General features: G+C 43.7%; 1 long non-coding RNA gene across 2 annotated transcripts; it reads right to left on the reverse strand.

The window, feature by feature from the left end:
* Positions 1–18,727: 18,727 nt before the first annotated feature.
* On the reverse strand, positions 18,728–26,561 carry LOC141100283 (uncharacterized). 2 transcript variants are annotated; one of them, XR_012234668.1, is made up of 5 exons: positions 25,581–26,561; positions 20,251–20,275; positions 19,307–19,363; positions 19,166–19,223; positions 18,728–19,082 (listed from the first exon to the last, which is right to left on the reverse strand). It is a non-coding gene; the product is annotated as an uncharacterized lncRNA (long non-coding RNA). The 2 variants fall into 2 exon arrangements; XR_012234667.1 differs by having other exon boundaries at positions 18,728–19,363.
* Positions 26,562–72,089: the final 45,528 nt, after the last annotated feature.

Genomic DNA, 72,089 nt, shown 5'->3' on the forward strand with positions numbered 1-72,089 from the left:
AAGCGTGCAGCTGCATGTATTTCTATGCAGCCGCATGCTCCGATCTGAGTGCCAGCGGCAGTGCCTGGTATTAAGATGCGATACTCGTCTGAGTTTCTCGCATGTGTGATCCCGGCCTTAGGCTACAAGATGCGCTAATAAATACTAATAAGAAATATTTGGCAGATGCCTATCCTGTTCAATCCGCCCTTTCCCTCGGCAATGTCCTATTACATTGCTATAGTAAGGTATGTATTGCAGTGACCACTATGTCCGCTAGGGGGTGCTGTGTGGGTGTCCCAGGATGGGCCTACAGTCATATACAATGTGGTAATGGGTATAGGATGCTGAAGGATCGTTATGTATCTCAAGGAAGGTGGCCTTGAGATGAAGGCTTGCTTATGTGCTGATCAGCAGAGGCACTGCTGAGCTGTTGTTACACTGTGTCAGCGAGAGCTATCTACAAATCCACTCAGGGGTGTGTTTAAGAGTGTCATAATAAAGTATATGTGTATGAATGCTTGAAGGACCTGTGATGAGGTCATAGCCACGTGACCCACTGGGCGTGGCTACGGACCATATAAGGTAACCAGAGTAGGTCACATGGGAGAGAGCGCATGGATCTGATTGGGCCTTGTGGAAGGTCCCGGCAGGCCTAGGTGGCAGGTGTGCTACCTTCCTAAAGACCACATGCTGAGGTTGGTGACCCGGGGAGGCCTATGTATATTGGCTGTATGTGAGGAGGGATAAGCCTCCTGTGTTTTGCTGAGGCTCCAGGACTGAGCCTGAAATAATGGACACTTATGTTTGCTTTCGCCTGAGCTAAAGGCTATTCCTTGTGTTATGTGCTGCTTTATGGGTTATGAAGCAATAAACCCTGTGAACCTTTAAAAGGAACGTGCCCCCTGGTTGTCTCCCGTCGCACTTAAGCGAGTAGAATCCCTACAGGTAGTTACCAAAAGATGCTGCACTATTACAGAGCAGCTGCATTATAACTATAAAGACTCTGGATGAATCTGTCGATTAAAAAAAAAAGTGCTATTGGTCTTTTAATACATTGATATACAGGTTTTATGTAAGGAAGCAATAAAATAATATAAATATTGTAATCATAACTACCTACCATGAGTGAATCTATTCTATTATCTAAACACTGTTTTTCGATGATTCCTTTGTATCTCCGTTCATACTGCCCCCACACAAACAAATGATACACCACTTGAAAGGTTAACTTGCCCCCTTCAGCATCCATGATTTGATCACAAAATACAGTTTAAACATTAATTTTCATAAACCTGCAGTAAGGAAAAATGACCTGCAGGTGGCACCACAGAACCCCAAAACACACTACCACAAAGCTGCTTACAGACATCAGAAACAAATCCAAACATTTGCCTTGGGGGTTGGGGGCTTTCCAGCTTGCTAAACTGCTTGCCCAGCCTATTTTAGTCAAATTGGAGGATTGCACACTTCACTGCAGGTGAGGCACATATGCAAACACATTTGTAAACATGCAATCCCTATTGAATTGCCCACTTGCTCTGTTCATACTCCACCCACACAAACAAATGATACACCATTTGAAAGGTCAGATTACCTGCAGGTGGCAGCACACTACCCCAAAGCACACGACCACAAAGCTGCTTACAGTCATCCCAAACAAATCCAAACATTTGCCTTGGGGTCTTTCCAGCTGGCTGAAGTTCTTGCCCAGCCTATTTCAGGCACATTGGAGGATTGCACACTTCACTGCAGGTGAGTCAAATATGCACTGCTTTTTCAGTGATTACTTTGACCCACACATACAAATGGTGAGTCACATATGGAAACACATTTGTAAACATGCACTGCTTTTTTGCTGATTACTTCGCCCCACATACACACATGATACACCATTTGAAAGTTAAACTTGCTCCCTTCAGCAATAAAACAGCCAAACAAACCACACATTCACGATTTTATCACAAAATACAGTTTAAACATTAATTTTCATAAACCTGCATAAAGACATAATGACCTGCAGGTGGCACCTCAACCGGAAAACATTTTTTGGCCTCTACTTATCAAACTAATTTATTGCATCACCAATCTACATATAGAATAAATACCTGTCTGTGTTCATCAGCTCATGAAATACATTTACATTTGGCCAGCTTGCTTTTTCTGAAATTGCCTATGCCCCCGACGACCAATGTACGAAAATTTCGCACGGGCCAATCTAGCCTATCAAAATTTGAATTCAATCATTTACTCACTTCTGGCCAGATAATTAGATTCACATTGACCACTATCTTGCTGAGTTCATATGAAACAAATCCTAAAAAAAATTGTATTAATATATTTTGTAAAATTCAATGTGAATTCAACTTGAGCAGAATTATCTGAACTACCTACAGTTATCAAGCACACTATGAACAACAGAACATCCAATACTGCCCTCAAAAAGTGTATACAGGGTAGTCCCAAAGTAGGTGGACAGTATGTGTAATAGGGTTATGAATTTTAGATAAAATTATGTGGAGTGATGAATCATCTTTCAAATTATCTGGCCATATTAACAGACATAATTGTATTTACTGTTATAATGAGAACATGCATTTAACATTAGAGCAACAACTAAATGAGGCTGGTGTCAATGTTTGGGGTGATATTTCAAGTTTTGGTGTTTTTGGACCATTTGTTTTGATGTAACAGTCACAGGAGATAAGTATCTCGAAATTCTAATGAATCAAGTTGTTCCCCAGTTACAGCAACAGCTTAATTCAAATGACCTTTATTTCCAACAAGATGGGGCCCCTTCACATTATTCAAGAGTAGTCCGCGAGTATCTTGATGAAACATTTCCTAATAAATGGATTGGCCAAGGAGGCCCACTTGATTGGCTGGCACGTTCATCAGACTTGACCCCAATGGATTTTTTCTTTTGGGGAGTACTCAAGGACAAAGTTTATAGTCGAAAATCAAAAAGTGTCAGTGATTTGAAAAATTACATAAGAGATGCATTTCAAGAAATTAATACCCAAAGAGACTTGTGCAAAAATGTTTGTCGAAGCATTAGAGGCAGACTTCAAAGCTGTGCAAATTGTGATGGAAAACAGTTTGAGCACCTGCGTTGATAAGGGCTTTTGTATTATTGTTCAGAATAAAATTTAATTGTCAATGTTATGCTTGTGTTCGTAAATATAATTTTATATATAAATCAAAATAAATGTTATTATTTTCTGTCCACCTACTTTTGGACCACCCTGTATATACAGTGCCTTGAAAAAGATTATTTATTGCTTTATTCCCAAGTTTCAGAACAGTATCTGAACTTCAACCAGAACCCAGAGACCCAAATGCTCTCTCTCTCTCTCTCTGACTTACCCTAGAACTCCAAACATTGCAATGGACTTCCGGGGAAAGTCCTTTTTCAGTGTTTAGCACCGGCAGTAACTGTTCAGTCAGGAAAATATGAGTTATTTTCTAATATCCTAGGTACACATCCAGGCTGCTTGTTGCCTTCTCCCCACTGGTTTGTGAAAGAACAAGCTCCACAAGCAATCCCCCTCGCAGCTGCAGCCCCCTGTGTCTGCATCTGTGAAATTCTATCCATTCCCCAGTCGCTTCAGCAGATGGTCACTTTTATTACTTTGGACAGTTAAGTGCGTTTTTTTCTTTTCCCTCTAAAACTTCCTTTGTCTATTCCAGGTCAAATTTAATAACACACAATAATCCTAGAGACAGGAGAAATAGATTTCCAGGATCAGGGGAATTGAAGCTATGAATTGGCAGTGCTTTGCGGTCTCTAGGGCCATCAGAGACGGGGGAAATAGTTTCTGCCACCCAGTAACCCACAGACATGCCGTGTTTGGTCTCAAAAGAAAGGTAAACTTGCAGGGGAAAATATAATGCCTCTGCCGTCACCCTGTAAGATTCACAGCCGAAGATATAGCAAGGAGAAGCTTTTAGTAACTTTTCAAAACAGGAGGTCTTCCCGGGAACAGCCCACATGTGAACTCAACAAAGGTAGGAGTTTCTAAGTTTTATGGGCAAACCATAAAACAGGAACAACCATTTTGAGAGTGTTTAGACCTAGGGAAGACAGCTATCATCTGTGCTGTGGACTGAATATTGTCTTTGGGAACTCCCCTCCCCTTATCGACAAGTCATACCAGTGACTTGACTAAGATATAGTAAGTTTCCTATTTTAATCCCTTTTATTTTTCACTGCCTGTACATACTGTATTTTGTCTGCTTTTGTAATATCTTTTGTATTTTTGTAAACTCTATGATCGAACCAACATGTTCTCTGCGCAAAGTCACGCTACCTATGTGTTAGTTCCTAAGCCGATATAGGCTTTAGCATCAAACAAGGAATTGGTTGCAGCATAGCGTCCTGGTGGTATTGGAGAACCCTGGCAGTGATGGATCTGAGGTTTATGTATGTATCCCCAGCCTGGGACTGGTGATACACATACCGCCCTATAGCCATTATGCGGCAATGTAGCCTTTCCGGCGACTACTTATCATAGATGCAGTTCCCTGAGTGACCTGAGGGTAAGCTGCAAGTTCCCAACTGGGATGGAAAGTGGAAACAAAAGTTGTGGGTATATCCCTGACAGCGAATGACAAACATTTTTGTTCGGGCTCGCTCATCTCTACCTACAACCCATAAACTACAGTATGTATCAGGAAGACAGAAAAGTTGTGATGTCACATTTAAAAATCTCTGTCAGTTTATATGCACAGCAAAACTAAATAAATGAGCTGGAAACACATGCTGTAATTGCAATGTGTAGGTGCACATTCACACTGTGGCCATTTAACAGACAGAACCTAAGAGAAAATCAAATGAGCAAATACCCTGCAGTAAGTAAATAGTAATAGTACCTGTAATTAAAATAGGGTATCAAAAAGCACAAAAGTCATCCCACCTCATCACGGTATACCCTATCAAAATGGACTCTAACTCTTGAGTTCACCTCTGAGGACAAGCAGGACAAAAAACTGACTGTTTTGCACCTGTCCGTGGAAAGCTTTATAGACAAGATAATTAGCCTAAAAAGGAGGAGCCACGCCCCTGTTTGTGCAAAGTACAAAAAAACCTAAAGAAAGAAATGAGCCAGAACACAGATTGGTTTAAGTGCAATGTGTAGGTGCATGTTCACACTGTGGCAATTAAGCATTTGCTCATTTTGTTTTTTCTTAGGTTCTGTCTGTTAAATATATGCTTCTTGGTGGTAAAGTGGCACGTACAAGTTTGGGCACCACTGGTCAAAATTACTGTTATTGTGAACAGTTAAGCAAGTTGAAGATGAAATGATCTCTAAAAGGCCTATAGTTAAAGATGACACATTTCCTTTGTATTTTAGGCAAAAAAAAATATATTGTCATTTTTTTCATTTTAAAGATTACTAAAAGGAAAATGTGCAGATGCAAAAGTTTGGGCACCATGAATGGTTGGTGTCTAGTAGCATCTCTTTTTGAAAGTATCATAGCTTCAGCCATTCTTCCTTGGAAAAGTCTTACAGTTCTGTGAGAATCCTGGGTCGTCTTGCATGCACTGCTATTTTGTGGTCTAATGACAGATTTTCACTGATGTTCAGATTCGGGGATTCGTGAGGGCCATTGTAAAACCTTCAGCTTGTGCCTTTTGACGTAGTCTAGTGTGGATTTTCACGTGTGTTTAGGATCATTATTACTGGGCACTGAGCATTTCTGGGATTATTCGGTGGGAGCTCAATTCCCTGCCCTGCATGTTTGGTGCTCTTTAGAGCACCAATCAACATGCAGGGATTGTCTGCCAGGCACTGCAATGCCACAGCCATCTTTGTTGTGGTATTACAGTGATTGGCTGGCCGCACCGCGTCATCAGGTCTATATCAGACCTGGCGCCGCCCTGCTCGGCCCAGTTGCCTCCAGAATTAGAAAGTGTAGGGAGAACTACTGCTGAGATAGGGAGAGATTTGTGCTTTTTTTAGTTATTTGGGGGTATACCATTGTTGAATACACATATCCAGCTAAACTAACAGTCCTTCTATGGACTAATTATAAGGTATATATATTGCAGTGCTAGGTAGGCAGGGAGTGTATGTGGCTATATATACATCAGTGCAAGGCATGCAGGCACTGTATCTGGCAATATAGATATCAGTAGCAGGCAGGCATTGTATGTGCCATACTTCATTGCATACATCAATTCCATTACTATCTGCTGCTGCCTATTACATATATTGACTGTATATACCTAGCCCCAGGTATCAATGGCCAGGAATAATTTTTTTGGCATCTTAATCCTGATTATTTTATTCCAAAGCAATCCAGAGCCCCGTTTTTCTCAATTTGCTTGTTGACACAGCAGAATACAGCCAGATCCTTTTCATAGTACAGCATGAAAATGGGGTTGCCCATCCCTGAGTGCGCAAAAATTTCTGACATTTTTGTGGTACTGTTACTTTTTTTGGAATGTCTTATAGAATTTCTTGACACCATTTTTCTGCCCAAAAAATTCTTAGCTGCCAAAAAAATGTAGCTACAAAGCAGATATTTTACACTGGATTTTGTCCGCCACATGGATCGCATATCATTACACTCAAAATTGGGCCCCATTTCAGGCCTCCATTGTCGTGACATGGGGACAGTGTCACCGGGGTTAAGCCTGGAGGCGCTAACAGGGGAAGTGCGCCACTAGACAGACTGTGCGGAGACCGAGGAGCGAAGTGTGCACAGGACCTGAGTTTAGACAGTCACGTGATCACAGGGGATGGAGCTAGCCGGTCATGTGACCACAGAGGGCGGAGCTACCAGCACGAGGACAGGGAGCTGGCCGAGGGCACAGAATACAATAACAAAACCAATAACGTAGTCAGAGAGCAAAGCCGAGGTTCAGAAGCCAGACGGGAATGAGGTAACTGGAGACAAGACAAATGAGTAACCAGAAGCAAGCCAAGGGGTCAGATAACCAGGAGGTTAGTAGAGCAGAAAGACAGCGCAAAATTTGCTCCAACGACTGGTTGGTCCGCTCAGTTTGGCCGTTGGTCTCTAGATGATAAGCAGATGAAAAGGACAACTCAACACCCAGCTTTTTGCAAAGCGCTCTCCAAAACCTGGACACAAACTGCACTCCACGATCAGACAGGTCTATATAGTATTTTGGGGTAACAAATAAATAAATAAATACAGGCCATATCTTGAACAGTCTGGCATCTCCATCAGATGCCTGATCTATCTGTGGGCTACAAATTGTGGCATTTCAGGCCTCTATTCTACTGTATTTGCTGTCTGTTACCCTAGAACTATATGGTATTTTGGGGTAAAAAATAAATAAATACATGTGGAGCGGAGACAGAGAGAGCAGAGCCATGCGGAACCGAGCCAGAGAGAGCAGAGCTGTGCAGAGCCGTGCACGCAGAGCCGAGCCGGGTGTTGCTGCAGCCACAGAGAGAAGTGCTCCTTCCTGGGAGCACCAGTGCCATGCAGAGATTGGGACATGCAATGTGTCCAGTGACTACCAGGGAAACGGGTGCTGTACATTACGTGACCGTGAGTACCGCACACGCGCTGCCCAAGAGAGACTGCATACGAGACTGACACTTGTGCCCTGACATTGTCAACAGATAGTTGCCTTGACATTTGTGACCTGACTTCTCCAGTGAAGATAGTTTAGGAGCCACGTTGGGCTCATACAGGACTGTAGCCCACTGTAGACCACTGCCGCCAGAAGACGGACCATCGACTACAGCATCATTCTGGAACAGACACTGTGCCCGCCATTGCAGGCACTATAGAGTTTTCATCAGGAGCTGCAGTTTAAGGGCTTCCTGACACATGTGCTCACAAACTGCCGTTGTCTGGAAGGTTGTTCTCTAGTTCAGCATATCCTTTGCCTTTATACTGTTAACTTCTTGTTTAACCCTTGATCTCCCTGTGTGAAGTATTCCTCTGTAAATAAACCTGTTAACCCTTGCTCTGCCTCACGTCCGTCACTGCATCCCGCAGTGTTTTGACTTTAGAAGGACCCCCGGGGAGGGCGTCACGGTAAAAGTACTCGGTTTTCCCATAGACTTACATTGGGCTCGTTGCTCCGCCTCGAGTACCTGAGTATTCCAAATTGCTCGACCCGAGCAACGAGCACCCCAACATTTTAGTGGTCGCTCATCACTAATAATTATCATTATTGTAGAATAAATCCTATTTTCAACTTCAGCTTTTTTACAGATGGTGTTATGTTTGCATCAAGAATTTGTTGAAATTTCGTTAAATCCATTCTTCCCTTTTCCCATGAAATGTTCCTTGTGCCACTGGCTGCAACACAACCCCAAAGCATGATTGATCCACCCCCATGCTTAATGGTTGGTGAGACATTCTTCTCCTGAAATTCTGTGCCATTTTTCTCTATACATACGTTTGATCATTGTGGCCAAAGAATTCTACTTTAACCTCATTGGTCCACAGATCTTGTTTCCAAAATGCATCAGGCTTGTTTAGATGTTCTTTTGCATACTTTTGATGCTAAATTTTATGGTGAGGATGCAGGAGAGATTTTCTTCTGATAACTCTTCCATGAAGGCCGTATTTGTGCAGATGTCTCTGAACATTAGAACAATGTACCACAACTCCAGAGTCTGCCGAATCTTTCTAAACGTCTTTTGCAGTCAATTGGGGATTCTGATTTGCCTCTGTAACAATTCTATGAGCAGCTTTCACTGAAATTTTGCTTCTTCTTCCAGATCTTCTCTTCACTTCCGCTGGTCCTGTTAATTGTCATTTCTTAATTACATTATAAACTGAGGAAAGAGCAACTTGAAAATGCTTTGCTATCTTCATTTGGCCTTCTCCTGCTTTGTGGGCCCCCCACCATTTTAATTTTCAGAGTGCTAGTTAGCTCCTTAAAAGAACCCATGGCTGCTGTTTTTTGGCACAAGATTAAAAGGAGGATGGGTTTTTATAAAGCTGGGAAATTTGCATCACCTGGTCTTTTCTAACGATCATAGTGAACAAGCCATAACTAGAGATAAGCGACTTTGCCTTTATTAGGGTCGAGTCGGGTTTCATGAAACCCGAATTTCTCAAAAGTCGAGTCGAACGAAATCGGCCGACTATCGTGAAAAGTTGGAGGTCCGACTGAAACACGAAACCCAATGCAAGTCAATGGGGAAGCAAAGTCGTCAGGGATTGGAGGACAGTAAACACACTTACAGTGCCCATTTCAATGCCAACAACATCAATTTTATTACTTAAGGTTGTCAACCTTAATTTAATTTATAATAATAGTTACGCATTGAAAACTGGGGGTTATTTGGCTAAAGTTTTGGGGGGGGGTAGGGCTGGCTCCAGGTTTTCGTGTGCCCCGGGCGAAAGAGTGTCAGTGGGCTCCTTTAACATATACCACAATTCATGATGCTCCGATAAGGCAGAGAAATATTGGTATCGTGCAATGACAAATACTTCACTTCTTACATTACATGACTGATATCTATTTTAAATTCTACAATAGATCAAAAACTAGACAGTATATTCCTCCATACAGTATTATGGCCACCACATAGTTCGCCATACAGAATAATGAGCCCCATATATTGCTCCATACAGAATAATTGGTCCCATATAATATTCCATACAGTATATGATGAGGTCCACATAATGCTACAGTATATGATGGTCCCCATATAATGTGACATACAGTATAGCACAGTCCCCATAGAGTAGAATGAGCCCCACATATTGCTCCATACAGTATGATGAGTCGCATATAAAACTCCATACAGTATATGATGGGCCCCATATATTGCTCCATACAGAATGGGCTCCATATAATGCTCCATACAGAATAGGCCCCATATGTGCTCCATATAATGCTCCATACCCTATATGATGCCCCATGAATGAACCCCATATGATGCTCCAGTATATGATGGGCCCCATGGATGATGCTCCATTGTATGATGGGCCTATATAATGCTCCATATACAATGGGCTCCATATGATGCTCTAGCATATGATGGGCCCCATGGATGATGCTCCATTGTATGATGGGCCAATATTATGCTCCATATATAATGGGCCCCATAGGATGCTCCAGTATATGATGGGCCCCATGGATGATGCTCCAGTGTATGATGGGCCTATATACTGTGTGCAGAATTATAAGGCAAATTAGTTGCCATGATCCAGGTTGGATATGACAGAGATAAACCACAGGTAACCTTTTTTTCTGTGCTTAGGTTTGGTTTTAGCCCCCAGTGGCCATTAGGATTATTGTACTGTGGTGTCTTTTGTTCTAAATTTGCCCCCCAGTGGTGGTGAGCGTCATTGCACTTGGTTACTTTAGTTTTGTGCACGTAATTATAAAACAGGTGTGATTGCTCTATATAAGAGTGTCAGGTGTGGTAATCACTGTTGGTGATAGTCCTCAGTTACAAGCAAGCCTGGGTGAAGGATGGAGCTGAAGGAGAGTCCTGGCAGCTCAGTGAGAGTCCTGGATTGGCAGCTATGGTGTCTGCGAGGAGGGCTGGCATGGCTTGGTGGAGTTGCGGCTATGGTGTTAGCATGGAGTTCTTGCATGGCTTGGTGGAGTGGCAGCTATGGTGTAGAGCTGCACTCATGATGCTGGACTCAGATGCTGGAAAGCTGGACTCAAGATGCTGGACTGTTTTGCTGGAAAGCTGGACTCATATGCTGGACTCTGTTTTCTGGACAGCTGCACGCAGGTGGTGGACTCTATTGCTGGGAGCGTAAGCAACAGAGCAAAGCTAAGTGGTGTTTCCCTGTTTTATCTCTTTTCCTTATGTGTGTTTTAGTGCAGTAGTGGGATTAGTTTCCGCACCGTCCACTTCACTATTGAGGGTTTAGGTGCAGGGCGAGTCAGGGTTTTCAGGTTCCTGATCATCGCCCGGTGCGGAACCGGCCTAGGAAGCGTTAGGAGTGTAGAGACACTGACTCAGGGGAGTGCAGGAGGTCTCCACTTCCCCGTGCCCTATCGCAGGGCCACCATTGTTATTGTTACCCAGGTTTTTCCCTTTATTGTTTAAATTCGACCTAACTGGAGGTGGGGTTTCCAGACAAACGTGTATTTCCGAAATTCGCCTGTTGCAGGCGGAGTATCCAGCTGCACGTTTTATTATTTAAATTCGCCCAACTGGAGGCGGTGTATCCAGGGTCACATGTGTCATCTAAATCCGCCCTGCTGGAGGCACTGTGTCCAGTCACGCGTGACCATGACATTAGTATTTTGAACACATCATCCTTTTCATACATGTTGTCCTACTCCAACCTGTATAGGCTTGAAAGCCAACTGCCAATTATGTAAATCAGGTGATTTGCATCTCTGTAATGAGGAGGGGTGTGGTCTAATGACATCAACACACTATATAAGGTGTGCTTAATTATTAGGTAACTTCCTTTCCTTTGGCAAAATGGGTCAGAAGAGAGATTTGACGGACTCTGAAAAGTCAAAAATTGTGAGATGTCTTGCAGAGGGATGCAGCAGTCTTGAAATTGCCAAACTTTTGAAGTGTGATCACTGAACAATCAAGCGTTTCATGGCAAATAGCCAACAGGGTCGCAAGAAGCGTGTTGATAAAAAAAGGCTCAAAATAACTGCCCATGAGTTGAGGAAAATCAAGCTTGAAGCTGCAAAGATGCCATTTGCCACCAGTTTTGCCATATTTCAGAGCTGCAACGTTTCTGGAGTATCAAAAAGCACAAGGTATGCCATACTCAGGGACATGGCCAAGGTAAGGAAGGCTGGAAAACGACCACCTTTGAACAAGAAACATAAGATAAAATGTCAAGCCTGTGCCAAGAAATATGTTAAGACAGATTTTTGTAAGGTTTTATGGACTGATGAAATGAGAGTGACTCTTGATGGGCCAGATGGATGGGCCCGAGACTGGATCAGTAAAGGCAAGAGAGCTCCACTCTGACTCAGACGCCTGCAAGTTGGAGATGGGGTACTGGTATGGGCTGGTATCATCAAAGATGAACTCGTGGGACCTTTTCGGGTTGAGGATGGAGTGAAGCTCAACTCCCAGACCTACTGCCAGTTTCTGGAAGACACCTTCTTCAACCAGTGGTACAGGAACAAGTCGTTATCGTTCAAGAAAAAGATGATTTTCATGCAGGCCAATGCTCCATCACATGCATCCAAATACTGCACAGCGTGGCTGCCCAGTAAAGGTCTAAAAGAAGAAAAAATAATGACATGGCCCCCTTGTTTACCTAATCTGAACCCCATAGAGAACCTGTGGTCCCTCATAAAATGTGAGATCTACATGGAGTCAAAACATTACACCTCTGGTGACAGCGTCAGGGAGGCTGTGGTGGCTGCTGCACGCAATGTTGATCATAAACAGATCAAGCAACTGACAGAATGTATGGATGGAAGGCTTTTGAGTGTCATTTTAAAGAAAGGTGGCTCTGTTGGTCCCTTTTTTTTTGGTTTTGAATGTCAGAAATGTTTATTTCTACATTTTATGTTGTTATATTGGTTTACCTGGTGAAAATAAACAAGTGAGATGGGTATATATTTAGTTTTTATTAAGTTGCCTAATAATTCTGCACAGTAATAGTTGCCTGCACAAACAGATATCCTCCTAAGATAGCCAAATCTAAAAAAACCCCACTCCAACTTCCAAAAATATTAAGCTTCGATATTTATGAGTCTTTTCGGTTGATTGAGAACATAGTTGTTGTTCAATAATAAAAAGAATCCTCTCAAATACAACTTGCCTAGTAAAAATTATGCAAACAAGTATCAACCTAGGGCCTTGTCAGATCACTCCCCTGTTATGGCGACATTTAATTGGGAAAATGGCGGGAGAGGGTAACGGGCACCATGGTCATTTAACGCATTCTGGTTACCTATTATTTAAGCAGATGCTAGGATCCCTGACTTGCTAAAATAATTTTTTGCTATTAATGAGGGTACAGCCCCCAGGGAAAGAATATGGAATGCGTCTAAAGCTTACCTGAGAAGACTGTTGATCTCAGAAGTGAATAGAGTTTGAAATAAGTCTAGAGAATATGAGGAACTTTTACAGAAGGAAGCTATCTCTGCAGAATTGCAATATTTGAAAACTCAGTCGGATATACATTTTAACGCATTAAAAGATGCGGAAAAGCGATCAGCCCAACATAAGCTTTCAATAGCTGCAGATAAATGATACTTCCGGCGGAAGGTCTATTTCGGGGAGGGGGAGGGAACTGGACATCTACTAGCTACACTGATCAAGACTCAATCTGGCCCTGGAATGGTAGCGGAGATAAAAAACAAAAATGGGGAACTTGAAAGATCTTCTGGGTCAATTCTAGCAACTTTTAGCGAGTTTTTTGAGACATTATATAATTCGCAGGGCGGGTTGCTCAGTAGCTTTTGGGGACTGCTGGTCTGCCTACTCTGTCGGAATCGGAAGTTGTTGGGCTGGAGGCACCAATTAGTCTGGAGGAATTAGAGGAGGCTCTAGATTCTATGGCAGGAAATAAGACACCGAGGTCTGATGGGCTGCCTGTGGAGGTATATAAACAGTACTCAAATATAATGCTTCCACAGCTGTTGAAGGTGTTTGAGGCGGCTAGGGAAGATGGGCACTTGGCCCGGTCCTTGAATGAAGCAATCATAGTGGTGATCCCCAAGGCTGATAAGGATCCTTGTCTTCCAAAGTCATACAGGCCTATCTCCCTTTTAAACGTTGATGTCAAGATTTTTTCAAAGATTATGGTGATGTGGCTGTCTAGAGTAATATCTAGTATTATTCATCCAGATCAAACTGGTTTTATGCCAGAGAAATCAACTGCAATTAATATCCGGCAGTTGTATCTAAATTTACAGATCCCATCAAAGGGAAAGGAACCTAGGGCTGTTGCATCTTTGGATGCTGCTAAAGCATTTGACAGCGTCGAATGGCCATATATCTGTGGGCTATATTAGCCAAGATGGGTTCCTGTAAAAATTTTATTGCCTGGATACAGCTGCTGTATTCGAGTCCAGAGGCCAAAATTAGAATTAATGGGGAGATCTCAAATACAATTAACTTACACAGAGGGACCAGACAGGGGTGTCCCCTGTCTCCCCTACAGTTTGCTCTGGCAATTGAGGCCTTGGCAGTAGTAATTCGGGTGACACCTGAAATTAAGGAGTTTGGGTATGAGTCTTTGCAAGAAAAATAGCGTTGTATGCTGATGACATGCTCTTGTTTTTGGGAGAGCGGCCGTCTTCTCTGAGGGTGGCAATGGAAGTCTTTGGATCCTTCGCAGTGATCTCTGGTTTATGTTTTAACTGGGAGAAATCTTCAATTATGCGGGTGGCAGATGCTCCCGAGAACTCCTTGGAATTGACTGGACGATTAAATGTAGTCAAAGAGTTTAAATACTTGTGAATTCATATTGGGTATAATATACAAGATTTTGAACGTTTAAATATTACCCCGCTACTTGCTAAATTTCATCCAAAAATAAAGGACTGGTGCAAGTTACCACTGAGTATGGTGGGAAGGGCAAACCTGGTAAAAATGGTTCTCATGCCACAAGTTTTGTATGCCCTCCACAATGCACCCATTTGGATTCCTGGTCAAATCTTTTATCAGATAAACAGAATATTTAGAGAGCTTATCTAGAAGAGGAGTGTTCCTAGAATTCGGTTGGAGGTTTTGCGTACATCTAAAGAATTTGGGGGATTAGCGGGTCCTGACCCGTTTCTGTATTATCTTGCAGTGCAGTTGCAGCATTTCAGAGGATGGGGGGAGGAGGATTCCTCATGCAAAGTTCCTCGGGAGGTATGCTTACATGCGTAGTGGGAAAGGACTTACTGGTGCAGGCGCTAGACTCAGGGCGGTTCCGTCAGAGTCAAGCTATCAATAGTCCGATAATGAAGTGCATGGATAAGGTATGGAACACGGCCAAAGAAATATTGGGTATACAGGGAGTCACGGCGCATTCCCTGATCTGGAGAAACTTGACATGTACAAAGCTAAATAAATTAGAGGGTTTTGAGCTATGGGAGAGGAGAGGGCTTAAACTAGTATCACAGCTTTATTCGGAAGGGGAGTTTCAATCTTTTGAGGATCTCAAACAGACATTTTCCATCCCTAATAAAAGATTTTTTCAATATCTCCAGCTGAGACATTCTTGTGAAGCACAACAGCGACTCACTCCACTAGGTAATCCAGCTAAAACTCCGCTGTTGAATAGAGTAGTGATGGGAGGAGGATCAAGAGCTATTATATCCATTATATCTATTATATGGGACATATGCAACCATGTTGGAAAAGAGAGTGGCAAGTTTGGAGACGCTGAAGAATAAGTGGCAAGTTGATGTTGGTGATTTAACAGATGATGAATGGGAGGATGCATTGCAAGAAGTCATGAAAGTCTCGGTTAGCGAGGTGCAGAGAGTGTCGCATCTTTATTTGCTTCATCGAGTTTATCAAACCCCTGTACGGTTGTTGAAAATGGGCTATGCTAGAGAGGCAGATTGTTGGAAAAGTGGAACGCCCGTTGCGGATCTGATACACATGACCAGTAACTGTCCTCGGTTACGTAGGTTTTGGGGAGGTGTGAATGATTTACTTAATACTGTCTATCAATGTCAAATGGTACTAGACCCCAAAATGGCTCTTCTGGGGCGGGTGGAGACTTTGCTGCTTTCAGAGGAGCACCAACTGGCAGTCTCACAAATATTATATCAAGCTCGTAAAAGGGTGGCGGCTCACTGGAAGGGATTTTCTGTACCCACAATCACTGAAGTTACCAATGCAGTTAATAATAATATAGATATGGAAAAATATGTGTATCAAAAGAGAACAACTAAGATATGGGAAGATATTTGGGCACCTTGGTTGGACACACCCGGGTTGGCGCATCCTAGATTAACATGGATGAGAGCGTTAAGGAGGATATAACCCAAAAATTGTAGCTGTGAGAGACCAAATGCATCGGGGGAGAGGAGAGGTGTTTTTTCGGGTGAGGGTGGAGGGTGAGTTGGGAGGGATTTTTGTGGGGTTCTATTGTGTTTATGTAATACACTATTTGTGAAATATCCTGTATATGACTACCTGTTTTTTCAATTTTTGAAAATGTTTAATAAAAAATTATCTGACATAAAAAAAATAAATATGCAAACAGTGTGTAATGCTCCATATATCATGGGCCCCATTTATAATGCGCAGGTGTATGATGGGCCCCATGGATGATGCTCCAGTGTATGATGGGCCCTATTTATAATGCTCCAGTGTATAATGCTCCATATATAATGGGCCCCATATGATGATCCAGTGTATAATGGGCCCTATCTATGATGCTCTTGTGTATGATGGGCCCCATATATAATTCTCCAGTGTATAATGCTCCCCATATATTGCTCCAAACATTAAAAAAGAAACACCTCTCCTTGCTGGGCACTGCTCTACTCTAGACTCCTCAGCGTTGCCATATTCCAGCTCTCTGCACTTGGACTGTTCAGGCAGATGGCGTACAGACGTCACGTCATCGCGCTCTCTGATCTGAATGTCACTGTCAGGAAATGCGGAAGACCTCACAGCGGTGGAGCAGGGAGAGGTAAGTATTGCTGCTGCCCTGAGCAAGCAGGGGTGGCCCACTCTTGGGCGATGGCAGTGGCACAGGGCCCCTCATAGTACGACGGTGTCTGTGATGGTGAGTGGGCCCCCCCACCGTCAGAGACTTTTGTGTACTGTGAGGGGCCCTGTGCCAGTGCCGTCGCCCACGAGTGGGCCCCCCACCTGCTCAGGGGCCCGGCACTTGTCCGGGTCCGCCAGGTGCTGACGCCGGCCCTGGGGGGGGTACAGGCCAGTTAGGGGGGGTGGAAAAACAGGCATATTTTGAGGTGTAGGCTGGACATTCAGCAGCTGCAAATGGAGGAATTGCAGAAGTCGGAGGAAGAGGAGGACAAAGCGAGCCATTTTGCTGTCAACCTATGTGTCATCAGGGGAAGGTGGTACAAAATCCTTTGAAACCCAGGCATGGTTCATTTTAATGAAGGTGAGATAACCAACATTTTGGGTTGACAGCTGGGTCCTTTTTTCTGTCAGCATTGATCCAGCAGCACTGAAGACTCTTTCTGATAGCACACTACCAGCAGGGCAAGTGAGCTCCTGTAAGGCATATTGTGCCAATTCAGGCCAGGTGTACAGTTTAGAGGCCGAGTAGTCAAAGGGGAATGAACTGTAAGGGAGAACATCGATAGGGGAGGAGAGGTAATTTTGAACCATAGTTGACAACTGCTATCTCCTGTCTGTTGCAATCGATTCACTATTAACAGCCGTGTGAGCGGTCCTTGAGAAATCAGTCCACAACCTGGTCATGAAACCCCTGTCTCCAACGCCAGTTCGGCTGTGTGCACCATGAACACCTCTTCCATTTGGCCCAGTACGGTTCGTGGTAGAACCTGCACCGCTGCTGTGTGCAGGGAATGCCTTTAACAAATGGTTTACCAGAGTTGCTTGTTTGTTCGCCCATATTAGCTCTAGGTTCTCCTGTGGCATGATGTTCTCTAATTTGCCTTTATAGCATGGATCGAGGATGCTGGCCAGTAGTCAACATCCTTCATAATTTTGAGATTGCGGGGGTACTTTTTTAGGATCCGCAAGAGATAATCACACATGTGGGCCAATGTTCCAGGTGTCAATGATGCACTGACAGTGGTGGGTGGAGGAGCACTTTCTGCCAAATCCACATCCCTCCAGTCACGCACAAACCCTGTACTTGACCTTGGCAAGCCAACATTTTCTCTTGCCCCCCAAGAAGCATTCTCCTCCCCAAAATAATCATCCCCCTCATCCTCCTCCTCTTCAATGGATGACTGTCATCAAGGCTTCCCTCCTCCTCCTCTTCCTCCTCCGCTGCAGATGCCTGATCCTTAATGTGCGTCAAAGTTTGCATGAGCAGACGCATAAGTGGTATGCTCATGCTTATGTTGGCGTCGTCTGTGCTTACCAGCCATGTGCATTCCTCAAAACACTGAAGGACTTTACAGAGGTCTTTCAGCTTTGACCACTGCACACCCAAAAACTCCATGTCTGCCCTCAAACTGCCTGCCCGTGTATCCTCCCACAAATGCATTACAGCCTGCCTCTGTTCGCACAGCCTCTCAACCATGTGCATGGTGGAGTTCCACCTTGTTGCAATATCTAAGATTAGGCGGTGCTTGGGGAGGTGGAGCGATCGCTGCAGCCTCTGCATACGACTGGAGTCTATGGGCGAGTGACAGATGTGCAAGCACAGTCTTCGCACCTTATGGAGCAGGGCTGTTAACTCCGGATAATTATTTAGGAAGCACTGCATCACCAGATTCAAGGTGTGAGCCAGGCAAGGTATGTGTCTGAGTTTTGCAAGGGCTATGGCAGCCACAAAATTCCGGCCATTATCACTGACTACCTTGCCTGGCTCAAGATCTATAAAAAGAAATGATTCACCGCACTCGACAAGTTGATAGTATGCAAAAACTCATATATTTATTCAAAGTGTCCAATCCATCAACAAAAGTGTGCCCAAGCAAGATTAGGAAATATACAATCAGAATACCCGACGTTTCGATCCTCCTGGATCTTACTGATGGGGTACACTAAAATAAAAATATATATACAATATATAGTGAATAATCCAAAATATATACAGAATATAAACATTGATTGTGGATAGACAATCACCAATGTATAAACATTGAAGCTGAAATATACATATAAGAAAAGAAAAATAAGATACAAAGACAAACAGAAAAATATGCAAAGTTACTGGTGGAATGTTACTAGTCAGCTATAGCATAATATTTTGATTTATTAAGACAAGTATAACGTTTGAAATTGACTCCAGGAGATTAAGAGACCAGAGACACCATAGATTTACCTCAATAGAAAAAATGGCGAACTTAGGGCATTTGGATAAAATATACCTCCCCTTAAGGTAACTGTAGGTGGAAATATATAAAAAAGTGTAAGCTACTTACAAGTAATGGTTGTAGAGTATGAATAAAATGACAGATTCAGCAGAGAATGTAAAATGTACCTGAAAGGTATAGGTATCGTACAAAATAGCTTTAACGGATACTGCTCAGCAATTGTGAATATGCCATAAATTGATTTCAGTTGAGTGGTGCCATAGATTGGTTCCCGCTGAGTAATGCAAAAAAGGGGGATAGCTCAGTATATGGATAGTAAAAATAATTCAAAGGTGTATATCAAAGTGTGTAATATACCTTAAGGTAGGTAGGTTTTAGCTTGAGACTGCAGTGGCCGTCATTAAGTGGTTTCCACCTGTAGGATGAGTGGCACATAATGAAAATAATCATGCCGGCGCTAAAGCACAATATAGAGTGTTTAAATATGGCGTGGATTACCTGAGGTAGGTAGGTTTAGGCTTGAGGCTGCAGTGGCCGTCAATTAATGTTTTCCACCTGTAAGGTGAGTGGCACCTAATGAGAATAATTGTGCCAGCGCTAAAATGCAGTATAGTATATATCTCTGTGGCGTGAGTTACCTGGGGGATCCTGGGAGGAGGAAACGAGCAGTAAAGGTGGTGCTCCTGCACCCTACCTTGGAGTAGATGGGAGGCTGTCATGGTCTGTGATATAGCGAGGTTTAAATACCGCGCTGTGCACCGCTAGACCGGAAGTGCGTCATCCAGCCCGGAAGTGACACAGCACAGTGAGGGGAGAGACACCGCACATGCACGGTGGTTGCCAGGACTAGAGAGGACAGCGCTTGCGCGGTAGAGGAGATGGCTGCGATGATGATGCAGCGTATTGGGATAACCGCGCTTGCGCGGTAAAGGAAAGAGTTGTGATGCTAGAGAAGTGTCATCATGGGAAAGGGGGGAGTGATTGCAATGCAGAACAGAGTATGGAGGAACAAGGAACGTAAAAATAGGGAAGGGCAGGCACTATAATGGATTAAGTAGAATATAGTAGCATGGTAAACCTGTGTCGGTCATAATAGAGAATGGATTATATAGAAAAAATGGAGAAAAAAGGGGAAAGAAAAAATGATGAAAATAATAATATAAATAAAAATAAAAATAAAGTTAAAAATAAATGGAAGAAAATGCAAATGAAGCAAAAAATAAAAAATATGAAATGAAAAATAATTAAATGGAAAATAAAGAATAAAAAGTAAAAAATAAAAGTAAAAAATAAAAAATAAAGATTACGTGAATAAATAGAGAATCAAGGATAAAAATAAGGAAAAACAAGGGGAAAAAATCCGAAAATTAGAAACTAAAAAAGAAAAACTAAAAAGAAAAAAGGAAAAAAGGGAAAAACTTTTTTTGTAAAAAAGAGCTTACCAATTATTGTGGAATATCAGCGTGTCTGAAAATAGTAAACAACAATAGGTTAATTATAAAAGTCAATTTATTTCTCTATTGAGGCCTTTTGGTGACAGTGTGTCTAATTTATGGATCCAGTAAGTTTCCCTCTGCTTCAAGAGTAGTGTTGAGCATTCCGATACTGCAAATATCGGGTATCGGCCGATATTCGCTGTTTCGCAATTTCGATACCAAGTAACGATATTTTTACAATATCGGATATCGGAATCGGAAGTTCCCATAATGCAATGAGCCAGTGTTGTGGCTGTGAATGGCTGCTGAAATGATGTCATCATGATGCGCGGTCTGTGCGCATCATGATGCGCGGTCTGTGTGGGCCTGCTGGGGGTCTGTGTGGGCCTGCCGGGGGTCTGTGCGGGCCTGCCAGGGGTCTGTGCGGGCCTGCCAGGGGTCTGTGCGGGCCTGCCGGGGGTCTGTATGGGCCTGCCGGGCATCTGTGCACGCCTGCCGGGCGTCTGTGCACGCCTGCCGGGCGTCTGTGCGGGCCTGCCGGGGGTCTGTGCTGGCCTGCCGGGGGTCTGTGCTGGCCTGCCGGGGGTCTGTGCTGGCCTGCCGGGGGTCTGTCCGGGCCTGCTGGGGGTCTGTGCGAGCTGCCGAGGGTCTGTGCGAGCTGCCGGGGGTTGTGTGTGTGTGTGCAGGCATCGTCCGATGGGACTACAAGTCCCATTGGGCTATGTCTGCTACAATGACAGTGATTGACATATTAGCCATGATGGGACAGTAGTAGTCCCATCATCCGGCTGTGTTGAATGTAAAAAAACAAAAAACAAAAACATACATACTACATACATACTACATACATACTACATATATACAACATTCATACAACATACATACTACATATATACTACATTCATACAACATACATACATACATACTACATACATACTACATATATACTACATTCATACAATATACATACATACTACATATATACTACATTCATAAAACATACATACATACTACATACATACTTCATATATACTACATTCATACAACATACATACATACTACATACTACATACATACTACATATATACTACATTCATACAACATACATACATACATACATACTACATACATACTACATATATACTACATTCATACAACTTTCATACATACACACTACATATATACTACATTCATACAACATACATACATACATGCTACATACTAAATACATACTACATATATACTACATTCATACAACATATATACATACATACTACATACATACTACATATATACTACATTCATACAACATACATACATACATACTCCATACATACTACATATATACTACATTCATACAACATACATACATACTGTACATACTACATACATACTACATATATACTACATTCATACAACATACATACATACTACATACAATACATTCATACAATACATACATATAGACATACAGTACATATAACTGTATGTCGTGATGCGCTGCAGGAGATTGTCGTGGGACACTCGTGGATTTCTGCGGATCAGAGAGTATATCGGTTGTTTGTTATTTTAATATTTTTTAAAGATGACACTGGCTTCAAAGTGACAAGTGATGGTGAGTATGTACTCTATGTTATATGTACTGTATGTCTATATGTATGTATTGTATGAATGTATGAATGTATTGTATGTAGTATGTATGCAGTATGTATGTTGTATGTCTGTATCATGTTTTATGTATGCAAATATGCAAATAAAATGAAAAAAAAAACAGACAATGTGATTTTCTGGATTTTTTTTCTCAGTTTGTCTCCCATAGTTGAGGTCTACCTATGATGTAAATTACAGACGCCTCTCATCTTTTTAAGTGGTGGAACTTGCACTATTGCTGACTGACTAAATACTTTTTTTCCCCACTGTATGTATGTAGTATGTATGTAGTATGTACTATGTATGTATGTTGTATGAATGTAGTATATATGTAGTATGTATGTTGTATGAATGTAGTATATATGTAGTATGTATGTAGCATGTAGTATGTATGCATGTTGTATGAATGTAGTATATATGTAGCATGTATGTAGTATGTATATATGTTGTATGAATGTAGTATATATAAAGTATGTATGTAGTATGTATGTATGTTGTATGAATGCTATATGTAGTATGTATGTAGTATGTATGTTGAATGTATGTTGTATGAATGTAGTATATATGAAGTATGTATGTAGTATGTATGTTGTATGAATGTAGTGTATATGTAGTATGTATGTAGTATGCATGTTGTATGTTGTATGAATGTAGTATATATGAAGTATGTATGTATGTTGTATGAATGTAGTATATATGTAGTATGTATGTAGTATGTATGTTGTATGAATGTAGTATATATGACGTATGTATGTAGTATGTATGTTTGTTGTATGAATGTAGTATATATGAAGTATGTATGTAGCATGTATGTATGTTGAATGTATGTAGTATGTATGTTTTTTTGTTTTTTTTACAATCAACACATTAGCCGGATGATGGGACTACTACTGTCCCATCATTGGCTAATGTGTCAATCACTGTCCTTGTAGCAGGCATAGCCCGATGGGACTTGTAGTCCCATCAGAAGATGCCTGGATGCCTGCACACAGAAACAAAGACCCCCGGCAACCCGCACAGACCCCCGGCAGGCCCGTACAGACCCCCGGCAGGCCCGCACAGACCCCCGGCTGGCCCGTACAGACCCCCGGCAGCCCGTACAGACCCTCGGCAGGCCCGCACAGACCCCCGGCAGCCCACACAGACCTCCGGCAGGCCCGCACAGACCCCCGGCAGGCCCGCACAGACCCCCGGCAGCCCGCACAGACCCCCAGCAGGTCCGCATAGACCCCCGGCAGGCCCGCATAGACCCCAGAGAGGCCCGTACAGACCCCGCCCGCACACACAGACACGCACAGTGTCCGCCCACGCACCGACCACACTCTTCCCCCTTCCGAACTGGATGTGCAAGTAAAGAAAGGGTTTTTTTAATTCCGATATTTCTGTCCCATTGACTTGAATGGGGTTTCCGGTATCGGAATCGGCGATACCCGATACTTTTTGGGTATCGGTCCGATCCAATCCGATCCGATATTTCTCAATATCGGAAAGTATCGCTCAACACTATTCAAGAGTTTTATGTGGTTGCCACCTCTCCTGGGTTTAGATACCTGTTCAATCACTTGATACTTTAGTTGCGCCACTGTGTGTTTGTATTTGACAAAGTGATCTGGAATGGGTAGCCATGTTTTGCCACATCTAATTGTAGATTTGTGGCTAGCAATTCTATCTTTGACATGCTGTGTTGTCTCACCCACGTATAGAAGGCCACAGGGGCACTTGATGACATATATTACAAAATTGGAGTCGCAGATATAAAACCCTCGTATAGGTAATGATTTGCCTGTGCGTGGATGAGTGACCGTATCAGATTTAATAATATTTGAACAGGAAGCACAGTTAAGGCAAGGGAAGTGCCTTTGTTTTTGTGTTGATATGGGTAATTTGCTACCGATATCTGCCCAAACCAATTTGTCCTTGATGTTGGGGGCTCTCCTGTTACACATCAGAGCTGGTGTGCTAAAGGCTTTGATGTTAGGATATGCACTAGAGAGCAATGACCAATGTTTGCAAAAGATGGAGTGAATTCTCGGCATAAGGGGGTGATAAGTATGAACGAAGGGAACTCTTTCAGGATTTGAGATAGTTGAGACTGTCATAGGTGGATCTAGAACTCATGTTTTCTCTTGTTGGAGGAGACTAGCAGGGTAATTTCTCTCTAAAAAGCTAGAAGACATCTCAACCGGATGAGTGGGTAGTAATTCTGGGTCGGAAACTATTCTTGAGATACTTGTAAACTGTGATCTGGGAAGGCTATCTTTTGTGGCTTTTGGGTGGCTACTAGAGTAATGAAGTAGACTATTACAGTCTGTAGATTTTGTGTACAGATCAGTTGTAAGATTCCCCAAAGAATCTTTGTGTATCATTGTATCCAAGAAAGGTATGTGAGTCATGTCATAGTTGATGGTATCCAATAAGTTCAGGTAAGTGTGAAAGGATTCCAAGGACTCAGGAGAGCCTGTCCAGATAAAGAAAATATCATCGATATAGCGATGATAACAAATGATGGATTCTTTAAACATCTTACTCGGGTAAATGAAATTTTGTTCAAAAGAGTGCATGAAGGCATTTGCGTAAGCCGGTGCCAAGTTTGATCCCATCATGGTCACCCGTAACTGGACGTAGTATGTGTCCTCAAATAGAATGAAATTCTCATATAGGACTAATGTAAGGAGGTCTAAACACAATTGGATGGATTCAACAGACATATTGGAAGTTTCCAGTAGGGAACAGGTGGCTTGTATCCCCTTGGTGTGAGAAATGGATGTATAGAGGCTATTAACGTCTAACGTAACCAATAGACTAGTAGGCAATATAGTTTTGAGGTCATGAATAATTTTCAGAAAATGTCCCGTGTCTAGTAGAAAAGAGGGGGTAGTCTTTACCAAAGGTGTTAAGATCATCTCAAGATAGACAGAGAGGGGAGAGAGTATAGAGTCAGTTGATGCCACAATTGGCCTGCCAGGGGGATTTAGAAGAGATTTATGGATTTTTGGAAGAACATAGAAAACGGGAGTGATGGGATGGGGATTGGTAAGAAATGTGACTGTTTTGTTGTCTAAGATGTTTTCATCCAGATAGGTTTTGAGTAAGGATTGAATCTTACGACTGATGTCAAATGTAGGGTCCCTTGGTATAGATTTATTGGTGTGCATATCGGATAGCTGCCGTTCAATTTCACCAATGTACATGCTACGTTCCAGAATGACGATGGCACCCCCCCTTATTAGCCGGTTTAATAATGATGTTTTTGTTGTTTTGTAATGCTGTTAGTGCTTGTTTTTCTACCCGTGTCAAATTGTTATGGTTAGGAAAGAAATCCAGACGTTGTTGGTGTATTAGATCCTTAACCTCTCTATCAATGAAAGAAATACATGTCTCTGTAGCATGAGTCGACTGTGGAGGATTAAAAGAGCTTGGGCTCCTAAGTCCCAGATTTGTAACCGAAAGCTCCGCAACAGAGATGTCCCCAATTGGAGGCACTCTGATATCGGAGGTTTCTGGTAAAGTCCCAAAATGTGTTTTCAGTCTGATGGCACGGTAAAAACGTTTCGGGTCCTTCTCCAGCTGGAAAGCATCCCAGTTGGGGGTAGGACAGAATGAAAGCTCTTTTTGAAGTACTGATAACTCCGCAGGGGAGAGTGTATGTTTTGAGATGTTAATTACCAGGTTGGGTGACGCCTTACCTGGGATCGGGTGGTCATTTTGTCATTTCCTGGTTCTTCGCGTCTGTCTGTGCGTTGGAAACCTCCCCTGCGGCCCTTCGATAAAAAACGTGGTCTTGTTGAACCTGTAGATGAGTCACTCTCTGTACTGAAAGAGCCGAATTTTCGATTGGATTGGCGTCGCCAGGAATTTGTACCAGAGGATTCGCTCCATCTGTAGACTCTGTTGCTACTATAGTCGTCTGTGTCCCTTTGGAACTTCTGACATTTCCTCTCTTGTAGAAATTTCTGTTGTTCCGATAGAATTTTGTCTGCTCTATCTTTCAGGTTTGACCAATCCGCAGAAGACAAAGTAGCGGATAATTAGGTTTCCACAGCTTTGATGTTTTCTTTGGTATCGGCAATCGCTTTCTGCAAGAATTCAATAGTTAGGATTATAATATCAAGAGAATACTTGTTTAATATTTTTTTATATTTATCACAGAATTCCTCGTTGTCACTGAAGAGAGTTGGGCGTAGGTGACACCTAAGGCTCCTGGGAATTTTTCCTTGTTTATGATACTCGGCTAAGGTTCTACAGTGAAGATCGTAGGATAGTAATTTGCATCTCTCCTTTTCGTAGTCTCTCGTTCTTAACTCCTGTGTTGGAGTTTTTAAAAAATCATTGGAGTCCGAGACTTGTGCTAAGATGCTGGAACTTGTTGCAGCGTCGTAGGTGAAGGTTTCCGAAGACATCTGTTTAGACCGGTGCTGGCACGAGAAAAATCATCGACTATATGTAGAGAGATGGTGCGCACTCGGGTCTTAGAAAAAGTAGGTCCTGGTGTATTGGACCACTAGGGCCCTGAACATATAAAAAGAAATGATTCACCGCACTCGACAAGTTGATAGTATGCAAAAACTTGTATATTTATTCAAAGTGTCCAATCCATCAACAAAAGTGTGCCCAAGCAAGATTAGGAAATGTACAATCAGAATACCCGACGTTTCTATCCTCCCGGATCTTACTCATGGGGTACACTAAAATAAAAACATATATACAATATATAGTGAATAATCCAAAATATATACAGAATATAAACATCGATTGTGGATAGACAATCACCAATGTATAAACATTGAAGCTGAAATATACATATAAGAAAAGAAAAATAAGATACAAAGACAAACAGAAAAATATGCAAAGTTACTGGTGGAATGTTACTAGTCAGCTATAGCATATTATTTTGATTTATTAAGACAAGTATAACGTTTGAAATTGACTCCAGGAGATTAAGAGACCAGAGACACCATAGATTTACCTTAATAGAAAGAATGGCTCGGAATGCTTCGCTTTCAACCAAAAGGAAGGGTATCATCTCTAATGAGATCAGTTTGGCAATGTACGCGTTCAAAGCCAGTGTACGCGGATGGGAGGATGAGTACTTTCTTGTCCTACTCAGAGTATCTGGTAGGGTGAGCTGGACTTGAGAGCTGCATATGGGGGAACTGGACCTGACAGACTGACAGGGGGTTGGTGATGGTGATGGTGGTGGTGGTGATGGCCTAGATTTAGTCTTTCGTTGCAAAAACATTGTGTTTCCCTGACTGCTTTGGCCTTGCGACGACACCTCAACATTTCTTGCTGCTGGTGTGCTTACCGGTGGGCTTGGAGTGGGGGAAGCGATGGAGCATTGCTGGCTACCTTCAGTCGGAGCAGGTGCACTTGTGCTACCTGAGGTTTTGTAGTCCATCCACACTTGCAAGTGCATGGTGGTTAAATGTCTAAGCATGCAACTGGTATTCAAATTTCAGAGATTTTTCCCTCGGCTAAAGGTCCTTCCGCACTTCTTACAGATAACCTTTGCCTCATCAATAAGATTTTGGTCAAAAAAGTGCCACACTGCACTCTTCCTACTGTGGTATACATTTTCAGGGCTTGCACGCTGTGCTAATTTGACCGTCAGACCAAGCTGTCCTGCAACACTTTTTGTTTTTTTACCACTTTTTTGGACAGCTACGGGCCTGCCAGATAACCGCTGCTGTGATGACAATGCCTGCTGCGGATCCTTCTCCTCTTCTGACCTATTGCCAGCGGCACCCTCTTCCCCCCAATGGATGCCAATCCAGGTCAACAACTGGGTCATCCATCACCTCCTCTTCATTTTCATCTGCACCTTCCTCTGTGTCACCGTGTAAGGTGGTATAGTATGCAGGAAGGAGTACCTGAGTTTCATCAGGGTCAGATTCTGGCTCAGTAGACTGCGAGGGCAATGTATTGCTCTGGGTCAATGTACCAGCAGAATCATCTAGTAGTGGCTGTGCATCAGTGCACTCCATGTCAGGTTCATTTTGGACTGGGGAATTCAGGACTTGACTTGATAACCTAGGCATGGTATGTGGAAAGAGCTCCATGGAGTAATCTGAAATGTGGCCTGCCGCATCCTTCACTTTTGGTGGGGGTGAAGGCCACAAGGAAAGGTGTTGTTCATGACCAGAAGCCTGCACTGATGACTCAGTGCTTGAAGTTTTTGAAACTTGAGAAGAGGCGATAGAGTTGGAGGCTGTTTCGGTAATGTAAGCCAAAACCTGTTCCTGATGCTCCGGCTTTAAAAGCGGTTTACCTACTCACAGAAAAGGGAATCTTACAGGCCTTCTTGAGCCATACGATGACACTGGCTCAATATCTCCTTCCTTAGCTGCTTTTGTGCTTTGGCAAAACCAGCAGATGTACCACCACCACCATCAGTACCAGGTGCCCCCCTGCCCCTTCCACCATACTTCCTCATGTTTGGGAAAATGTACCAAAAATACCAGCAGATATATGGTACTATATGAGGAGCGTACAGCTGTATAAGGTGTAGCGAAAATTTAAAATCTCCGAATATATTTCCTTATTCACAGATGCTCTCCCAGTATGTATTTGACTGTAATTCAAAACAGCCAATATATGGTACTATATGAGGAGCGTACAGCTGTATAAGGTGTAGTGAAAAATTTAAATCTCCTTATATATTTCCTTAGTCACAGACGCTCTCCGTGTGTATTTGACCGTAATCCAAACAGCAGATATATGGTACTGTATCAGAAGCGGACAGCTCTATATGGTGTATGTATGGAAAAATGTAAATCTATGTATATTTATTTCTGGAGTAACACACAGATGCTGTCTCAGTATGGATTTGACCGTAATCCAAACAGCAGATATATGGTACTGTATTAGAAGCGGACAGCTGTATAAAATGTAAAGGAAATTTTAAATCTCCTTTTATATATTCCCTTACTCACACCCAGGTGCTCTCCCAGTATGTATTTGACCGTAATCCAACCAGCAGATATACGGTACTGTATCAGAAGCAGACAGCTGTATAAAGTGTAGGGGAAATTTTAAATCTCCTTTTATATATTCCCTTACTCACACCCAGACGCTCTTCCAGTATTTATTTCACCGTAATCCAACCAGCAGATATACGGTACTGTATCAGAAGCGGACAGCTGTATAAAGTGTAGGGGAAATTTTAAATCTTCTTTTATATATTCCCTTACTCACACCCAGATGCTCTCCCAGTATGGATTTGACCGTAATCCAAACAGCAGATATACGGTACTGTATCAGAAGCGGACAGCTCTATACGGTGTATGGAAAAATGTAAATCTATGTATATTTATTTCCGGAGTCACACGCACGCTGTCTCAGTATGGATTTGACCGTGATCCAAACAGCAGATATACGGTACTGTATCAGAAGCGGACAGCTCTATACGGTGTACGTATGGAAAAATTTAAATCTCCATCTATTTTTTTCCGTAGTCACACACAGACACTGTCTCAGTATGGATTTGACCGTAATCCAAACAGCAGATATATGGTACTGTATCAAAAGCGGACAGCTCTACATGGTGTATGCATGGAAAAATGTAACTCTCCGTCTATTTTTTTCTGGAGTCACACACAGACGCTGTCTCAGTATGGATTTGACCGTAATTCAAACAGCAGATATACAGTACTGTATCAGAAGCGGACAGCTCTATACAATGTATGTATGGAAAAATGTAACTCTCCGTCTATTTTTTTACGGAGTCACACACAGACGCTGTCTCACTATGGATTTCACTGTAATCCAAACAGCAGATATACGGTACTGTATCAGAAACGGACAGCTCTATACGGTGTATGTATGGAAAAATGTAACTCTCCGTCTATTTTTTTCCAGAGTCACACACAGATAGCATGTATTTGTCCGTGATACCAGCCGGTACACGGTAGTGTGTGAGGAGCGTACAACACCAATACGGTGTGGGAAAAAATGAACGCTCGGTAACTGTTCAGAAAAAAAGAATAAAAGTAGAAGTGCTGTGTAAAAAGCAGTCTGCACAGCAGTGTGCACACAGCAATGCAGGTAGCCTAATAAGGCAGCCTAATAACCAGCGCTGCTGTACACAAAAAAATCCTCCCCTGTCACTGCACACTAACTGTACAGCACAATTGCTATCAGCAGAAGCACAGATTCTTTTTTCTTCCCTGCCTATCTGTTTTCTTTTCCAGCCTAACACTCTCCCTATTGAGAAGCAGCGGCAGACAGCAACCTTTCCCTATGCTAACATCGGCAGAAGTAAAATGGCGATCGGCGGTCAGGGCTTTTATAGCCACAGTGACGCCACACAAAGCAAGCCAATCACTGAAATGCCCTTCTCTAAGATGGTGGTGGCCGCTGCCCATGTCATCGCGTTGCCCAAAGTGTACGTCCTTGCTCATTGGCAGAGAAAAGGCGCCTGAAAGCATTATGGGAAAAGCGACTTTGGCGCTCAGGTCGGCGACCGCATGGCTGACCTCACGCTATGGTCGGGTTTCGCTTGGCGAAACCCGTCTTGAATGAAATTCGGCGACTTTTAAATTTGACCGACCCATTTCGCTCAACTCTAGCCATAACCCTAACAGGATAAATAAGGTCAGAAACCTTGGTCAAAGTTATCTGAGCACACAAAAGTCCAAGGTGTCTAAACGTTTGCATATGCCATTTTCCTTTTTGTAATTTTTAAAATGTAAATAATTGCAATGTATATATATATATTTTTCCTAAAATACAAAGGAAATGTGTAATCTTTAACTTTACATCTTTTAGAGATCATTTCATCTTCAATTGGCTAAACTGTGCTCACAATAACAGTAATTTTGACCATGGGTGCCCAAAACTTTTAAATGCTATTGTATATGAAGTATTATTCATATTTACTACATATAATAATTGTGTGTAAGAAGAAACCTAGATGAAGCTTTACACTACTTATATATGGGCGTTTATATTTAACACTTGACTGGCACTTCTTCCTCTCTGGGCTTCAGAACACGGCTAATTTTTTAACAAATTTGAATAGCTCTTTAATAAATATGTTTCTCACCTTTCCCTCTATTTCTATCTAGTATATATAAGTTGTTAATTTCTATGGCTGCTGTTGCTGACCTCATAGTCCAAGTACTATCACATGCTAATGGGAAACATGTGGCTGGTAGCCTTCTGGCACAAATTAAGTTGCCTTCTCCAAACACCTTGCCAGTTTCTTAATCACATTGCAGAAAGCAGGGTGTGATTTATAAAATACATCTAATTATGTAAATGGACACTTATGTTCAACACATTTGGATTTCTTCTAGCCTTTTTAAGGATGAACAGTAAAATAATAATTTAGCACATGTTGTGGATGGGATAATGAGTAGACAAGAGTGGGCACGCACCTTGAGTGCTACCTTTTAGCTACCTGGGTGGATGTAAAAAAAAAATATTGTGTTTGTGGGAGTATATTTACGTTTTGAAAGGTATCTGAAGGTTCGTTCAGAAATGTACGGAGGTCAATGTCAGTAGTGTGAACCTGATACGTTAGGGAATTGGGAGCCAATGTAGGAATTTGCAAAGGAGTAAAGGCCCCGTCACACATAGTGACTCATCAGCGATCCCGACAACGATATCAACGTGTCAGGATCGTTGGTGAGTCGCTACATGATCGCTGGTGAGCTGTCAAACAGACAGCTTCACCAGCGATCAGCACCAGCGACGCCGAGCGCACGGCGTCGCTGTGTACTTTAGTTACCAGCGCGCTGATGCAGGGAGCTGGTAACTAAGGTACACATCGGGTTTCTATGTGACGCACGTCCCTTAGATACCCGATGAGTACGTTAGTTACCAGCTGATCTCTAGTCTCCCACCTGTCACACGCAGTGATGCGTGCTGGCCAGCGGGAGATCAGCGATCAAAGAAATGTCCAGGGCTTTCCAAGAGCGATCAGTGATACCGGCAGGGGGGCCGGTAGCTGATCGCTGTCACACACACTCGCTAGCAAGATCGCTATGTGTGACGGGGCCCTAAAGTGGAGGAGTAGATACAAGAGATTAGTGGATTAGTCAGGCAGCAAAGTTAAGAATGGACTGTTGAGGTGCGAGACTGTTAGCAGTGAGGCCACAGAGGAGGATATTGCAGTAACTAAAGCAGTAGACATGAAGATAGAGAGTTTGAGGGCAAAGTATGAGAGGGACAGTATGGAAAGGGGGGAAACTAAGAGGACAGTGTGAAGAGGGGCACAGTCTGTAGAGCGCAGAAAGGGGGCAGAGTGAGGAGGGGGCACAGACAAAATAGGTCAGCATAGGGGCTGTGTGAGGATGGAGCACAATCTGGAGTAGCCTAAAAATCATGAGTATGGGGCATAATTAGGAGAGGAATGCATGGTGACAGTGTGTGGGGATGCAGTGCAAAGAGCACAGCATGAGGGGCAGTATGAGAAAGGGGCATAAATTATAAGGTAGAAAAGCACAATGAAGCAATTATCAGCTCACCCGGTTGACAAAATGCCTGGAATGTGAATGCGGTGCGCGGAGGCTTCAGGCTGGTTTCCTGAGCAACAGAGCAGTGAAAAAAATGGAAAATCCAGCAACTGCAAAATTCATTAAAACATCACATTTATTTGTAGATTAAAATATGAAAAAGTCAACGATTTTCAAGCGACATTAGCTCTTAATCATGACAACTAACATGCAGGAGCTATGAAAATATATAGCATAAAAAGTAGATGTGGAACAGACAAATAAGCAAATTTGTGTAGCTCAAAATGCGTCGACCATTGTGCTAACATGTTTTAAAACTTTACTTATTCATGTTTCAATCTACAAATAAATGTGATGTTTTAAGGAATTTTGCAGTTGCTGGATTTTCAACTTTTTCACAGTTTATTAGAGGCAAGCAATGGGGCAGTGTGAGGAGGGAGCAAAATATGGAGAGGGCAGCATTGGGGACAGTGTGAGGAGGAAACACAGTCTCAAGAGGGCAGCATGAAGGGGCAGTGTGAGGAGGGAGAATGGTTTGGAGTTGGCAGAATAAGGGGCTGTGTAAGGAGAAGGCTCAGTTTTCTAGAGGGCAGCATGCCTCTGGGCACAGAATGAAATGGGGGCACAATATTGAGAGGGGATAGCATGGTGAGTGGTGGGAGTGTGGAGATATACAAAGAGTAGGGGAAACAGAGGAGAGGGGAAAGCCATGTCATAGGCAATGGTTCATAAGGGCAGATAGTGTGGTGGTTACAGATCATAAAGGCAGACAGTATGGTAGCTATTTATCAAAAGGGTGGTTGGTGTGATGGTTATAGCTCATAAGAACTAGTAGTGTGGAGGCTATGTACCATGCTCTTGCAGCCATGTACTGATGATAGGTGATATATTTCTTTACTGTAATGATTTTGGTGATTATTCATATACTAATGTCAGTTCAGGTCCTGTATCGATGTACTGATGGTGGTTCTGATGCTGTATTCCTGTACTGATGATGGTTGTAGAGATGTGAAGAGATGAGTAAACCTTTCAAGGCTTGGTTTTGTTCGGCTTGAAGAACATCCCTAAACTCGCCGAACACGTTCGGCGAATGGTTCGACAAACATATACGAAGCCCAGTGAAATAAATGGGAGGCAAGACTAAAAGCATAGACAACACCTTCAAGAGGGCCAAAAAGCTGTCAAAACAGCTCAAATTAGGGGCAGACACCAGGAAAGTGGCATCAATTGACCCATCAAATGTGCTATGACTCAATAATTAAAAAAAAAATTGATATGGGTTCCCCTGAATTTTTGTTGGGCGTCCCCTATTTTAATAACCACGAAAGGCTAGGCAGAATTTGAGATTGGCGAACATTTTCTGAAAAAGTTCTCTCATCTCTAGTGATGTATTCATATTCTGATGGTAGTTATGGAGATTTATTCATGTACTGACAGCAGTTCTGATTATGTTATTTTGTACTGACTATTGTTCTGGTGCCTTATTTATGTATTGAGGATGGTTCTGATGATGTATTCCTGCACTGATGGTGGTTCTGACTATGTATTTCTGTATGTCACCTATAAGGTTCCTGGGCGTCACCTATAAGGTACCTGGGTGTAAATAATATTTTGCATATTTTGCTATACTGATTAAGTCTCATTAGCACTGTGGTTCTCATATTGGCTGGTATCAGCTTGCAGCAACTTCGACCATTGTTAAGGACATACTGGGAGTTGTAGGTTCTTCTGATAAAGATGTATATGGGTCTGACCTAAACTTTCAATTAATCACAGTACTATACTGATGACAGTACTGCATACTGATGACAGTTTTGGTGATATATTCCTATACTGATAATGGTTCTGGTGATGAATTCATGTGCTGATGGTGGTTCTGGTGATTACTCATATACTGATGATTGATTTTCTGCTGTATCCATGTACTAATGGTGGTTCTGGTGATGAATTCCTGTACTGATGGTGGTTTTGCACATGTATTTCTGTACTGAAGGTCGTTCTGCTGCTGTATTCATGTACTGATGGTTGTTGTGGTGATGTATACTTGTATTGATGATGGTACTTGTGTCGTATTCATGTAATGATGATGGTTCTGTTTATGTATTCATGCACTGATAGTGGTTGTGGTGATGTATAGCTGTATTGATGATGGTTCTAGTGCCATATTTATGTACTGATGAAAGGTCTGGTGATGTATTCCTGTCCTGATTAGAATTTTGGCGTCATATTCATGTACTGATGATGATTATGGTGATGTATTAATGTACAGATGGTGCTCATTGAAATATAAATCCTTCAACATCATTATATATTCTATCTGTTGCCACATTTCTGATAATATAATGTTTTAATGCAAATTCAAATGTGTTAAGTGATATTAGAGTGACAGAGCACTTAACGAGCCTCTGTCTCTTGAGCTTGCTTGCTGATCCAATACTAGCCTCTTTAGGTTCATTGGTAGCCCACTGTCTGATGTATAGTAAGCAAATAAGACAAACAAGCTAAGGAGGCTTGTGGCAGACAGGGAAACAACCTCACAAGAAAGTGATTCATTAAGTGCTCTGTCATGCTTAGAGCACTTAATGCCTCGTTTGCGTATTAATTAAAACAGATAGAATAAGATATAAACGCTTCTCTGGATTAACATTTCAAAGACCTACATGCCCATATATGAGGTTTTGGTGGAAGAGTAAGGACAGATTTACTTTAAAATTATTTGAGCAACAGATGGAAAGTTAATACAACTGATCTTAGCTTTAAAATCAGCGGTTTCTTAGCTGCATATGGTTCCTCTCATTTTGTGTGCGGGCTTGGAAAATGATAATATTGAAGTAACGTTTGTGAAAAATATATATATATCTTAGCAAATTGGAAACAGATGTGAGCATGTGTATTATACTAATTTTATGAGATGGCAATTAACTGATTTGTATATTGTAGACATATTCAATTTCTTATCTGCTGTCTACAATGCAATTATTCGAGTCTGAAAAGCACATAATCTGTTCTTCTCAGTATGCATAAGCATCTGTATAATTATGTACAACTTACATACAGTGGGGAAAATAAGTATTTGAAACACTTCCAATTTCGCTAGTTTTCCCACCTACAAAGAATGGAGAGGTCTGTAATTTTTATCGTGGGTACACTTCAATTGTGAGAGACAGAATCTTAAAGCCTCCGTCACACACAGCGATCTCACCAGCGAGATCGCTGTGTGTGACACCTATCAGCATCCGGCCCCCACGCCAGGTATTGCTGATCGTTGTTGAAAGCCCTGGACATTTTTGTTATCATTGGTCTCCCGCTGGCCAGCACGCATTGCTGCATGTGGCAGACGGGAGACCAGCGATCAGGAGCTGGTAACCAAGGTAAATAGCGGGTTTCTAAGCGCCGCGCGGCTCTTATGTGTCGCCCTCCCAGGGCTGTGGGGTACTTGGTACCGGGCCGGTATCAGTGGGATGTGTCACAGCAGCGGTGACCCGGACCGTGGCCCTGGGCGCCCAATTAATAGGGGAAATTGAATGGTGAAGTGTAGTTAGATGAATAGTTCGTGACGCCACCTGTGGTGTTTGGCAAGGGAGGTGTTAAGCCGACGCTGCAGACAGATCCTCTGGGACAGATGGTGTGGTGCAGCAATGATGTTATAGCCCTCCACAGGCAGGGCTGTTGTCCCAGGGCAGTGTAGATGTGGAGACACTTAAATGGTGTAGTGTCCGGCGCAGGGGATGTAGCAGTGCCAGGCGGACGGATGCAGGTAGGAATGGAGGACACCAGGGCATGTAGTTCCAAAGCTTTACTCACAGTCTGTAGTGCCCGCTTCTGTGCCGTGTCCTCCGGGTCAGGGACTCAGTCAACCTCCAGGCAAGATGGAATGCTCCCTTCCACGCTCCACCAACTTATGTGCCTTTTCGGAATGTCTCCTCTATAGCGCCTTTAAGTGTGAAGATCTCCTAGTACTGAGTTACACTGGAGTTCCTCCTGACAGATGTTCCCAAGAACTCTACTTGCACGGCAGACAGCTGTAGCCTGCTTCGGGGACTCTCTACTCCTAAGTCCCAGCTCTCTCTCTGTGTTGCTGTTGTGCCCTCAAGTCTTAGATGGGAGTAGTGCATTTACAGCCCACTACTCCACCGGTGTCTGCTGCAGAACCATTAGTGTCCATACAACCTCGGGGTTCGGGCCCCGGCCTTGCGCTTAGAACTTCTAGGCAGGGTTCTTCCTCTAACCCACGTCCTCTGTGTTCCCTTTTTCTCCTACGTTCCGTACTTGTCTTTCTCTCTTATGGAAGCTCAGGCTTAAGCTCAACGTCTTTCTCCTTCTTTCCTTTCCCATGCCAGCTGGCTCAGATCACTGAGGCAGCTGCAGCACTCCTTCCTCCATCCCTCTTCCAGGGATCCCCACTCCTCTCCGAGTGGCTTCCTCTCTCAGACTCCCCGTCTGACTGACCTCTCCGACTGACCAGTCATCCTAAACCATCCCGCTCTTTTATGTGTTCTAAACTCCATCCACCTCCCAGCATGTTTAGTGTTCCAAGCAGGGAACCACCAAAGGTGGTTTGCCTCTCTCTAGGCAAGGAGCTGCAATGTGGTTTTGCTGAACTACTCTATTGTGTGGGGTGCGAGTGTTGGAGCGTGGTCAGGAGACCCCAACTTACCTGGATGGTGGGGCACCACACCTTAGGAGAAGGTGCAGTTCCTCTGTGGCGACTGAGCCTCAGGGGCACCACACTTAGAAACCCTCTGTGTACCTTAGTTACCAGCTTGCTGGTGCAGGGAGCTGGTAACTAAGGTAAACAGCGGGTTTCTAAGCGCCACACGGTACACAGCGACGCCGCGCGCTCGTCGTCGCTGGTGCTGGTCACTGGTGAAGCTGCCTGTTTGGCAGCTCACCAGCGATCATGTAGTGACACACCAGCGATCCTGACAAGTTCATATTGTTGTCGGGATCTCTGGTGAGTCGCTATATGTGACGGGGCCCTTAGAGTTTCAGCTCCTTCCAAAGATTATCTATTGTGTTCATGTCTGGAGACGAGCTAGGCCACTTGAAATGCTTCTTACAGAGCTGCCCCTTAGTTGCCCTGGCTGTGTGTTTTGGGTCATTGTTAGGCTGGAAGACTCAGTCACGACCTATTTTCAATGCTCTTACTGAGGGAAGCTGGTTGTTGGCCAAAATCTCCATTTTCTATTATTTGTGCTGCCTATTCACCAAGCTGCTTGACTATTGTCCTGTAGCCCATCCCAGCCTTGTACATGTCTACAATTTTGGCCCTGTTGTCCTTAGACAACCCTTTGGTCTTGGCCATGGTGGAAAGTTTGGAGTGTGATTGATTGAGTGTGTGGACAGGTGTCTTTTGTACAGGTAATGAGTACAAACAGGTGCAATTAATGCAGGTAATGAGTGTAGAGTAGGAAGGCTTCTTAAGCAAAAACTAACAGGTCTGTAATAGGCAGAATTGTTGCTGGTTGGTAGGTGATCAAATACTTATTTCATGCAATAAAATGCAATCTACTTATTTAAAAATCATACAATGTTTTTCTGTTTTTATTTTTAGATTTTGTCTCTAACAGGTGAAGTGTACCTACAATAAAAATTACAGCCCCCCCCTTTCTTTGTTGGTGGGAAAACTTGCAGTGTATCAAATACTTATATTCCCCACTGTATGTGCTTACTTCAATGACAGATTTTAATTAAAAGCCACATGTCGCTACAGGAATCTCCAAAAAGGGGTTCAACAAAAACAATTCTCAACTCAGGCCTCAATCTTACTGCTTTTGTGCTGAATGAAGATCCACTAGGGTTACTTCTTAACTGAGAAGCGGGTATAATTTCTAATCCTTGGATTGTTATAAATCCCAGCAATCTGTCCTGCAAAGAAAGAATTTTTTTTAGTAAAGTAGAAAAAGCTATTTCAAATCTCGAAAGAAAAAAAGCAAATTCACCTTCTGCATGTGGCATTCTAGGGGCATCAATAACCCCTTGATGCAATGTGGTTAGATCGGATATCTGTATTTTTGGTTTCCTCATACATCGTGTGATATTAAAAAATTCCAAGTTGCTTATTGAACATTTGATTGTTTTACAAGAAACCAGCCAGGAAATATATTCCTCTGGATTCCATAACTTAGGCCCACATGTAATATTAATGAGATGTTTAAATATTTATTACCTGATAATCCACGTTCAGCAATAACACTCTATCTCTCTTCCATTCAGACGCAGACATGGAGGGTTGATAACATTTACTTGGCCCCTCCAGACTTTTTCTATTTAGCTAAACTTACCAGGCTGTGATCTATTTTCAGCAGAGGCACATACTGCTTCCACAAATCCATCAGCAGCAGGTTATTAGTATAGCATGCCTGCATGGCAGGTATAGGATATTTCAATTCTAAATTTGTGATTAGGAGGGGGAAGTGTGAGGTATTAGGCTTAACAAACACATGTCTGAACAGAGCAGTCAACCAGTGGAGCTCCTGTGAAATTTCGCTTTACATTGAGATATTTGTCCCTGCTCTCATCTGTAATCTGCAATTTATTGTACAGCTTCCTCATTAGGGCCAAACAGACTTTTGTTTTAAGTCTTTCCAAGCTCCAGGCCCCAGCAAACCGTATAGTTTAACCGAGTGTAAGGGTCCCGTTTCACATAGCGATGCACCAGCGATCCCGCCAACGATACGACCTGGTATGGATTGCTGGTGCATCGCTACATGGTCGCTAGTAAGCTGCCAAACAGGCAGATCTCTTCAACGACACAGCAATGATCCGGCAATCCGTAAAATGACCTCGGCGGTCGATGGTACCTTGTCCCGCCTGCGTCCCTGAGTTCTGCTTCGCCAACGAGGTCGCTCGTCGGCGTCAAACACAACGATGCATGCTGGCCAGTGAGACGCCAACGATCAAAAAATGGCCCATGATCAGCGATATCCAGAGGGGAGGCCGGTCGCCGCTATGTGTCACTAATGATCTCATTATGTGAGACCGGGCCTTAAGGGTGTGGACTGTAGTGCCCTTTTACTGCCCCTGAAGACCACAATCGCATAATGTGGATAATCTAATGCTTTTTTATATATACACATTTATATATATATATACAGTATATGTACTGTTAATTTCAACAAATACTAGGCCTAGATACCTGGCACTTCCAAATTCCAAAACATCTTACAAATATATGGAAGTAAAAGCCAAAAAAGTATAAATAACTATGCAAAATTTATTAAACATATAAAATACATCACATATTAAAAGATGGGGATACAGACACAAAAAGAACTGCAAACACAGGATATCTTATACTGTATCTCTGCAAGGATTCTAGATCACGTCTTAGAACTATGTAGACATTTTTGAACAAATATAGGCCACACACAGTGTAATAATTGAATCAATAAACTGGGTAATCCAAGGGATAAACATTAGAGCCTAAAGTCCACGGCACACACAGCGATATCGCCATCGAGATCTCTGATTTTGTGACGCCACAGCGATCTCGCCAGCGACATCACTGTGTGTGACATGTATCAGTGACCGGCCCCCCTGCCGGGTATCGCTGATCGCGCTCCATCGTCCTTGGCCATTTTTTGATCATTGGTTTCCCGCTGGCCAGCGCGCATCGCTGCGCGTGGCAGTGAGAGACCAGAGTGCGCGCTGGTTTCCAGGGTAAACAGCGGTTATCTAAGAGCCGCGCGGCTCTTAGATAACCGCTGTTTACATTGGAAACCAGCTTGCTCGCTGGTCCTGATCGCTGGAGGGGCTGTCTTAGTGACAGCTCACCAGTGATCAGCCTAACAATGTCCCAGTGATTCCATCCATGTCGGATCATTGGTGGGATCGCTGAGACATCGTTATGTGTAACAGGGCCTTAAATGGCCAATGAGTGTAAAACAAAGAATTGTATATGTATATACATATAGAATTTAACTCTTAGGAGACACAGTTTTCATAATGTAAGCCATCCTATTATCAATGTGGATCGAATAATAACACTGAACTGCAGCAAAGAAGTAATAAAACTGTAAAGTTCATTGAAAAAACATAGTGCATAAGTTAGGTGCTCTACTTAGAGGAGAGCTAATTATGGAAGGTGCAGACAAAAAATATAGATCAATCAAATCTCTGGCCTACTAAAATAATGCTCAGTGCTTGATAAAGGTATAATACCACAGGTAGAGAGTTGTTGAAGATATTATATACAAAAAATAATGATGCTCATATGATAAATCATCATTCCCCAGCAAAAATTGCAAAAAATGCTGTGTTCAGGTTAAATACCCAAGCCAGGAATTAATGAAAGTAATAAATATCAAATGTTCATTATTATAAATAGCTAAAGTGCCAAGTGCTTATAAGATAGATTAAACTGTATTGTATGCATAGGCAGACAGTGTAAACAAGAGGAGAGACTTAGGAGATATATGATACATGACCTGTGGGTGCAGCACGGAGCCCCGGCACACGTTTCGCGCTAGCTTCTTCCTGGGGTTTTTTCGTGTGGTGTATATATATATATATATATATATATATATATATATATACACTTGTGGCCAAAAGTATTGACACCCCTGCAATTCTGTCAGATAATACTCAGTTTCTTCCTGAAAATGATTGCAAACACAAATTCTTTGGTATTATTATCTTCATTTAATTTGTCTTAAATGAAAAAAACACAAAAAGAATTGTCCTAAAGCCAAATTGGATATAATTCCACACCAAACATAAAAAAGAGGGTGGACAAAAGTATTGGCATTGTTCGAAAAATCATGTGATGCTTCTCTAATTTGTGTAATTAACAGCACCTGTAACTAAACTGTGGCACCTAACAGGTGTTGGCAATAACTAAATCACACTTGCAGCCAGTTGACATGGATTTAAGTTGACTCAACCTCTGTCCTGTGTCCTTGTGTGTACCACATTGAGCATGGAAAAAAGAAAGAAGACCAAAGAACTGTCTGAGGACTTGAGAAACCAAATTGTGAGGAAGCATGAGCAATCTCAAGGCTACAAGTCCATCTCCAAAGACCTGAATGTTAATGTATCTACCGTGCGCAGTGTCTTCAAGAAGTTTAAAGCCCATGGCACTGTGGCTAACCTCCCTAGATGTGGACGGAAAAGAAAAATTGACAAGAGATTTCAACGCAAGATTGTGCGGATGTTGGATAAAGAACCTCGACTAACATCCAAACAAGTTCAAGCTGCCCTGCAGTCCGAGGGTACAACAGTGTCAACCCGTTCTATCCTTCGGCGTCTGAATGAAAAGGGACTGTATGGTAGGAGACCCAAGAAGACCCCATTTCTTACCCCGAGACATAAAAAAGCCAGGCTGGAGTTTGCCAAAACTTACCTGAAAAAGCCTAAAACGTTTTTGAAGAATGTTCTCTGGTCAGATGAGACAAAAGTAGAGCTTTTTGGGCAAAGGCATCAACATAGCGTTTACAGGAGAAAAAAGAGGCATTCAAAGAAAAGAACACGGTCCCTACAGTCAAACATGGCGGAGGTTCCCTGATGTTTTGGGGTTGCTTTGCTGCCTCTGGCACTGGACTGCTTGACCATGTGCATGGCATTATGAAGTCAGAAGACTACCAACAAATTTTGCAGCATAATGTAGGGCCCAGTGTGAGAAAGCTAGGTCTCCCTCAGAGGTCATGGGTCTTCCAGTAGGACAATGACCCAAAACACACTTCAAAAAGCACTAGAAAATGGTTTGAGAGAAAGCGCTGGAGACTTCTAAGGTGGCCAGCAATGAGTCCAGACCTGAATCCCATAGAACACCTGTGGAGAGATCTAAAAATGGCAGTTTGCAGAAGGCACCCTTCAAATATCAGGGACCTGGAGCAGTTTGCCAAAGAAGAATGGTCTAAAATTCCAGCAGAACATTGTAAGAAACTCATTGATGGTTACCGGAAGCGGTTGGTCGCAGTTATTTTGGCTAAAGGTTGTGCAACCAAGTATTAGGCTGAGGGTGCCAATACTTTTGTCTGGCCCATTATTGGAGTTTTGTGTGAAATGATCAATGTTTTGCTTTTTGCTTCATTCTTTTTTGTGTTTTTTCATTTAAGACAAATTAAATGAAGATGATAATACCAAAGAATTTATGTTTGCAATCATTTTCAGGAAGAAACTGAGTATTATCTGACAGAATTGCAGGGGTATCCATACTTTTGGCCACAACTGTATATATATACTAGATTATGGCCCGATGCTATCGCATCGGGAGGATGCGATAGCATCACACCTCTTGCCATGTTAACCCTCAACACACACACTCCTCAACACACACTCCTCTCACCTTTCACCATCTCCACTCACTCTTTCACTCCACATACGACCCCTTCTCTCACTCCGTCTCTCATACTCACGCCGTCATCGCCGCTGCTCCACGATCCCCGACATCTTCTTCCGCCGGCGCCATCCTGGATCCAGACGTTGTCCGAGATTTCGCCGACGCCATCTTTTTGGATCCCGAGTCGTCCACGCCAGCGACATGTTCTTGCGGCGACGCCATCTTGAATCTCGCGGGATTTCACGAAATCCAAGATGGCGTCGCCGCAAGAACATGTCGGCGGCCTGGAGAACGTCTGGATCCAGGATCGCGGCGGCGGAGGAAGATGTCGGGGCAGCGACGATGATGGTGTGAGTATGAGAAACGGAGTGAGAGAAAGGAACGTATGTGGAGTGAAAGAGTGAGTGGACGTGAGTGGAGGTGAAAGGTGAGAGGAGTGTGTGTTGAGGCGGTGTGGTGTGTTGAGGGTTAACATGTGCGTGTGTGTGGTGTCGTCACCGGTTACAACTGGACGGAAGTTGTTACAACCGGAAGCTGCTTAGGGCATTTATTATTATAGATGATGAGGAAGAAGCCGTCTGTTGTTGGCGGTGATGGCGTGTAGAGGCTTCTTCAGCCAATGTAATAGATTTAGAGTTAGGGGATTCGTGTGTGAGACGACGGCGTTTATAAGCCTTAATCTTGTCAAGTCGATGCTGTTTTTCCTCAGGAGTCTCATTAGCACGGCGTTGTTTTTGTCGTAGTGCTAAAGCTGCTTTCCTTTCACTGGCATTGGCATACTGTGCATCGGTATTGAATGGTGGTATTGATAGGGCAGAAACAGATTGCTGATTAGTTATGTCAGTGAACAGCATATGGGATGAAGTGTAGCAGTAAATTGTTCCACATGCTGATGTGGAAGCATCCTGTTGTGAGTCTAATAATAATGATGAGGAAGAGGCCATCTGTTGTCGGCGGTGACGGCGTGCAGAGGCTTCTTCAGCCAATCTTATGGATTTAGAGTTAGGGGTTTCTTGTGTGAGGCGACGGCGTTTATTAGCCTTAATCTTCTCAAGGCGATGGTGTTTTTCCTCAGGAGTCTCATTAGCACGGTGTTGTTTTTGTCATAGTGCTAAAGCTGCTTTCCTTTCACTGGCATTGGCATACTTTTTGTTATGACTCATGTTGGCACAGGTAAAGGAGTCTATTTGGCAGTTATCTGGCAGTGAAGAAGGCGTCCTGGAGTATTGTTGAGTAAACAGATACTAATTGACCCTGTAATTGCCCAGCAGTAGTTATGAAGTGGTAGTGGCAAATTGGCCCTGTAGTTAGACACCGGCAGAGGAGCAAGGCAGCAGTAGTTATGGCGGTAGAGGCAAATTGGCCCTGTAATTAGACACCGGCAGAGGAGCAAGGCAGCAGTAGTTATGGCGGTAGAGGCAAATTGGCCCTGTAATTAGACACCGGCAGAGGAGCAAGGCAGGAGTAGTTATGGCGGTAGAGGCAAATTGGCCCTGTAATTAGACACAGGCAGTGAACAGTCAGAGGAGCAAGGCAGCAGTACTTATGGCGGTAGAGGCAAATTGGCCCTGTAATTAGACACCGGCAGAGGAGCAAGGCAGCAGTAGTTATGGCGGTATAGGCAAATTGGCCCTGTAATTAGACACCAGCAGAGGAGCAATGCAGCAGTAGTTATGGCGGTATAGGCAAATTGGCCCTGTAATTAGACACCAGCAGAGGAGCAATGCAGCAGTAGTTATGGCGGTAGAGGCAAATTGATCCTGTAATTAGACACCGGCAGAGGAGCAAGGCAGCAGTAGTTATGGCGGTAGAGGCAAATTGATCCTGTAATTAGACACCAGCAGAGGAGCAAGGCAGCAGTAGTTATGGCGGTATTGGCAAATTGGCCCTGTAATTAGACACCAGCAGAGGAGCAATGCAGCAGTAGTTATGGCGGTAGAGGCAAATTGATCCTGTAATTAGACACCGGCAGAGGAGCAAGGCAGCAGTAGTTATGGCGGTAGAGGCAAACTAGCCCTGTAATTAGACACCGGCAGAGGAGCAAGGCAGCAGTAGTTATGGCGGTAGAGGCAAATTGATCCTGTAATTAGACACCGGCAGAGGAGCAATGCAGCAGTAGTTATGGCGGTAGAGGCAAATTAGCCCTGTAATTAGACACCGGCAGAGGAGCAAGGCAGCAGTAGTTATGGCGGTAGAGGCAAATTGGACCTGTAATTAGACACCGGCAGAGGAGCAAGGCAGCAGTAGTTATGGCGGTAGAGGCAAATTGATCCTGTAATTAGACACCGGCAGAGGAGCAATGCAGCAGTAGTTATGGCGGTAGAGGCAAATTAGCCCTGTAATTAGACACCGGCAGAGGAGCAAGGCAGCAGTAGTTATGGCGGTATAGGCATGTTGGCCCTGTAATTAGACACCGGCAGAGGAGCAATGCAGCAGTAGTTATGGCGGTAGAGGCAAATTAGCCCTGTAATTAGACACCGGCAGAGGAGCAAGGCAGCAGTAGTTATGGCGGTATAGGCAAATTAGCCCTGTAATTAGACACCGGCAGAAGAGCAATGCAGCAGTAGTTATGGCGGTATAGGCAAATTGGCCCTGTAATTAGACACCGGCAGAGGAGCAAGGCAGCAGTAGTTATTGCGGTATAGGCAAATTAGCCCTGTAATTAGACACCGGCAGAGGAGCAAGGCAGCAGTAGTTATGGCGGTAGAGGCAAATTAGCCCTGTAATTAGACACCGGCAGAGGAGCAAAGCAGCAGTAGTTATGGCGGTAGAGGCAAATTAGCCCTGTAATTAGACACCGGCAGAGGAGCAAGGCAGCAGTAGTTATGGCGGTAGAGGCAAATTAATCCTGTAATTAGACACCGGCAGAGTAGCAAGGTAGCAATAGTTATGGCAGTATAGGCAAATTGGCCCTGTAATTAGACACCGGCAGTAAACAGGCATAGGACCAAGGCAGCAGTAGTTATGGTGGTACAGGCAATGCCAAGTGTCCGCACAGCAAGTCGGCGTGAGGTAAATGACGCAATTTCATGAATGCAAGATGGCGTCGGCGAAATCTCGCGAGAATTCGCCGACGTCGTTAAGGCTGTGTGCACACGCTGCGGATTAGGTGCGGATTCATCCGCGCGGATTTTGTAAAATCCGCAGGTGAAACCGCAGGTCAAAAGACCTGCGGTTTTACCTGCGGTTTTACCTGCGGATTGCTCTGCGGTTTTGCCCTGCGGTTTTTCATCTCCTCAATGGAGGAGATGGCAAACCGCAGGAGAATCCGCAGAAAGAATTGACATGTCAATTCTTTCTGCGGATTGAAAACCGCAGATAATCCGTGCGGAAAATTCCGCACCGTCTGCACTGCAGTTTTTGATTCCCATAGGGAATCATGGTACTGTACACCGCAGCAAAAACTGCTGCGGGTCCGCAGCGGCCAAAACCGCTGCGGAACCGCAGCAAAATCCGCAGCGTGTGCACACAGCCTCACACCTCTTGCCATGTTAACCCTCAACACACCACACCGCCTCAACACACACTCCTCTCACCTTTCACCTCCACTCATGTCCACTCACTCTTTCACTCCACATACGTTCCTTTCTCTCACTCCGTTTCTCATACTCACACCGTCATCGTCGCTGCCCCGACATCTACCTCCGCCGCCGCGATCCAGGATCCAGACGTTCTCCAAAATGTGCGTGTTGCGGTAGCACAATAAACATTCTCATCCACGAGACCTAGCTTCCTGGTCCACTTTGCAGGGGGGTGTGGGGCACCACTCTTGAAGCCAGAACATTGCGAACAAGCGGTTGGTTGGTAGATAATGCTTCCAGTTTATTTCCCAGCACCATCCTATATTCCACATGGTCCAGTCTCACTAGCCAAGAGTCTGGACCACATAATCCTCACCCTGATCCTCCTTCTTCCCACCATTGAGAGTCCCAGGAGACAAATGATCCCACACTCGTACACTCCGAGGAGCTCTTTACATTTCCATTTATTGGATACTTCTGAGACTGCAGTAGTCATTAAAAGTGGCATTTTGTGGTGAATTTTGTAGACATCACTTGTTAATAGTTGTCGTGATCAATTTAAATTGTTGTAATTTCACTGGTTTATTGAAAACAGTGGAAAGTTTGTAAATTTAGCTAAAAAACCTAATATCATAGAATCATAGAATCGTAGAGTTGGAAGGGACCTCCTGGACCATCTGGTCCAACCCCCTGCTCAAAGCAGGATTCGCTAAATCATCCCAGTCAGATGTCTGTCCAGCCTCTGTTTGAAGACTTCCATTGAAGGAGAACTCACCACTTCTCGTGGCAGCCTGCTCCACTCATTGATCACTCTAACTGTCAAAAAGTTTTTTCTAATATCTAATCTGTCTCCTCCCATTCAGTTTCATCCCATTGCTTCTAGTCTTTCCTTGTGCAAATGAGAATAAAGTTGATCCTTCTACAATGTGACAGCCCTTTAGATATTTGTAGACAGCTATTAAGTCTCCTCTCAGTCTTCTCTTTTGCAAACTAAACATTCCCAAATCCTGCAACCTTTCCTCATAAGACAGGGTTTGCAGACCGGTCACCATTCTGGTCGCTCTTTTCTGAACTTGCTCCAGTTTGTTGATGTCTTTTTTAAAATGTGGTGCCCAAAACTGGACACAATATTCCAGATGAGGTCTGACCAAAGAGGAGTAGAGGGAAATAATGACTTCACGTGATCTAGACTGTATGCTTCTGTTAATACATCCTAGAATTGCATTTGCCTTTTTTGCTGCTGCATCACACTATTGACTCATATTCAGTCTGTGATCTATTAGTATACCCAAGTCTTTTTTACATGTGCTGTTGCTTAGCCCTATTCCTCCCATTCTGTATATTCTTTTTTCATTTTTATTGCCCAGATGTAGTACTTTGCATTTTTCCCTGCTAAAAACCATTCTGTTAGTTGCTGCCCACTTCTCCAGTTTATTTATATCTTTTTGAATCCTCTCTCTCTCTAAAGGTACTGTCACACTTAGCGATGTACCAGCGTTCCCGACCAGCGATATGACGCGGTCAGGATCGCTGGTACATCGCTAAGTGGTCGCTAGTGAGCTGCCACACAGGCAGATCTCACCAGCGACATTGCTGGGGACGGGGGTCGCTACTTACCTGTCACACTAGGCGATCCTGCGTCCTCCCGCCCGGCTCCACGCTTGTCGCTCGTCTCTCCACAGGAAGCCCAGCGGGAAGCTGACGACGAGAAACAGTCCAGGACGTTCTCGCGCGATCAGCGATAACCAGCGGGGGAGCCGGTCGTAGGTAAGTATCAGACACAGCGATGTCGCTAGCAATATCGCTATAACGTCACAAGTTATAGCGATATTGCTAGCGATATCGCTTAGTGTGGCAGTACCTTAATTCTATGCAAAGATAATAGATTTATTTTGATAGCAACTAGATATCCTGCCTGTAATGTTAAAGCCCCCATATGTACTAGACTAATCTGACAATCTATTGTGTTTGAGGATCTCTTGACTCCACCCGATAGATGATGTCAGAAAAGAGAAGGACCAAAATCTCGGATTTTCCACTGATGATCTTTTTGTTTTCTGGAAGATAAGCCACTGCCAGAAGAATCCACCAGCTGCTGTCTAATAGGAAACACGATAGCACTTGGCTGAACCAAGCATTGCTGTGTATGAAGGGCTCAGGAGAGATATGATTATTCAGCTGACAGCGATCTATTGTGTAAAGGGAGATGTAGAGTGTAGTGATTTGGCCACAAGTTAAATAAAGTTGTGACGCTGAGTCATTTTTCACAAACAATCCATGAGATGGGATAGTCAAGGAGGCTGAGGTCAAAAGTCAGGAGGGTACATCGTAAACAGAGGGAAAGAGACAAAGACATATTTAGGTAATGGTCCGAGGTCAAAATACTGGAAGGATAGAGTATTAGAGCAAAAGAGTTAAACAGACAGAGGGTCAGGCAGCAAAAGATCATCAAGCAAGGTACAGGGAAAACCAACCACACTTAGCTGAAGCTATGTCTGGCAGATGTCTGGGCAAGCACCTCCAAATCTCAGTTTGGTTGGCCGATCTGTCTATCAAAACACCTACAGCTCAGCACACCCCTGCACCAGACTGGACGATAAAGCTGTCAATCATAGTACTGACAGCTTCAACATGTCACTGCATCAGATTGGATGGCTGAGCCATCAGCAACGGCATCCCAGACACACTGAAAAGTGGAATTGTGACAAAAATGATTGTTGGCGGCCATGGAGCTTGTAATGTCCAGTGTTTAGAAATAGTCAATAAATCTGAAAAATAAATCAACTGAGCTCAACTCACTATCACTATTAAACATAATCACAGACTCAAATTCATTTCTATACGAGCTGTGAGATTATGGTGTTCACTGCCACATGAACTTGTAATGGTTGATTCACTGAAAAGTTGAAGGAGTGCCTGGATGCCTAATTCTGTTTTGGCCATTGATCCAGGCAACTAGTCTGATTGCTGCATGGAGAGTTGGGAGGGAATTTTCCACCTAATATGGGACACTTAGCATCTCCCTCATGTGGATTTTGCCATCGTCTGGTCCAGCATGTTAGGCTATAGGTTGGACTTAATGGACTTATGACCACCTTCAAGCTTAAAAAGTATGAAACGTTTACCAAGTTGTGCCAATTTATTATACATCCATCAGAAAATGAGTCACACTACCTAACATTCACATGTATTCCTCAGTAATATCACCAACGATACATGTGCAACAGATGTGAATTTGCTAAAACGAGGAAACCATGCAATTCTATATTATACAGGGTTCAGTTTGTGTTTTTCATTCATAAAACCATAAAAAGCTAGCAATAAGAATTCCAATCCTGGTGCTGACACAAATACAATCTATTTAAAATTCTTTAAAGTGATTTATTTAAACGTAATCCATATGAGCTCAGATGTGTTTTTCTAATTCTGTTCATCAAAAGAGTTGTCTAGGACTTTGATATTGAAGATATGTATTTATGATTGCTCAGCAGTGTCAGATTCATCAGATTAGTGGGGGTACAAAACCTGGCACCACTACCCATCAACTGTTTATAGCTTCTAAACCTCTAAAAAGATTACTTTATTACATATTATTTAAAAGGACGAATTGTCATAGAAAAGACAAACAAAACAACCACAAAAAGAACAAATATCCAATAAAAGGTTTTATAACTTTTTTTATAATTACCATATCCCTATTATGGACCTATTCTCAGCCTCTACCTATCAGCGGATGTTGGCACCCTATTGTATACGGCAATGGCGCCCCTGTTTCATTGTCCCTAGATAGCCCTGGCTAGTAGGAGAGTATATGCAATTTATATAGCAGATGTCAGAAATAAAGAATATTTTTAAACAAACTCAATCTGTATGCCATGATAATAGACAGATATCAATAACAGTGAACATTAATAGCCAACAATGAAAGACAGATATAAGTATAGATTTAGTAGAAGAAATTAAAATGGTAGTACTCATCCAGACACATGATAAGCCCCTCTGTCTCAATTCATTTCACCCTTTGGCTCATCAGGAGGCTTGATAGAAAATATGTCAGGTCATGATAGCAGCTGAGTGTCTGGATGAGTACTACCAGTTCAATTTCTGCTACTACAGTGGGTACGGAAAGTATTCAGACCCCTTTACATTTTTCACTCTTTGTTTCATTGCAGCCATTTGGTAAATTCAAAAAAGGTCATTGTTTTCTCATTAATGTACAATCTGCACCCCATCTTGACTGAAAAAAACAGAAATGTAGAAATTTTTGCAAATTTATTAAAAAAGAGAAGTTTGGATCATTCAAATCCAACTTACATACTAACAGTTACATGCCAACCAGCTGCTCTTTTGCCCTGTCTCAATGGTCAGTGAAATACTACAGCCCCTGCTTCATTGAGAGAAGCAGGAAAAGAATCTAGTCGGCACATTACCATAAGCATGAAAATTGGTGGTTCTGATGAAATGCAGGAGGTTCAAATGTTATGTGAATAATGCAGGCACAAAAAAAGACCTACAGTGCTCTGCATAAATGATTACATCTACTGAAAAGTAAGACTTTAATCAGTATCTCACTGAACGCAAGAAAATTTCCAAAGATTTCACAAGACTGAGTTTAATAGAATATTGTTTTAATTAATAATATATGTAAGTATAGTTCATAATATAATTTAATTTTACTACAAAATTTTCAGTTTTAGGCTAGGTTCACATTGCGTTAGGGCATCCGTTTAATGGATCCGTTAAATGGATGCGCTAATGCTGATGTCATTTTTGACATCTTTAGTGACCTAGCGCTAACGGTATGTGTTTTATCGCATGGTAGCGCTAAGGTACCGTGCGCTACCATGCATTAGCCCATACAGTTCTATGCACAGCGAATGGGTCGGTTCGCTGTGCGTTACTGCCAACACACCCAAAAATGCTGCATGCAGCATTCGAGGGTGCATCAAGAATTAACGTATATTTGCTAACGCATGCCGATTTTGGCATGCATTAGGATGCGCTACATTCATTGCAGGCAATGGCAGCGTTAACTAATCCGTTATATAGCGTTAGTGCCGCTATGTAACGGATCCGTCAGCGCATTGCCCCCTAACGCAATGTGAACCCAGCCTTACTCAAGTTAGTTGATGTAAAAATGAATACACTACACAATAACAACTACTACATCTAGCATTTTGACCTCCATGATTTTTAACGACAGCACCAAGTCTTGCAGGTATTGAATGAAAAAGCTGGTGACATATTGGCACATTTATCTTTTTCCATTCTTCAAAACCGACCTCTTTTTTTTGGAGCCTGGATGCTGGATGGAGATTGATGCTCAACTTATCTCTTCAGTATTCCCCAGAGGTGTTCGATCAGGTTCAGATCAGAAGACATGTTTCGCCATTGCATCACTTTCACCATGTTCATTTTAAGAAATACAACAGAATGTGTCTTTGATCATTAGATGCCAGTTTTGGAGAAGAAGGGAATAATGCCATGCTGCCTTAAACAACCCTAGCCAGGTGAAAAACTCTCCATATATCTTTTTACTTGGATAAGATCCTGTCTTCCCAGTTTTCTCTCCACTGTTTTGGATTATTGTCATGTTGGAAAAGTGCACATCTACCAAGGGTATGGATTGTTGGTAGCATCTTTTCTTCCATTATAATACAGTACATCCAGAGGAGTAGCTAGGTCTTCAGCTCGGGGGGGTGGGTGTGGAGAAAAACATCTTAGTGGACCCCTAACAGGTAATACTGATAACTAGAGATGAGCGACTTTGCCTTTTTTAGGGTCGAGTCGGGTTTCATGAAACCCGACTTCCTCAAGAGTCGAGTCGAACGAAACCGGCCGACTATCAGGGAAAAGTCAAAGGTCCGACTGAAACACGAAACCCAATGCAAGTCAATGGGGAAGCAAAGTCGGCAGGGAGTGGAGGACAGTAAACACACCTACATGCCGGAACCTGCTCGAAATCTCTCTCTCTCTCCCCGGACGCTGCACATGTCATCTCGTTGCCCATAGTGTACGTCCTTGCTCAGTGGATGAAAAGAGTCATGTGCAACGTGCAAGCATTCTGGGAAATCTGTCTTTGGCGCTCGTTTTGCCGACCGCATGGCCAATTTCACGCTGTGGTCGGGTTTCAGCCGCCGAAACCTGACTTTTCCATAAGTCGGCGGCTTATGAATCTGGCCGACCTGTTTCTTTCAACTCTACTGATAACATCTGCCGTAGCACAGCCTAATCATGGGTATAGAGGGATCTCAGTAGATGACAGTGCAGTTACTGGAGAAAAATCTCTACAAAGACCAAGATCTATATTACCGCCATGTGGTGACCATATAGTGGAACATTTATAGATATATACTGTAGATATCAATAGATACTTTCCCCTTGTTTTCCATCTGCACCATACTGATATAACTTCTCCAGCCTGGACTCATCTGCAGAGATTACAACAAAGACACATTTGACTTCTCAAATTTCCACCACCATACCCATTTATTCCAAACCTGCACAAATTCCTCATCCTACCATATGTGTATTACTGCACCTACTGTGTGGTACAATAATGGCTCCTCTTACTGCCTGACTTAATAATGCACACGACTGTGCCTCTTACATAGTAATAATGCTTCTTTTGTGCCCTGTAGATGGTAAAATTGTCCTCTAGAATATATTAACGCCCTGTGCAAGTGCCCTAGAACGCAGTGTCCATATTTTGCCCATAGAAATTAATAAGACCTCTTGTGCACATTTGACGGTCACAGTACTATGACTGCCCCTAAAACAACAATGCTTCTTAAGTGCCGACCTAACATCTAATAATGTCCTCTGAGCCTCCCAATGTACAGCTCCTCTATATACATTATGATGGGCACACAGCTTCCCTATGCACAGTATGATGATCCCACAGCTCCCCTATACACACTATAATGCATCCACAGCTTCTCCATAACTGCCCTCTACACAGTATATTGGGCCCACAGCTCCCCGATTTACAGTATAATAGGCCAACAGCCTTACTATTCACAGTATGATGGGCCCACAGCTCCCCTACACATAGCTTGATGTCTCCACTGCTCCCCCAAGACACAGTATAATGACTCCTACAGTAGCTCTCAGACTGTATAAAGGTCTTTGCATTAATTCCCAAATGGTATAGTACCCACTACATTAGCACCACGCTATTAAAAGGCCCCCACAATAGCCCTCAAGCTGTATAATGGCCTTCACACTAGCTCCCACACTGAATAATGGCCTCTGCATTAGACCCTAAGCTGTATAATGGCTCCCACATTAGTTCTAACACTCTATAATGGATCTCGCATTAGCCCATAAGCTATAAAATGGCCCTTGAATTAGTCCCCAAGCAGTATAATGCCCCCTATTAGTCACCAAGCTGTATAATGGTCCCCACATTGGTTCACAAGCTGTTTAATTACCCCCACATGAGTCCCCAAGCTGTAAAATGGACCCTGCATTAGTCTACAAGATGTACAATGGCTCTTCATTAGTCCACAAGTTGCATAATGGTCACTACAGTGTTTGCAAGAGTATTCACTTCCTTGGATTTTTACCTATTTTGATACATTACAACCTGTGTTTAAAGGGAAGGTGCCATCCAAAAAATTTTTTTTCAGCAATTGAAAAAATGTAAAGAATTAATGTTTACATTTTCTTAAAAAATATTATCATTTGTTTTTAATTTTGCAAAATATGAAAAATAATTTTAAAAAGTTTGGCATTTCCACTTGTTAACACTAGGGGGAGCAGCTACTGAAATCTGGCACAAAAACCTATGACATCTAGGAACACAGTGAGCAGCTACTTTGATGGGGCCTGCAAAGTTACTGACTGTCTTTGCATGTAAAGTCTGGATCAGGACAGGTCATCAATCAGCAGAAATGTTTCCTGGGTTTCTGTGGAGCAGACAAGCAGATGGTCCATCCATGTGTATAAAACACAGCGCTCTATGTACAATCCCTGGCACCGAACAGGGCGCCCCCCATAGACCAGCACACTGCTCTTCTGAAATACTCTGTGCTGCTGTCACCCTGCTCCTTCCACCATATATCAGGCCCCTGTCGCCTCGCTTTCACACATCGCCAGGACAGGATCTGAGGAGAGGAATGGGGTCTTCGGTCACTGAGGATGGCAGGCAGGAAGGATTCTGGGAGCAGGGTGACAGCAGCACAGAGTATTTCAGGAGAGCAGTGTGCTGTCTATGGGGGGCACAGAGGGAGATATATGGGGAGGAGCAGGGTGACAGCAGCACAGAAATCCAGGAAACATTTCTGCTGATTGATGGCCTGTTCTGATCCAGACTTTGCATGCAAAGACCCCATTCCCCTCCTCAGATCCTGTCCTGGCGATGTGTGAAAGCAAGGCGATAGGCACAGTCCGGGGTGACGCTGGGAAGCAGCCTGTGGGGAAATGTAGCCATACAGTAACGATAAAAATGAGACCCCTCTCTTCAGCTGCCTCACCAGCCCTCCCCTGACTGCACCTATTACCCCTGACCCGTGTGCAGGTGCTCAGCCAGAACCACGCTAGAATGGGTCCCCTTTTAGCAGATAATACTGCCATAGTGTTCACACATAATACCGCCATATACTTCACACATAATGCCGCCATATAGATCATACCACCATGTAGATCACATAAAACCAGCAGGGTGACAGCAGCACAGAGTATTTCAGGAGAGCAGTATCACATGGGATAGGATTAGATACACGGCTCAGCAGTCAGTATCACACAAGAGAGGATTAGATACACAGCTCTGCAGACAGTATCACATGGGATAGGATTAGATACATGGCTCAGCAGACAGTATGACACGGGATAGGATTAGATACACGGCTCAGCAGACAGTATCACACAGGATAGGCTTAGATACACGGATGAGCAGACTATCACAGAGGATAAGATTAGATACACAGCTCAGCAGTCAGTATCACACAGAGGATTAGATACACGGCTCAGCAGACAGTATCACACAGGAGAGGATTAGATACATGGCTCAGCAGACAGTGTCACACAGGAGAGGATTAGCTACACGGCTCAGCAGGCAGTATCACACAGGAGAGGATTAGATACACGGCTCAGCAGACAGTATCACACAGGGGAGGATTAGATACACGGCTCAGCAGACAGTATCACACAGGAGAGGATTAGATACACGGCTCAGCAGGCAGTATCACACAGGAGAGGATTAGATACACGGCTCAGCAGACAGTCACACAGGAGAGGATTAGATACACGGCTCAGCAGTCAGTATCACACAGGAGAGGATTAGATACACGGCTCAGCAGTCAGTATCACACAGGAGAGGATTAGCTACACGGCTCAGCAGACTCACACGAGACAGTATTACAGATATGCCCACACTGGTGAAACTTCCAGCCCCCCCCAATTATACACTAGACTATGGGCTGTATATGTCACTGTCCTCCTCAGACAGCCATAAAAGCTCTCATAAAAGCAAAGGTGTCAGATTACCGGAGATCACTGGGGCTGTGAGTGAGGAGGCGGAGACAGAGCAGGAGGACAGTGGAGCTGGAGCAGGAAGCACAGTGCAGAACGTGGAGCTCAGCAGATAGCACTGGGCTACAGTAAAATGGCGCCCAGCCACACCTACAGCAGTGAATGGTGCAGCCCACAGGGGCGTGCCCAGTTCACTGCTAATGAGGCTGCAATGTGGGGTCGGGAACCGACCACAGTCTCCTATGTCCAGGGACGGCCATATTTGCAGACTGTATGAGTCCTCCACAGATCTGCAAATCAAGATGGCAGCGCCCAGTGGCTACATTAAAACATTATTACAAACAAACCATAAATCCTAGTTAGTACAACTTTTGCTGAAACAACATGTTTTGTTACTTACTCTTTTTTTGCAAATTATATAAAATTGCAGCACCTTCCCTTTAAATATTTTTATAATCCGATTTGTGTGTGATGCATCAGCCCTAAATAATCTAAGTTGGCGAAGTGAGAAAAATAAAGGTATAAATTAAATTTATGGGATTAAATAACTAAAAATTGGCATGTGCATATGTATTCGCCCTTTTTGCGATATAGCCCCTAAAAATTTCTGGTGCAAGCAACTACCTTCATAAGTCATATGCTTATACATGCTTAGTGAAAGGAAGTCCACCTGTGTGCAATCTTAGTCACATGATCTGTCAGCATATACACACCTTTTCTGAAAGGCCACAGAGACTGCAACACCATTATGCAAGAGGCTCTGCTAACCAAACAACACCATGAAGATCAAGTAGATCTTCAAACAAGTCAGGGAAAATGTTGTTGAGTAGTACAAGTCAGGACTGGGTAATAAAAATATCCCAATCTCTTATGATCCCCCGGAGCACCATCAAATCCATTATCATCAAATGAAATGAACATGGTACCAAAACAAACTTGCCAAGAGAGAGGGCCGTCCACCAAATCTCCCATCTAGGGCAAAGAGGACATTAATCAAAAAGGCTGCACAGAGACCAAAAGTAACACTGAAGGAGCTGCAGAGTTCCCAAGTAGAGACTGGAGTATCTGTCCATACGACCACAAGAAGCGATACACTCCATAAAGGTGGCCTTTATGGAAAAGTGGGCAGAGAAAGCCTTTACTTACACACAAAAATTGTAAGGCTCATTTTGAGTTTGCCAAAAGACATGTGGGAGACTCACCAAATGTATGGAGGTAGGTAATGTGTTTAGATGAGACCAAAATTGAACTTTTTGGCTACCAAGGTAAACGCTGTGTCTAGCGTCAAACCAACACAGCTCGTTATCCCAACAACACCTTCCCCACAGTGAGACATGAGACATTCCCACAGAGAAAATGGCCTGAGATGATGGGAAGTTGGAGGATGGAACTACAGGGATATTCTTGATCAAAGCCTGTTTCATTTTTCATTATGTCAGGGATCTGAGACTGGGATGGAGATTCACCTTCCAACAAAACAATGATCCAAAGAATACTGCTAAAGCAGTCAAAGCCCAGTCCTTAATCTAATTTAGAATCTGTGGTCAGACATGAAGGTTGCTGTTCATCAGAGGAAACCATCTAACTTGAAAGATCTGGAGCACTTTAGCCTTGAGAAATGGGCAAAAATTCCAATGGCAAGATGTGGAAATCTCATAAAGACTTATGCAAAGCGATTTGCAGCTGAAATTGCCACAAAAGGGGCTCTACAAAGTACTGACTTTAGGGTGGTGAACAGATATGCACACTGAAGTTTTCAGTTATTTTTCTCTATTTGTTGTTTGCTTCATAATAACAAGAAAACCAAATCTTCACAGTTGTAGGCATGTTCTTTACATGAACTGATGTAAACCCCAAGATAAATAGCGAAATTCCAGGTTGTGAGGTAGCAAAACACAGATAATGAATACTTTCACAAGCCACTGTACATTAGTCCACAAGCTGTATAATCATAGAATCGTAGAGTTGGAAGGGACCTCCTGGGCCATCTGGTCCAACCCCCTGCTCAAAGCAGGATTCGCTAAATCATCCCAGTCAGATGTCTGTCCAGCCTCTGTTTGAAGACTTCCATTGAAGGAGAACTCACCACTTCTCGTGGCAGCCTGTTCCACTCATTGATCACTCTAACTGTCAAAAAGTTTTTTCTAATATCTAATCTGTGTCTCCTCCCATTCAGTTTCATCCCATTGCTTCTAGTCTTTCCTTGTGCAAATGAGAATAAAGTTGATCCTTCTACAATGTGACAGCCCTTGAGATATTTGTAGACAGCTATTAAGTCTCCTCTCAGTCTTCTCTTTTGCAAACTAAACATTCCCAAATCCTGCAACCTTTCCTCATAAGACAGGGTTTGCAGACCGGTCACCATTCTGGTCGCTCTTTTCTGAACTTGCTCCAGTTTGTTGATGTCTTTTTTAAAATGTGGTGCCCAAAACTGGACACAATATTCCAGATGAGGTCTGACCAAAGAGGAGTAGAGGGAAATAATGACTTCACGTGATCTAGACTGTATGCTTCTGTTAATACATCCTAGAATTGCATTTGCCTTTTTTGCTGCTGCATCACACTGTTGACTCATATTCAGTCTGTGATCTATTAGTATACCCAAGTCTTTTTCACATGTGCTGTCACTTAGCCTTATTCCTCCCATTCTATATATGTTTTTTTCATTTTTATTGCCCAGATGTAGTACTTTGCATTTCTCCCTGTTAAAAACCATTCTATTAGTTGCTGCCCACTTCTCCAGTTTATTTAAATCTTTTTGAATCCTCTCTCTCTCTACTCTAGTATTAGCTATCCCTCCTAGCTTTGTGTCATCAGCAAATTTAATCAGTTTACCCTCAATTCCTTCATCTAAATCGTTGATAATGATATAATAGCCCCTGCATTAGTCCCTCAAATATTTGATGGCCCCCCACACTGTTTCAGGGTCCCCCCACTATGTATTAGGGTTCCACGTTGTTTATGATTCACCCATATCACACCACAAGTTTTAGTAAAATAAAAAATCATATGCTCACCTAAACCTGGATCCTGACAAGTCCTGCAGCAAGTCAAACTGTGCTTTCCTAACCCTGACGCACTCACAGTACATCATCAGAGTCTTGGCGCAATAACATCATGACATTGACACTGTGAAGTCTTGTGCATGCATCGATGCCTTGCCCATTCTGTAGACTGAAGGCTTAAAGCAAACTGAGGTCTACAGAATGGAGAGATGTAGTGCAATACTACAGGGCTTAATCGTATCAGCGCGCTATACATGATGATCAGTTAAGGGTAGTGTACTGTAGCACTGAGTGGGCCTCTCTGAGCATGGGGCCCAGGGAAATTGCACCCTCAGCCCCCCCCCAGTAGCTACGCTTCTGAGTACATGTAGAAATTCATTATGTCAGCAATTAAATGTAACTCCCTTATACCAGCAGCAATTACCTTTTGGAAAAAAAGTATTTAGTCAGCCACCAATTGTGCAAGTTCTTCCCACTTAAAAAGATGAGAGAGGCCTGTAATTGACATCGTAGGTAGACCACTAGGGATGAGCTTTCCGATATTGAAATATCGGAAATCGGCCCATATTTGCGATATCGGAATTCCAATTCCGATATTTTTTTCACATCGGAAATTGGAAATCCCATAATCCTTCAGCCTCTGAGCGCTCCGTGGAGCCAATCAGGAGCTGAAGAATTGCTGACAACATTGTGTAACTCCCCTAAGCTTGGTAGGAGGCGTCCAAACTTGCTAGCTAGGGGCTGCGCAGCGATTGGCTGACTGGATGGTGTGATCAGGCAGTATAAAAGGCTGCGCCTGCCATTTTAGCCTCACTCTACTGTGAAAGCAGATAGGGATAGGTTGCTGTTGGAGATATGGAGAGAATCTCGGATCTAATAGCGATAGAAATTGTTTTTCAGCGACTGTAGCTGCCCCTGTGTGTTACAGAAGCAGTCTTTTTTTTCACTGACCCCGCTCAGTTTCATTTTTTGTGCTGTGCAGGCTCTCAGTGAGGTGCTTAGTGAGACAGTGCAGAGCACATTCACTGCAGCTGCTGCAGCTCCTCTTGCTGCAGCACTGTGTGGTGTGTGTCTCACTGCCTTTTCTTTTCATCCCTTAAATCCCTTTTCCCTATTTTTTCCTAAAAGTTAAACGCTATATAGGGATTGTGCTGTGAGGGACCCAAACAACCTCTGTGGCTGGTGCCACACAGCACCTGGCCCAGTCCCGAAGAATCCTTTTTTTCTTGGTATCACAGCAGTGTCATTTACTGCGCTGTGACATCCGACCGTAACGTGTACATCAATACCACAAACACACGTTACTCTTTGTGTAGGCCACACTAGATTCAAATAAAGTGTAGCAGACACACCATCATCATACAGTGCCATTAGTGTTTCTTATACCTGTTTGTAGTCCTACAGGAATAAGCACACTAATTCCTAATAATTACTTTCTTGCCGTTCTGAATCCATCGATAGAGATGAAGAAGGCAGGGAGTAAAGGACGTCCCCGTGGCGGCCACGGAAGAGGTGCATCAGCAGCGAGACATGGTGCACATCCAGAGCAAGCAGCAGGCCCAAGTCACTCAGCACCTACTTTCAACCGGCAGCAGTCATTTATGCGCAGCTTGTTAGGAGCACAGGGCCATAGGCTGATAAGAGAGGATCAAGTAGAAACCATTGTTGGTTGGATGGCAGCTGAGGAATCCACCTCCATGAGCACAGCATCCTCCCAGGACCTCTCCACCACATCTGGTCAGGCCACTGAAGAGCAGCACCCATCTGCTTCTTCACCGCCCACTAAATTGTCCAGACATTCAGAGGGCCAGGAGCCAACCTTAATCCTCTTCTCAGAATCTGTTGTCTTGGAATCTGTGTGCCATCCAGACAGCATTCCTGCAGCTGAAGAAGAGGTAGTGTGCACAGATGCGCAACCACTGTGTCCGTCTGAGGAAGAAGTGGAGGGTGGGCCAGTGCCCACAGTGACCAGACCCCAGGTAGCAGATGATGATGAAACTCAGCTGCCAGTTTCTGCTGACGAAAGTGTATTGGATGACGAGGTCCTTGACCCATAATGGCATGCTGAGGGGCAGCAAGCAAGTGGGGATAGCTCAGAGGAAGAGCTTGCAGGTGTGGCGCAGCGTGGCCGTCCACGTGGGAGAGGAAGATGGAAAAATTGGTTGTCGGCTCCCTCAACTTCAGCACCCGTTAGGAGCAGGGCTCTTTTAAAGAACACAAGGGGTGCGCCCAAGAGTTGTGGTGCATGGGCCTTTTTCGACCAAGTTGCAGATGACGTTACAGTAGTCAGATGCAAGCTTTGTCGACAAACTGTGCGGAGAGGGAAGAACGTCAGCAACCTTAATACCACCAATATGTTGACGCATGTCAGGAAGAGGCACCCTGTGGAGTGGCAGCATCACACCCAAGATGATTCGCCACCTGCAGCTGGTTCCCCACCTTCCACCTCTTCAGCCACAGCGACCACCTCTTACTCCAGCTCGCAAACAGCTGCTCCCGCTTCCTCGCCAGAATGCCAGGGTGCATCTGCAGGCAGTGTTGTACGGCGGCACACTGTCTGTACTTCGTCAGTATCAGCATCCCAATCGCTGGCATCCTCACACTCCCAATCCAGTGTGCAGCCATCTGTCACACAGGTGTGGGAGAAAAGGCGCCCGTTCTCGGCAAACCACCCACGAGCACAGGGCATGAATTCTCGCATTGCCAAACTGCTTGCAGTGGAAATGCTACCATTCTGGCTGGTGAGCAAGCCAGCCTTTATCGATATGTTGGGTATTGCAATCCCACAATACAGCGTTCCCAGTCGCTTCTACTTCAGCAGGCAAGCCGTCCCTGCCCTGCAACAGCATGTGGAGCGTAAAATTAAGCATGCGCTAAAAAATGCAGTTAGTAGCAAGGTCCACCTGAACACCGACGCGTGGTCCAGTCAGCATGGCCAGGGACGCTACTTTTCCATCACCGCCCATTGGGTAAATGTAGTTAAGCCTGGAACTGAAGTAGACAGTGCAAGTGTGCGGGTCCTGCCAACTCCACGAATTGCAGGCCTCTCCTCTGTACAAATTGACTCCTCCTCATACTCCTCGTCAGACTCGCCTGCACCCAGATGTACCACAACAATCGATTTCAGCACTGCATCGGCCAAACATCAACAGGCCGTGTTGAAATTGGTTTATCTGGGTGATGTTAGCCACACCGCAACCGAGCTGTGGAACACGCTCAAGGAGCAGAGCGACATGTGGCTTGCACCGCTCAACTTCCAGCCAGGTATGGTGGTGTGTGACAACGGCCGAAACCTGGTCGCTGCTCTGGGCCTAGGTGGTCTGACTCACATTCCATGCCTTGCCCATGTCCTAAACTTGGTGGTGCAGTTTCCTTAGGAACTATCCTGACCTTGAGGAGCTGCTGCACAAAGTCAGATACGAGTGCTCTCATTTACGGCGTTCAAGCATGGCTGCATCGCGCCTTTCAGCCATTCAGTGCAGATTGGGCCTGCCCGAGCACCGCATCATTGTTGACCTCCCCACCAGGTGGAATTCTACTTTGCATATGCTGTGGAGGTTGTGTGAGCAGCAACCTGCAATTATGGAGTTGCAGCTGCAGCAGGCGCAAGTAGGCGACACACATCTCAGCCCTCCCACTTTACAACCACAGAGTGGGCATCCATGAAGGACATATGCACCATTTTGAAGTGCTTCGAGGACTCCACTATGATGGTGAGCGCGGATGCTGCCCTACTCAGCCTGACTATTCCCCTTATATGCCTTATAGAATCATCACTTAAAGGACTAAGGGATGAGGTTTCTCTGGAGGAGGAGGAGTATGATGAGACACCTGCACCAACCAGGCAACCTTCATCGGCCCGGTTGGTACAAAGCTCTGTGGGTGCCTCACAAAGGTCCAGGCAAGACACAGCAAGCGAGGAGGATGAGGAGGACTATGAGGATGAGCCAGAGGAGGAAAGTACACAGCGCTCTACTAGTAGTCACCAGATAGAGCGTGGATGGGGTGATGCAGAGCAGCCAGAGCACATTCCTCCAGCTGGTGACAGCGATGCATGGCCAGTTGGCAGCCTTCAGCACATGAGTGACTTCATGCTGCAGTGTCTGAGAAACGACCCACGCGTGGCTCGTATTCTCCACACAAATGACTACTGGGTGGCCACCCTCTTAGATCCACGTTACCGGGACAGCCTTCAAAGCCTAATTACACCGTTGAACCGGGCGCGTAAAATGCAAGAGTACCAAGATGCACTGGTTAATTCACTCATGTACTCTTTTCCACCGCATAGCAGTGATGCCCGTGCACTAGCAGGCACCTCAGTGCGTCCTGGGCCCAGCAGAATCCGTTCAGAAGCCGGTAGCAGAAGCAGTACATCTGCTACTGACAGGTTCAGTATACCCAACCTGTTCCAACGGTTTCTGAACCCACAAACAGTTCGGGCACCATCAGCACAGACAGTGCAACGCACTAGGAGGCAACGTTACCGTGACATGGTGGCACAATACCTCTCCACCCCTGTCAGTGTGCTTCAGGATGGATCTGCCCCCCTCAAGTTTTGGGTCTCCAAGTTGGATACATGGCCCGAGCTTAGCCAGTATGCCTTGGAGGTCCTGGCTTGTCCTGGTGCCAGTGTGATTTCTGAACGTGTCTTTAGTGCAGCTGGCAATGTACTAACAGACCAACGTACCAGACTATCCGCTGCAAATGTGGACCGGCTTACATTCCTAAAAATGAACCAGGCCTGGATTTCTGGTGACTTTTGCTGCCCTGGGCCAGAGTAGACAGGTTACATGCATGGTTGGTAGCAGTATGCATACTCTGTCATGTGCCTATGTTGCACACAGTGTCATCTGTTATGCCAGTGCTCTGGCCTCTACTACCAACATTCAGCACCTGGTTCTGTGACTGACTCTTTCACCTCATGCTGTTTTCCATGGGCTCTAGTACCGCCAGCTAGTGCCCATTTCCGTGACTGCTGATTTCACAGCATGCCGTGTTTCTGGGCTCTAGTGGAGCCAGCTAGTGCCCATTTCTGTGACTGCCACTTTCACAGCATGCCGTGTTTCTGGGCTCTAGTACCGCCAGCAAGTGCCCATTTCCGTGACTGCTGATTTCACAGCATGCCATGTTTCTGGGCTCTAGTACTGCCAGCTAGTGCCCATTTCCATGACTGCCACTTTCACAGCATGCTGTGTTTCTGGGCAACAGTAATACCAGCTGTACCTCGCTAGACCAAAGTGGAAAAAAACGACGACAGCTGCCAAACACCTATAGGCAGAAGCACAAGAGGTGGGATCCAGCCTCGCCGGCTGTTTCCTGGCAGTGAAGTGCGGACACAGGTGCCTCCACCGAGGGGTAAACTGAGTTCCAGCATCGCCAGCTGGTTCTCGGGATTGCCCAAGGGCACGGGTACCTCCTGCTCCAAACCGTGTTTCGACAACGCTCGTCGTTACACGGTTGTGTCCGCCGCACTGTTCCACGCCCCCGCCATACATCATTCCGGCTCAGTTTGCTGTTATCTGTGGTGTCGGCAGTGTAGGAGCCCCCTACGTGGACTCCGGGCCCTGGCGCTCAAGGCTGGTCTCGACAGTGCCAGTAGGCCCTCCTCCTCCCCTGCTGCGACTGCAGAGTAAAGAAGACTGTGTCCGGGTTGCGGGGGCAAATGTGGCTCTTGCACCTTCTGCCGAGAAGACATTACTGCAGCAGAAGACAGATGCAGAAGACCCAAGACAGGAAGACAGATGCAGAAGACCCAAACAGGAAGACAGATGCAGAAGACCCAAGACAAGAAGACAGATGGAGATGTCCCCGGACTCCTGTCTTTTTGCTCTTGAACTTTCGCCCTTATGTCACTATTACATTGTGGTATCCGGGCTACAGTAATGTCAGCTGTTGCCCAGTACAGCCACTGGCACTTTTACCTTCTGCTGCTTATCTGGGTTCCAGTAACGTCAGCTGGTTCTCAGTAGAGTCAATGGCTTAGGTCCCTCCTTTGTGGTATCCGAGTTCCAGTAACGTCTGCTGGTCCTTGGTAGTGAATTCTGGCACAGGTTACCTCCTGCTTAGTTATCGGCCTCCGGTAACGTCAGCTGGTGCCCGTTAGTTCCATTGGCTCTTATGTTGATTTCTGCTGCCTATACGGGTTCCAGACTCACCAGCTAGTTCTCTCAAGTTCAGGTGCCTACTGTTACTTCTGCGTATTTCCTCTGGGTTTGGGACATTCTGCGACCAGCCAATAGCAGGATAACCATAGACAGAGGTTTAGGAAGCAGTAGGAGCAGATGTACATGAACCAAAAGCAGAATATCAATATGCAGAATTACTGAATAACAGTAATATAATCAGCAGAAGAAGACTAAGCATGGTTTAAAGGGAGTGTATCCGTTCCTCCACGTGGTGCTCCTGGAAACTCTCTGCAAAGCAAGGTGAGCTGAACGCGGACACATGTCAGTGAAAGTGCATATTGACACCACCACCGGCAGTTTTAATTTAATAATGTAAAATCACTAACCCTAACTATCCCTAACCCCTAACCGTTACCCTAACCCTTACCCTACTAACCATAACCCCTAACCCTACCCCAACTAATCCTAACCCAAAGAAAAAACACCGCTGTTAAGATGGTGACCAGTTTTCCTGCTACAGCTTTCGCTCTGTGCATTTTTCTAGCGATTTTTTTGCTCCTCTGCCTCAGCAAACTCCTTCCCCATTATCCTGAGGTGTTTCCCCTCCATTTTATCCATTATATAGCACTGTAGTGGTCATTTTGTAATTCCGAATTTTTTCCCCCATTGACTTGCATTGATATCGGAAATCGGAAATTCCCATATCCGATATTTTTTCAATATCGGAAATCGGAATTTCGATACGATATTGGGCAATATCGCTCATCCCTATAGACCACAGCTATGAGAGGCAAAATGAGAAAACAATTCCAGAAAATCACCTTTTCTGATTTGGCAAGATTTATTTTTCAAATATTGGTGGAAAATAAGTATTTTGTCATTAACAAAAGTTCATCTCAATATTTTGTCATATATCCCTTGCTGGCAATGACAGAGGTCAAACGTTTTCTGTAGGTCTTCACAAGGTTGGCACACACTGTTGGTGGTATGACGGCCCATTCCTCCATGCAGATCTCGTCTAGAGCAGTGATGTTTTGGGCCTGTAGCTAGGCAACACAGATTTTCAAATCTCTCCAAAGGTTTTCTATGGGGTTGAGATCTGGAGACTGGCTAGGCCACTCTAGGACCTTCATATGCTTCTTATGAAGCCACTCCTTCATTGCCCTTGCGGTGTGCTAGGGATCATTATCATGCTGAAAAACCTATCCACGTTTCATCTTCAATCCCTTTGCACTCAAAAATCTCACAATACATGGTCCCATTCATTCTTTCATGTTTACGGATCAGTCGTCCTGGTCCCTTTGCAGAAAAGCAGCCACAAAGCATGATGTTGCCACCCACATGCTTCACAGTAGGTATGGTGTTCTTTGGATTCAATTCAGCATTCTGTCTCCTCCAAACACGATGAGTTTTGTTTCTACCAAACAGTTCTACTTTGGTTTCATCAGACCATATGACATTCTCCCAATACTCATCTGGATAATCAAAATGCTCTCTAGCAAACTTCAGATGGACCCAGACATGTACTGGCTTAAGCAGGGAGACACGTCTGGCACTGCAGGATCTGAGTCCTTGATGGCGTAGTGTGTCACTGATGCTAGCCTTTGTTATGGTGGTCCCAGCTCTATGCAGGTCATTCACTAGGTCCCCCTGTGTGGTTCTTGGATTTTTCTCACCGTTCTTGTGATCATTTTAACCCCAAGGGGTGAGTTCTTGCATGGAGCCCCAGATTGAGGGAGATTATCAGTGGTCTTGTATGTCTTCCATTTTCTTATTTTTGCTCTCACAGTTGATTTCATCACACCAATCTGCTTGCCTATTGCAGATTCAGTCTTCCCAGCCTGGTTCAGGGCTACAATTTTGTTTCTGGTGTCATTCGGCAGCTCTTTGGTCTTCATCATAGTGGAATTTGGAGTGTGTCTCTTTTTGAGGTTGTGGACAGGTGTCTTTTATACTGATAACAAGTTCAAGCAGGTGCCATTACTACAGGTAATGAGTGGAGGACAGAGGAGCCTCTTAACGAAGAAGATACAAGTCTGTGAGAGCCAGAAATCTTGCAAGTTTTTAGGTGACCAAATTCTTGTTTTCCTCCATAACTTTAAAAATAATTCTTGCCAAATCAGACAAGGTGATTTTCTGGATGTTTTCTCATTTTGACTATCATAGATGTGGTCTACCTATGATGTCAATTACAGGCCTCTCTCATCTTTTTAAGTGGGCAAACTTGCACAATTGGTGGCTGTCTAAATACTTTTTCCTCCACTGTATGTACCCTCGACATAAGGACAATGCCACTGTAAGGGAATGGAAAATACGTTTGTAAAATATGTATTGCTATTGCTACACCATTAGGTGTATTACCATTAGTGGCTTTATTGGTAGTGCTACACAGTCAAGTGTACTTTGGTGGGCTGTTGTATTCATATGATAGGGTAAGTGTAGTTACTATTATTGGCCACTAGATGGAGGCATTAGAGGATATGTAGCACCCAGTTAGATGTGTAGTGTAAGATAGAGATTTAGCAATATAGTAAACAGTTAATTTAGGAGGGGCTTGCTGGGAGGTAAGAGAGGAACATTTCCTGTTTTCCAGGAGTTGGGCTAGGAAGCTAAAGGAGCCCAGTCAGGGCCAGGGAGGCCTTAGAGCCTGAAGGGCCTAGTGCCCTGGGGCAATGCAGTGACAAGCAGTGACAGTGGTAGTAAAAGCTGGAGCTACAGTGGAAGTCACAGTAGTACAGAAGAGGGCTAGGGATGCCCAAACCGTCCACATGGACTATAGTCCCAGGACATCACAGCAGTCACGCAACTACAAGAAAAGTGAACCTCAGACATCCACAGCTATGGTATAGAAAAGCAGCGGGCTAGAACAGTTTGGAAGATTCAGTATGTGGCAACTCATTGTATGGGCATAAACCCTTAGAACCGGGGCAAAACGGTCAAGGGACCCCACGGAAGCAGTGAGGACGTACAGTAAAAACATAGTGCAAAGGCAGAAGACAGAACAGAAGGACAGTACTCTCTTTCAGTGGCTTTATACTCCGGAGATTAATGATCTTGAGTCTGGGGCAAAACAGACCGAGGGAAGCATACCCATAGTAGAGCTACACAGAGAAATTGCTGGGGAGCCGTCAGAGACGGTCCAACTCGAGCCTGCACTTTGTGATCACGAGAGTAATGCAGGGAAAGAAAAGGAACATTGTTTTGTGAAGCCTGTTGTAAAGAATGTGAAGCCTTTGGATGTGCTGTGTAACGGAACCAGTAAAGATGTTATTGTTGAAGTTAATTTGGACTGTGTCTCAGTTTATCCTGCCTCATCCAGAGGGAATCTCCCACAGCAGAAAAGGTAATATTAAGGTGCTGGACCTGAAGGTGCAGGTATGCCAACTAATGGAGAATATGTTTCTGTGAGGGGAGGCCAGGACACTGATGCCCAGGTGTCCTCGGCAATGACTACAGTCCTGGCCGAACCTTACAACACCACCATTTATCACTGTAGGCACCATAACTACCTGCCTGTTCTGCCCTGCGACAATATCTCAAGCAGCGATTGTCCTTTTTCCTTTTACTTCACATCAACAAAACATTCCTTTCTTTCCTGGGCTGCTGTATTGATGGATGTTAACCCCTTTACCCCAAGAGTGGTTTGCACGTTAATGATGGGCCAATTTTTACAATTCTTACCACTGTCCCTTTATGAGGTAATAACTCTGGAATGCTTCAGTGGATCCTGGTGATTCTGACATTGTTTTCTCGTGACATATTGTACTTCATGATAGGGGTAAAATTTCTTTGATATGACGCGTTTATTTGTGAAAAAAATGGAAATTTGGCGAAAATTTTGAAAATTTCGCAATTTTCCAACATGTCCTAAAATCACAGAAACATGTCAGACAATACTTAATAAGTAAAATTTCCCACATGCTTTACATTACTTTACATAAGCACAATTTTGGACGCAAAATTTTTTTCTGTTAGGAAGTTGTCAGTGTTAAAAGTTGACCAGCGATTTCTCATTTTTACAACACCATTGTTTTTTTAGAGACCACATCACATATGAAGTCACTTTGAGGGGTCTCTATGATAGAAAACACCCAAAATTGACACCATTCAAAAAACTGCACTCCTCAAGGTGTTCAAAACCAGATTCAAGAAGATTATTAATCCTTCAGGTGCTTCAAAGGAATTTTTGGAATGTTTAAAAAAATGAACATTTAACTTTTTTTCACAAAAAAATTACTTCAAGTTCAATTTTTGCTTATTTTCCCAAAGGGTAACAGGAGAAATTGGACCACAACAGTTATTGTGCAATTTGTCCTGAGTACGCAGATACCCCATATGTTGGGGTAAACCACTGATTGGGCGCATGGCAGAGCTCGGAAGGGAAGGAGCGCCGTTTGACTTTTTCAACGCAAAATTGGCTGGAATTGAGATCGGATGCCATGTCGCCTTTGGACAGCCCCTGATGTGCCTAAACAGTGGAAACCCCCCACAAGTGACCCCATTTTGGAAACTAGACCCCCCAAGGAACTTATGTAGATGTGTGGTGAGAACCTTGAACCCCCAAGTGCTTAACAGAAGTTTATAATGTAGAGCCATAAAAATAAGAAAACATATTTTTTTCCACAAAAATGATATTTCTCCCCCGATTTTTTATTTTCCCCAGGGTAACAGAACAAATTGGATGCCAAGAGTTATTGTGCAATTTGTCCTGAGTATGCTTATACCCCATATGTGGGGGTAAACCACTGTTTTGGCGCATGGCAGAGCTCGGAAGGGAAGGAGCGCTGTTTGACTTTTTCGACGCAGAATTGGCTGGAACTGAAATCAGATGCCATGTCGCGTTTGGAGAGCCCCTGATGTGCCTAAAATCCCCCTATTCTAACTCTAACCCCAACACACCCCTAACCCTAATCCCAAATCTAAACATAACCCTAACCACAAATCTAACCCCAACACACCCTTAACCCTAATCCCAACCCTAAATGGAAATAAATACATTTTTTTAATTTTATTAGTTTTCCCTAACTAAGGGGGTGATAAAAGGGGTTTGATTTACTATTTATAGCAGGTTTTTATGTTTGCCAGCTGTCACACTATAAAAATGCTTTTTACTGCAAAAAATAGTATTTGCATCACCATATTTTGAGAGTTATAATTTTTCCATATTTGGGCCCACAGAGTCTTGTTAGGTCTTATTTTTTGTGGGATGCATTGATGTTTTTATTGGTATCATTTTTGGGCACATGACATTTTTGATCGCTTTTTATTACAATTTTTGGGAGGCAGAATGAACAAAAAACAGCAATTCATGAATTTCTTTTGGGGAGGGGGGCGTTTATACCGTTCCGCGTGTGGTAAAATTAATACAAAATTTTAATTATTCTTCAGGTCAGTACGATTACAGCAATGTCTCATTTATATAATTTTTTTATGTTTCTGGTGCATTTATACAATAAAAACAATTTTATATAAAAATAATTATTTTTGCATCGCTTTATTCTGCGAGCTATAACTTTTTTATTTTTTCGCTGATGACACTGTATGGTGGCTCATTTTTGGGGGACAAGATGACGTTTTCTTTTCAGCAGTACCATGTTTATTTATATCCGTCTTTTTGATCGCATGTTATTCCACTTTTTGTTCGGCGGTATGATGATAAAGCATTGTATTTTTGCCTTTTTTTCTAAGGGGTTCCCTAAAGGGGTTAACTAGTGGGATAGTTTTATAGGGCGGGTCGTTACGGACGCGGCGATACTAAATATGTGTACTTTTATTGTTTTTTTTTTACATAAAGAAATGTATTTATTGGGAATATTTATTTATTTTTTTATTTAGTTAGGAATTTTTTAAAATATTTTTACACATGTGTTTTTTCACTTTTTTACAGTACATTGTCCCAGGGTGGGACATCACTGTATTATATCAGATCGCTGATCTGACACTTTGCAGAGCACTGTGTCAGATCTGCGATCTGACAGGCAGTAAAGGAGGTTTCTCAGCGCCTGCTCTCAGAAGGCACTGAAAAGCCACCTCCCTGCAGGACCCAGAAGGACCCCGCGATCATCTTGGATCCGGGGGCCTGCAGGAAGGAGGCTCTTGGAACTCATTCACGTTGTTCTGAGGGTCTCAGGGAAGCACGCAGGGAGCCCCCTCCCTGCGCGATGCTTCCCTATGCCACCAGAGAACTGCGATCATGTTTGATTGCAGTGTGCTGGTGGTTAAAGTGCCAGGAGTGGTCCCTGACCGGTCCTGGCACATAGTGCCGGGTGTCAGCTGAAACCCGGTCGCAATCAGCTGCACTCCCCCTGTGAGCGAAGCTGATCGTGATGACATACTATCCCGTCCACGGTCATACGGGCCCGGGTCACCTGGACGGGATCGTACATCATATGTCAGAAAGGGGTAAATGCTGATATCACTATGTCAACACCGCTCTTTGCAGTTAGACATGATGTCCCAGGAAACTTGAATATCATTGGCAGTAGCAGTCTGTGATAGCTCCAAGCCGGAAGAGTTGTGTGCAGGGCAGAGTGGGCAGGTAGCTAGCAACTTGCTGGCGGTAAGTTGTTATCCCATTGAAAAATAAAACCAAAAAAACCTGGATAATCCATATAAATAGATTATGGTGGTAGAATCTGTTGTCATAAAGTAGCAGGGGAATAGAATAATGCCAATATCTATATTATGTGTGGAAATAATCTTTAACAGAGATGAGTGAACCTTTCAATGTACAGTTCAATACGCAGAACGTTTAGGTGAGGGCCATGGGCCATGCATGTGGTATCATGGTCTAGCCCAGCATTTACAGCTTGGAACTGAAGTTTCAATGAGGACCTGGTGGTTAAGGGAGTGGTGTAAACCTTCTTCGTTGAGAGCTCTGATACCTCATGCAACACCTCCAATTTTTATTTTTTTTGCAGCCACACTCAGATGGCACAAACATCAGTTTCAATGCAGTAATATTGGTAAAAAATATAAGGAAAGTAGCAAAGGTAGGTGACTGTCTGGGAGGACTACTTACACAGGTAACCTACCAGATGGAGACCCAACTTGGAACCTCCACATTTCAAAAAATTATTGCCACACACCACTAAAGTGGTATCAATTTCCACAAAGTAATAGCAGTATAAAAGGTCTTTGACATACCTTCCACTACAAGCAACCCATCAAATGGAGACCCAACTTGGATTCTTCACATTTCAAAAAATTATTGTCACATACCACTTTATTGACATCAAGAAGGAAACATTATTTTATGTGACCATAACTGCAGAACCAAGGGCTGGCTGCTGTGCTGAGGGTGGCATGTGGAGAACAGGGCAAACTGCTGG

The sequence above is a fragment of the Dendrobates tinctorius genome, unplaced genomic scaffold (genome assembly GCF_039654945.1).
Source record: "Dendrobates tinctorius isolate UK_male_01 unplaced genomic scaffold, ASM3965494v1 ptg000011l, whole genome shotgun sequence".
In the NCBI taxonomy this organism is placed as follows: Eukaryota; Metazoa; Chordata; class Amphibia; order Anura; family Dendrobatidae; genus Dendrobates; species Dendrobates tinctorius.